Below are 61,650 nucleotides of genomic sequence, written 5' to 3'. Positions count from 1 at the left end.
CACCGAATGCGTGTGAGCTCGTGTGGTCGAGCGCGCGCTAGATAATAAACAAATACACGAAAACGGCACTAAATCGCTAATTAAACTACTTTGAAGGTGACGGACGCACAATCGGAATAGCGCTGGCTCAGCACGGGGCTAATGGCGTGGTACCTGGATACTTTTTTTTAAACATAAACCCCACGGTTTCGGCCGCACATACAGACATACAATGACATTTATAGGTTAGACGAGCGGGAAGTACCCGGCGTTGCCTGGGCGAAAAAGACAGACACACACATCGACTTACACTTCCAGACATTGACCCATACACAAACACATCGACTTTCACACACACATGGACTGACACACACATCGACTCACGCACATATCGACTTACACACACATCGACTTACACACATGAACGCAGACACGCATATCGACGCACATGCACACATGGACATGATGGGCTGTCTCACTGGCACGACCACTGTTGCGTTGGTTCTCCTGCGTTACACATAGACATATTAACTTGCTAATCCCCCTAATCTCTCCCATCAACATATTTTTAATATCCCATTAACACTGCTGTTGTGCACATATGCGGGGATGATACTCTTATGTGGCGAAATAAGCTCATTTCATGCTAATCTCTCTCCATAATCTCTCACTCCCTAATCTCCCCCATTAACACAACTTACGTGCTTGCGTGCAGGGATGGAATTCCTTTCCAGCTCAGACTCCGCCTGCTTGCCCTTCGCCAACATATATAACCTCTTGTTATAACAGCTCTCTCGCTGTGTTCTTCCTGGTTCAGCAGTTCCACTGCTGGGTTATTTTTTCCGCCTGAGGACGACCGCCTGTGTTGCAATCTTAACGTTGTGATATCATTTTTATTTGTATTTTAAACCTATGTGACTTTACCGAAAAAACCAAAGAGTATGGATTCCTGCAGTCACGAAAGCTTCAAATCAAGAAAAGAGTACAGTAGAACCTCGGAGATCGAACGCCTCAGAACTCGAACAATTCGGTGATCGAGCAAAATTTTCGACCATTTTTTGCCCCAGACATCGAACAAAAATTCGGAGGTCAAACAAACTGCAAAGAACCTGTTTGGGCCGAGACGCATAGCCAGGGCGACCGAGACAAAGGCGAATGGTCCAGTTTACGCGTAGCTCTCGCCCAATGCAGACCTGCAAAACATCGTTCCGTTAACTTTTTCGTTAATTTAATTTATTTGAGTGTTTTTTTGTGTTTATCCATACACAATGGCTCCTAAAAAGGTTAGTTTATGGAGGGGGACTCCCCTTCCAAGCAACATTGACAACTCCTCCTCACCACCTTCCACTCAAGCCATCCACTCTCCTTACTACAGGTAAAGTGAAGAGTGAAGTTCAATGTTCATTTATTCTATTAATTATAACTGTGTTTCTTGTTTTTTGTATGCTTTTATGTACTGGACTGTATTTTAATATTGTAAACTTTGTGTAAAAATGGCCCATAATAGGAGCATCCTTGGGTGGGGAACCAGACAGACAAAAATAACATTTTTGGTAAGATTTAGCTATGGGAGGAAACCAGAGGAAACCATGTAGAACAGACTCCACACAGAAAGGCACCCGAATCGTTAATTTTATTTTACAGATATTTTGAATGTGCGTGTGCCTTGCAAACTGAACAGACGCCAACAAATGTGTGAATTGCGCGACGGCAACTTCAGTGGTCACATTTCAGAGCATGGCACGACCATTACAAAACGTATAAACAGCGTGGCGTCTCATGCACTCATACTTTTAATTACATTCGTTGTTAGTCCTGAGATGAGCTCACTATGAGGAAGAGTTATCATATTGACAAATTTCCCCCGAGTAGCTGCCCGCGATCGTTGATAAGGACACACGCGTTTCGCCCTGGCTGCTCGATGTGGGGACACGGACGACCCGGGTGCCGGTGGCTGTGCCGCCTGTGGCCGGGAGTGCAACGACTCGGGGCAGTGGATCTCGCACGCCCACTCGTCAAACTGAAAGTGTATTAATTTCCATCCGTACTGAGATTGAGTGTTATCCCCTTGCACGTGTGGTGTTTCTTCAGGTTCTCGTGTTTCCTCCCACTCGTATAAACATTCATGGAGTTGGTCAAACATCCCAATATAGGGCCACAGAGCTTGGGCAATCTTTGGCGCCGGTTCTGATTGCCTTCCCGCTGGCCTCTGCGCGTCACAATTTGTTTTTATGATGTTCTAGATGCAATGCGGTGGTCCAGAGGTGGAAACACTTCCTCGCCCCCCCCCTCCACCGCAAATTAACTGCTTTTGTTGCCACATCTTGTCATTGACGGATTCCTATTTTGCATCCCACTGCTAATGTAGATGTCCCCTTGGAGGTTGTGAGATTTGTACGGTTGATGATGCAGCCTGGATCAGCAAAAGGGGCGTTGCCCATGGTGGGGCTGTTCGGCTGCCGCTGCTTTTGCCCCACAGGCACCAGGGCATAGCCGCTCACTGAGTTTTTCAGGAAACTGCAAACTGCTGCCTTTGGTGACGTGAAGCTGCTTTAAGCTGTGTTCTAAACGACTGCAGCCATATTTATGGCCTCCATTGTAATGCCTCCAATTGTCCCTCAGATGTGCCCACAGTGTGGGGGGGGGGGGTGCCCTTTTAGACTGAGATGCGATATAAAGCGCCCCGGCGTATAGGAGGGCACTATACAAAAGCAAATCTTGATGATTCAGGGCAATCTTTCTTCATCGGCTACGCAGCAAGTCACTCACCCTGAATCCACATGTCAGCGAGGAGCTGGCCTAATGAATAAAACAAATCAGATAAAGTGCAAAGCATCCCAAAGTGGTCTGCACAAGAGCAAAGCTCGAGACACTGGCAGAGGACATGGCAGAGGAAGCCACTTCATAAACTCTTACAGGGTTGTTCACGTTGTATTATTATTACAATAGTCAGTGTCCCCACGGTACGAATGGACATAGCTGACACACAAAACACTTTCAACCTCGGTTGACGTGTTGACAAGAGTACCTGAAAAAAGTTGCGAAGACGACGCAACCACGCCTGTGATTTTATAAAATGTGAGATAGCTTTTGGTAGGTATGCAAAATAAAAATAATTGTCCAGTACAAACGTGCAAATATGCACATTTAGTTTGCAGGGACGCTTCAGATATGTTGCTTATTACTTGGTGGGCACCACAGGGACATTATTCCATAACATGCTTTGTTGTTTGAATAGAAAACGATGAGTAGTATTACGACTATGCTTGTTCACCCATGAAAGCATCGAGTCTCAAGACTTTCAGGAGGGTCCTGCCAAGTTTACACAGTAGGGGGCGATGTTGCTGCTGGGCATAATCCCGATTGAGTCATTTGGAAGTAAATATTCAGCATTTGCATGTTAGGCTGATACTTATTACATTGTGCATCTGTAGGAAACACAGAACAGAGGGAGAGAATACAAACTTGGCAGAAAGGCGCCCGATTCGGGACTGGAACCCATGAGTGTTACCACTGCACCACCCCGCCACCCACAAAGTGAAGCTACAATTATCTGGGCACACAGACACCTACAACCCATGTGGCCCTTCCACGTCGACTGGCAAGTGGGCTCGGTGGCCCAGGGATGGCCCTGGGCCCTTCCAGGATCGGCGGCAACACCGCCCACCCCGCTTCACGAGCCACAGGGCGGCTCCTCTAACCCCAACAAAAATGTATTTTTAAACAAAATGGTTTTTAACAAAGCTTAAGAAAGGCTAAGTTAATATGTATTCAGGCAATCCATATGATTTTAATGATTCACTATTTTTTCTTAACAACAAATTTGGGACGTTTAATGTGGCAGGGTTGCGCAGCGGTAACACTCTCGCCTCACAACAAGAGGGACCTTGGTTCGATTCCCGACTCGGGAACTTTGCTGTGTGGAGTTTGTATGTTCTCCCCCTGTTTGGCATTGGTTTACTCCGGGTTCTCCACTTTCTTCCCATAGCTAAAAGCATGGAATGTAGTAACTGGTACTGGCCAAACATCCCAATGCTACAAATATTCCTCCAAATTACTCAATTGGAGTTACACAGGCACAATATTGACCGTTACTGCAAAAAAACTAGAGGGCCCTTCTGAAAAAAAGTATTGACACTTAGTGAGGCTGCCTAGGTAAAACAACCAGAATAAACTAACAATATTTATATTTCCTATAGCAGATGCATGGTTGGACTCAGGCGCATCATGTATACGAAAGGCATGGCCCACTTCTTAGAGCACCAAGAGTTTGTAACCATACCCTATCGTCTCTCCAGACTGAACAGTGCATTCAAAGCCACAACACTGGGTTTTTGTCAATGTGCCGTTATAATGCGAGGCATTCATGGGTTGATGCACACGGTGGCAGAATAGCATATTTATCAAACTTGACAGAAAAATGACAAAACCAGTTGAAGTGGACATTGATTTGGGTTTTGCTACAAACTATCAGTGCAAACTGCCTTTCCACCAACACATTATTTAGGGTCCAGGCCATGACTTGAACCTCCTCAAAATTAATATACTTCAGAGAAACATCAATCCAAATAACAAAAAAACATCTTGGGAAATACAAGAAATACAGATTTAACTATATTATTGGTCCACACAGGTTAGGTGGCCAAACATCTCAAGCAATCACATTCACCGTCCACTCTTAGGCCTATATTCTTGGTCACAGCTCAAGGTCCACTCTGGTTCAACTGAGCCGGCTCAAAGCCACCGTGCTAAACCGGAGCCAGCTCTGAGCATGGTCCCAGCCACGCTCAGGATTTCCATGAGCTGAGCCTGAGTCAATTCACGGCTGAGCTACTCATGCATCTTTGGAAGCAACGAAGCAGCTCAAGCCTGAGCCGAGGCCGCATTTGAGGCCGAGTCAGATCCAAGCCGTGACTGTGAATGCGGCCCTAACGCTGCACTACTCACATGCATATTCACCCCACAAAGCAATTCTAACAGTCAAATGAAGACATTAATAATTAACAAACAAGGCCGCATTCCTGGTGCTATTTCCTGTTGCAACAAATACAACAATTACACAAATAAATTCAGCAGCGTTCATCACATTCGTAAAACATTGCAACGTCTGCACACATGAAAGTCCCTTACAGTACAATTCCATAATTCCGTTAAAAATAGTTTTACCATCACCAATATCTCAGCGAGTCATTAATAGTGGAGCCCCGTATTACATCGGTTCCACTGCTACCACATCAATAAATCCCTTTCCCACGTTACAGGGTGAGACGCTCAACCAAACTGTAATGGCTAAAACATCTCAAGAAATGACATTTACTGTCCACTCTTAGGCCTTTCGACCTCATGGTGGCACATTCCAAACAGTGTCCGTATCAAAACAGAGCAACTTCAATGGCAAACCGTGGTGCAGCAATTTTGGAAATCGCCACTTTCACTGCATTTAATTCCGTACGCGTCTTAGCGAGTCGCACGCGGTCGGTGATGCCATTTGGCACGGGCTTTGTATCAAACACAGCGCCACACCTGGACACAGATGAGATGCAAAACTTGCCTCAATTAAAAACGCTCGAGAAACTGTCACGCTTGCCACAGTCGAATGATTGCTGCTGCTGGCGGATCCAACTTCATTGAGAGATACAATCCGTAATCATCGTGGCCATTTGTAGAATGTGACAAGCATTGTTTCATGGGATTGAGATCGTAGAGCTGCTGAGTAGGTGTTTAAAATAATCACTCAACTAAGAATTAAGAAACAGATGCTTCTCTTCTTGACCAAATGCTTGTGGACTGTTGTCCAGTCTGCCTTCAGTTAACTCATGCGATTATACCGTGAACGTGGTGATTATTAAGAGGACGACTATGCTTGTTTACCCCAGAAAGCCTAAGTCACCAAGTCTCAAAACTATTTTTGAGGAGGGTCCTGCCAAGTTTTTGCACAGTAGGGGGTGGTGTTCAGTAGTTTGCCAGTATTGTCAGAGCTGGAGTGTTTGGCCAATGCCAGTAACACTGCATGGGTGTTTTTTGCTTTGAAATGTAATGATTAATTGGGGTTGTAGCATTTGACGGGGTGGGGGGGGGTAACGTAATGAGAGCGATGACGCATGGTGCGCACGTGAAGTTAAACGGTGTCTTCTACAGGGTTATGTGCATTATGTCATAGAAATTACCAATATTAAGCCGCACAAATACACCTTAGAAAGACCTCTGGTGGAATTTAATAAATCCACAGACATAAAATGTGGTGTGGCTCATTTTGTGTGATGCCAAGTCACATTGCACATCAGGCAGGGTGGTACAGTGGTAACACTCACGCCTAATAGCATAAAGGAACTGGGTCTAATACCCAGCTCGGGTGCCTTGCTGTGTGGGTTTTGTATCCTGTACCCATGTTCTACACGATTTTACTCCAGCTTCTCGTTTCTTCCCATGGCTAAAGACAACACACAATGTCACTGGTATTGGCCGAACATTGCAATCAATGTAGTAGACCCTCCTGTAAAATTATATTTGGACTTGGTGTAGCTTTCCTGGGTAAATAAGGAATATAACATACCCCAGACATCGTGTTATGTTAACAGGATGGAGGTTATTAATCTATCCTAGACCGGCAGAATTTTGTACTAGAATCTCATTTAACTCTTTGTGACGGCACATGGCAAGCAAAATGAGATTAAATTATACTGCATCATCTGGCCAATACGTCCCTCAAATTAATCCCCTATTTCTCTGGTGTCATTGATATAAAGGTCATGCCATCAACCACTGAAGGGCCTCGATACAATTCCTGACTGGCGGTTTGTGTACTCCTGTTTCCTCCCATAGCTAAACATCCCAATGTTGAAAAATTGCCTACAAATTGTTCCATTTGGATTACACACAGTAACATCACCCCGCCATTATTTTTTATAACAGGAACCATTAAGCTAATCGGTGTTAAATTAACAAATGCAAAGAAAATCAACGCTTACAAGCATTAGAGCGAATATGTGAAAATGAATAAGCCTGTGGCCTATAAAATAAAACCATAACCACGTCAGAATACACATGCAAAAAAACGAAGAATATGCAATTAAAATGTTGGTGGTCCTCAGGACATCTATAACAGAAGCCAATACCAGTGTTTGATGTTTAAAACAGAATAAAACGCCACTAATACGTCCGTCTACAATTCACAAGCAATTACAATGACACCTTCACATTCAGCCACGTGAGTTCCAGATGTTAGTCTCTTTCACAATTAAATAAAAAGTTCACCATTATCAAGTCTATTGTAATTGTCTTTGTTCTATATAACAATAAGTCAGACCCACGATACCATTAACCCAAATGAGGAGGCCGTTCATTAGTACTCCCGGATCGGTTAATTGGCATCGTTGCACGGCTATTGGTTTTGGTGATAGAGGACGGAGAACGAAACAAATTACTATCTCAATTACTTAATCGGTACCTATTCCAATCGGGGCGACTCACCCAATCACCACCGCCCCTACAATGGCGAATTCCCAAACGCGCGATGACACGGCTCGAAGTGTACTGCAACGTCACAGGGCCCTCGGCACCCGCTCCGCAGAAACTTCCTCACGGCCTGGAGAAGCACGAAGCCCCTGCTCGGTGGTACATGCCGCCTGATTGACCACACGGCCGGCATCCGAGATGGAAAAATGTTGAGGCCGTGCAGAGCCGGGAGGCGCTGTGGATGGCGAAGAAGGGGCGCCTCACTGCGCGGCGTCCCTGAAGTTGAGCACGTAGTAGTCGTGCACGTACATAAACACTGCCACCGGCTGCCCGAGGATCAGGCTCAGCCACACGGCCGAGTTTCCGTAGTTACCGCTCAGAAAGCTGCCGACAAACCATGCCAAGGGGACCTGCAACCGCATAGCGACAATCAACCTCACACCACCAATCTACCGTACACCCCACACAAACCACCAATCAACCACACACAACACCAATCAAACACGTCAGCAATCCACCACGCACACACACAATTCTCATCTTTTTCACAATCCTTGTCATGTGCATGACCTTGCGATGACCCCACCTGTGCCATCATGCCCATGAACGCCCAGATCCGGAACATTCTCAGCGGCACGCTCACCAGGTACTGGAATCGGAGAGAACACACACTGCACTCCCATCCGAGTCCACAGCTAACTAGTGAAGTGTAAAAGGGACTCATATTCTTGGTTCTTTCGGTAAAGTCACGTAGAAGGGAAATAATAAAATAATATTAATATAAAACAATAAAAATTCTCACGACGTTTCGACTGCAACACAAGCAATCATCATCAGGTGTTAAAACCACAGCAAGAAAATGTTATATTTATATAATTTTATTATTTCCCTTCTACGTGACTTTACCAAAAGAACCAAGAATATGAATCCCTGCAGTCACGAAAGCTTTAAATCAAAATGTAAAAGGGACGTTTAGGGAACATTTGTGCCTCGCAGCAGGAAGTTCCTGGGTTCGATTTCGTCTGTGGCGTGTTTCTGCGTGGAGTTTGTATGCTCTTCCCCTGTTCTGAATGAGTTTCCGGCTGGTTCTCCGGTGTCCTCCAATGGTGAAAAATCTAACTGGTACTGCACCAATATCCCGATGCTGAGAAATTACTTGAAAATTACTCAATTAAGATCACACACTGCAGCAACATCGCCCCCTACTGGACATATTTGGTAGGACCACGCTGAAAAGGCTTGAAACTCAAGAGGCTTTGCTGGTTAAAATGTTTTAAATAAATGTTTATAATTCACCCCTGATGGTAGGCATACATTTATACAGAAAGCTGTGTCAAACGTATGTCACTGAACTTGTCCAGTGGCGTTACTGGAGAGCAGACAAACCTCGTGGAAGAAAGCGGAGAGGAGGAAGACGCCCAGCTGCGCGTGCATCTTGTTAAAGCCCCTCTTGAGCAGTGGCTTGTAGAAGTGTCTGCGTGACATTCAATGTGGACACACATGAGCACGACCACGCGTGTGTTCAAACGTTATTCAACTGCGTCATAACGGATTTCACAGGTGAGGCCACAATCATCTGACCACATCTGTGTCGTTAAGAACCCTCCGACCGCTCCACATAGCTAAACAAATCATCACGTGTTGTGCAAGCGTTTAACGCATGCAAATCATTGTTTCCGCTCACCAGTAAGTTGAGAAATCCTCACAACCAGATGTGTTCTTCAGCTCAACAATGAGCGAGCCGAATCAATAACAATTGTACACCACGTGCAATGTATTTGTCTGTAGATTTGAAGCTTTCGTGACTGCAAGGAATCATCTTCTTAGGTTTTTTCGGTAAAGTCACGTAGGTAAAACATCAAAATTAATGAAAATAAAATAAAATAAAAAATCACGACGTTTCGGAGGCAACACAAGTCTCCGTCATCAGGTGGGACCGTCACAGCCAGATTAGCTGCATCAAGTGAGGCAATGATTCAAGATGTAATCCCTTAAAAGCGAGTTGAGGGGGGAGGAGAGGGAGGGGGGAGCTCATCAGACTATGGTAGCCAATGAATGGAACGTATCGGGAGGGAGGGGGGGCGAGGCCAAAAGGGTGGGCGACGGCGTGCAAGCGATTGTGCGCAAGCGGCTAATTACTGCACACGCCAACACAATGGAGCGATTATGCGCAAGCGGCCAACTGCCGCACACGCCAACACAATGGGCAGAGAGGGGGAGGGAAGCTCTAATACACATGATAGACAAAAGAACGAAAATGCCCATGTTAATACCAATGCTGGCTGAACAATGAAGAGAGTACTGTTAAAAAATAACTGGGGATGTTAACACTCGGTAAAGTAAAGTAAAATAGTGCCTGTCAGATAAGATGGTCCAAAAAATTGTACACGAAGCCATACAAATATACAAACACAGACATAATTTCAACCGTGATGATGGGTACAAACTTAGTAATCATTGGAAAGATGTTATCAACCACGCAAAAAAAGACTTAATTACAATTTTTTGGACCATCTTATCTGACAGGCACTATTTTACTTTACTTTACCGAGTGTTAACATCCCCAGTTATTTTTTAACAGTACTCTCTTCATTGTTCAGCCAGCATTGGTATTAACATGGGCATTTTCGTTCTTTTGTCTATCATGTGTATTAGAGCTTCCCTCCCCCTCTCTGCCCATTGTGTTGGCGTGTGCGGCAGTTGGCCGCTTGCGCATAATCGCTCCATTGTGTTGGCGTGTGCAGTAATTAGCCGCTTGCGCACAATCGCTTGCACGCCGTCGCCCACCCTTTTGGCCTCGCCCCCCCTCCCTCCCGATACGTTCCATTCATTGGTTACCATAGTCTGATGAGCTCCCCCCTCCCTCTCCTCCCCCCCTCAACTCGCTTTTAAGGGATTACATCTTGAATCATTGCCTCACTTGATGCAGCTAATCTGGCTGTGACGGTCCCACCTGATGACGGAGACTTGTGTTGCCTCCGAAACGTCGTGATTTTTGATTTTATTTTATTTTCATTCATTTTGATGTTTTACCTACGTGACTTTACCGAAAAAACCTAAGAAGAGTATTTGTCTGTGTTGGGTGGAGGGTCTTAACGATACAAAGATTTTAGTAGATATTTACGTGGCCTAAACAAACAATCAAGTAATAATACTATTGGGGGGTTCCCCTGCGGATATAATTAAAGCAATGCTCAATTCCCTGACAGGTGATTCGGGGAACCAACGCACCGGACACACCACTTGTGCACCGGAATGTTCCAGTTGGCCCAGAAGTAGGTGACAGTCTGCGCATTCCTGCAGAACTCGCACGCACGCACACTCCAGTGAGGCTGCCCGACTGAATGTCACAGCAATTTTTAGGCTCAAGCTTCCACTTATTACATTTTTAGTTATTTTAGTAAATTAGTTTTTAAATGTATATTTTTTTCATGCTGACTGCTGCTCTTGTGTCCTGTACAGTGCTTTGAGATCCTTCATGAAAAGCGCTATATAAGTATAATTATCATTGTGGAAGCGCGTTCGCCGTTTGTTGCAGAGGTACGAGATTCGAACCCAGCAAGCCACCCTCGTTATTGCTGTGGGTGTGTTAACCATAAAATCTTGCACTATTACCTATAGTAAAATAAAAAAAAGCGATCACCATTTCCAATGGGATGTCAGTGACGAATGCACCAATGGCAGGCGCTCACATCCAAACCGCCCAGCATAGGCCCAAGTCACAATTAGTACATTTGCCCTCGTTTTTCAGTTGGAGATAAACCTGTTAATTGTATGTCTATAGACATTGATATGTGTGGAAAACCGATATTAACCGGGTTGTCACAATTTGTTTTAATTTGGTTACTTGCAACAAATCCGGTTTAACCATCGTAGACCAAATGCACAGACACAAAAGACCCCCATCTTGTGAATGCCACCCTCCTCACAAACGGTTGGAGAGGAAAGTTTTTTTTAGAGGACATTTCAGAAAAAAGTCGTTCATCACCACCAATCGCGGTAAAACTCTCGGTCGCCAAACTTCATGATCTCCGCCAGCAAGTTCAAGCAGGAGTGGAAGAACCAGTAGAAGAAGATGAGCCAGATGAGGTGATTTGGGACCTGGTGGGAGGCAGCAGTTAACGAGGTGGTATAAAACGGCACAAAACCTGGCAGATGCAAGTCATCTGATTAACCACGATTAACGGCCTTCTTTATCTGGCTCAGTGTGCACAAACATGAAATTCTACTCTGCAAAGGTGACTGATGACTACAGAGAACTTTTAAAAATAGAAAATGCACTATATCATTTACTGATTGTGACTGCAGTAGAGTTTTGCTATTTATTTGCAAATGTACTCATGTGAATAATGCAAATGTACTAATATGATTATTAAATTAAGTTGCAAACGATAAAAATGTAATTTCCTAAGACACTACTCTGTGTTATTATTCAGTAAAATGTATCTAACTTGTCAACAAAATAATCCAAGCCCAGACAATGATAAACAGGTCATATTTATGCATTCAGAATATAATTTTTGGTTGAGGCCATATGGTCTCACCAAATCTGTGTTATTCGGAGCCCTCCACGACCTGACACAGCCAAATAAATTACGTGCAATTACCATGCCAGTCGCTATTGTTTTATCTCACCGGTGAGCTGAAGAACATTACAGGCCCTAATTAATCAAATTGGTGGCCAAAACATGCGCGTTGAATATATAGTGCGTTCAGTGGTCATAAAAACACTCCAGAAGGAAGTGATGAAGAACTTACGGCAAGTTTAAGCAGCCGTTCCACTACACGTGACACGTCCATCTCCTGCAGAGAACAATCATAGTCGTCGTCATCATCATAGTGCTGATTGGGCGAGGCTGCGAAGGTGCTGCAGTGAAGAGAACCATCGGGAGCCGTTTGTAATGCAGCCTTCCTCTCTGCTTGGCATTTCGGGGCTTTTCACATGTGCTGAACAACCAGCACTGCATCTCATCTCAAAGCATTTGCAAGGGCACTGCCAGTGGCAGCTATCCCTGAGGACTCAGCACCTGGGCTACAAGCCTGCTGCGAGTAGGGGGTAATGATTGCTATGTGCCATCCCAATTGGGTAAATTTCCAAATTGATGAAAATGGGCCATGCCGCTCGTACACAACTGCTTCCTCATTTAGAAGGACGTCAGGGGACCTTGAATGTCCACTGTGAAGCAGACGGCACGTCGTAGAATGTTTACAATTAATTTACCCACAGTATTAAGATGCAGCGCAGACTGATGTACAGAGCGCTGTGTGTAGCCCTGCAAGGAAAAACTTACGATGAGTGGCTTCATCGAGTTGCGAATACTTGGAACGATCCACTGGGTCAAAGGTCACAGGACAAGCATGACGAGGGCAGGGTGACAGAAGACACGAGGAGGGAGAGAATAGGTCAGAGGTTACATGACGACTTTAGGGCACACGGGAAAAAACGTTAACATCACAGAGATATTTCTGTACTTTGCATGAGGTCACCTATATTGTGATGGCTTTGTACGTGTGGGCATATGTGTCTGCCGCTATTGCAAGCACGTTCTCGTGTTTATACAGGACGACGGTGCTGTGTGGGGGGCAAGGGCAGTGGCGGTGAGGGACTTTACATGGAGGGTATGGCAAGGGAAGGAGGCTCATCATGCACATCCATTCTTATCAGAGACCAGACCCGGCGTCGGGCCGGGCTTGCCACTGCTCAGCCTGGATCGTTAGATGTAATGCATTGCTTGTGTAACGAAGAGCCGACACAAGGTTGCAGGGGGTTCGTCTTTTATTGCTCCCCCCAGTCTACACTCGTCCCCAGCCTTCTCGATCCGGTTCCTGCCAATTCTCCCCTTTTCCCGCCCCTTCTCTCTCATATATCCTCGCCTGTTCCTCCCCCTTCCACTGTCACCGTCCCACTCCCCTCCTTTTGGTGGGAATCCCTCCCCTGACATCCCTTACACTTGGGTTAGTTTATTGCTTTCGTAAGATACAATCTGTTATTTTTGTAAATGTTCAGCTGTTTACAAAAATAAACACAAGGTAATAAGTCGATCTAGGGCAGTGCTTCTCCATCGAGGCCACGCCGAACCACAAACTCAGTGGGTGGGCAGGCAGGCCGGTGGATGGGTATGAGTTGTAGCCAAGAGTGAATTACGATGCCTTGCTCATGCTGATGTCATATTGAAAACAAGAAAATCAATAGCTCTGCCAAAAACAGTGACAAGAATTTTCTCAACTGCTTGAGTGTCTCCGTGTTTGTGCCTCCGTGTATCTCTATATGTCTCCGTGCACCTCCGTGTTTGTGACTGTATTCGTGTATATGTCTCCCTGTGTCTGTGCCTCTGCATTTGTGTATCGGTGTCTGTGTGTGAGCATAACCATGTCTGTGCTTGTAGGTATCTGCGGGTCTGTGTATTTGTGTCTCCATGTCTTTGTGTCTCTGTGTGTCTCCACGTCTGTGTGAATATATTCAGGTCTGTGTGTTTCCGTATCGTATCCATATTGCAGTGAGGCATGAGTGTCATCACTACCACCCAGGTTAACCACAGATTATACCTGTTGGATGAATCCCAGCATGAGCTGCATGAGAAACAGCTGTGGATCAGAACATACACATAATTACCACCCAATGTGTAAAGAGTATACATTTGTGCAAACAGCATATGCGAGTTAATTTTTATTTTCTGCATTTAATGCCCATCTTTATTATTCGTATTAACAACAGCAGTGGTCTTCAGCATTTGATAGTGAACAAGACATCAATGCCCCAGAAGAACATTTTCAACCAGAGCCCAGCTATGACGTATGGATCAGAAACACGGACACCGACAAAGGCACCGGAACAAGAGCTGAAAAGTGCAAAGAAGCACGGACAGATGCAGGCTGGGAAGTAGACCGAGAGACAAAACGAGGAACACGTGGATCAGAAACCTCAGAGAGACTGATGAACAAGGAAGAAACATTCGCCTCTCCTGGGTAAACAAGTATAGTCATAATAATGATGCATGACAAAATTGCTGCTGCTGCCATGAGTGAGCGCGCGCAGTGCTGCTCTGCCCTCACCATCTCAAATATCCTGCGCAGCAGAAAGCGCTTGCGAATACGCGACGTGCGAGGGAAGTTGAGCTCGTAGCAGAGCGTCGGTGCAAATACAAAGTAGTAGAGGTCTGCAAGCAACAAGAGAACATAGGGTACGCGACACACGGTAAGCACACGGTGTGTATTAGTCACACGGTGTGTATTAGTCACACGGTGTGTATTAGTCACACGGTGTGTATTAGTCACACGGTGTGTATTAGCTGTCACTGTGTATTAGCTATAGGATGTATTAGCCATAGGATGTATTAGCTGTAGTGTGTATTAGTTAAACGGTGTATATTCTATACAGTGTATTACATAGATGGTGAGTTAGCTATAGAGTGTGTATTAGCTGTATGTGTGATCGCTATATGGTGTTAGCTATACACAGTCTCTAACTTACAAACATCCAAACTTAAAATGAACCTCCATAAGATATAATTTTTTTAACCATCCAACTTGTCAATCGAACCACAGAACTATTTTGTTCGGTGGAGCGATCCTCCGCGAGATGTAATAAGTCCCAGAATCCCGCTGGGAGTGAGTGTGCACACACGTGTGAGTGTATGTGCGCACATGTGTGTGTGCGCTAGTGCGCGTGCCCCCGTGTGTGTGCATTTGTGATTGTGTAGTGGTTAGTACGCTGCGCTCCGAACCCAGCAACCCAGATTCAATTCTCCTGCATGGTCAATAGCAGTGATAACTATCTGAATCGGTCCTGGGCCTCCCCTAGGTCGACTAAGCCTCAAATGAGTACCTAGTGCGGCGTGTAAACATTGCCACGAGGGAGACAAAGGCGGCTAGGTGTGGTGCTGGCCACCCACCCCCTCGTGTGCCATGCCAACCTGAATACGTGCTCGCCAACAGCACTTGCTCCTACAGTCTGTTAAAGGCTATTTGGAGGCTCTTTGTCTTTGTGTGCGCGAAAGTGAGCATGTGCCACTGTGTGTGTACAGTAGGCGGCAAAAGTGGTGCATCGGCCAGTCATCTCAGTTCGTCGACCCGCGGCACCTGGGTCTGCCCTGTGACCTCCTGCCAGCGGGCGTTCGACACTTCACATGGCCTCAATGTGCACATAGCCTGGCACAAGCGCCGTGGTGACGTCACCGCCACTTAGTGGTGAATGGCGATTGTTGTTGTGTGGGCACAGTCGTGGGGACTCATTACACCTCTTCCAACAAGCAAGCCAGCATCAGGACTCAAGATAAGAGATAATAAAACAGATTCATTTTTCTTTTCATGTTACTTTATTTAGTTTTATTTACTACTAGCTTTACTACCCGGCTTCGCCCGGGACTTGGATTCACAATGCCCGGCCGCCTTTGTCTCCCCAGTGGCGATGTTCACACACCACACCAGTTACTCGTTTGAGGCCGAGTGGACCTAGGGGAGGCCCAGGACCGGTTAAAATAATCGTCACCGGTGGTGGCCGTAAGCAGGAATCGAACTCGGGTCGCTGGGTTCGTAGCGCAGCACGCTAACCACTCCACTACAACGCGTTACGCTTCCACATGCGCGGGTCACGTGACAGATTTGACGTCACAGCTCACTTGCCGTGCAAAAAATATATGCATTAATGAGCTCCCCCTCCCCCCCAAAACGAAAATAAGTATTTTAATAGCCTTTTATATATATGGAGATACAGTATTTTTTTAAGTATTACATGCCAATGTACAATATTTATTCTTACGAGTTTAACAATGTTTCCCTTTTTTGTTGAACTGCGACACATTTTATAACACTAACCGTATGTACAATTAAATACAAGTAAATACGGTACATTAGTGAATTCTGAGATACGAACCAGTCGATTTACGAACGGGTCTTGGGAACGAGACCCATTTGTAAGTCGAGGACTGCCCGTAGAGTTGAGCGACTGGACATTTGTGAAAAAGAGCTTCATAGCTCATCGGATTACTCCAGTATGAAATTAAGATTCAGATTCTGAGCTATATAGTGTGTATTAGCTATGCTATGTGTTAGCTACGCTGTGTGTTAGCTACGCTACGTGTTAGCGATGTAGTATTAGCTACGCTATGTGTTAGCTACGTTGTGTATTGGCTATATGGTTTGTATTAGCGATGTAGTATTAGCTATACGGTGTTAGCTACGCTGTGTGTTGGCTATATGGTTTGTATTAGCGATGTAGTATTAGCTATGCTATGTGTTAGCTACGCTGTGGATGTGTATTCATGGGTAGTGCTGTGATGCCAGCTGTGTGTGAAGCCTCACCTCTATAGTTCAGGTTGTCAGGGTAATGCACGACTGCCACCTGTTTGGCTTCTCCGTTCACCTTGCCAACTGAGGATGCTGCGGGGGCACAAACACCATGGTACAACGGGACACCGGGTGTTATTGTGATTACCGTGATTACGTTTAATTTTCCAAATGTCACCCACACTTAGTCTCAATACACTATTTCAGCAAGATCCTGTCTAGTTTTGGTAGTCGACGTTTCTATGTGAGATCCCAAATGGAGTAACTAGCAGGTGATTTCACCGTACGGTAAGACCTGGACATACGCGAGGGTTAGGCTCTTGAAAATCTCCGACAAAATATAAATCGCAAATGTAGATACTGGGCATATGTCCCCATGTACGACCCAATTTAGAGGAAAAATGTAAATGGTTAACATTAATCCTATACTGTACACATAAATAACATCCCCTTGTTCTGCGTGGGTTTCCTCCAGGTTCTCGGGTTTCCTCCCATAGGTGAAGAAACATGAAGTGTAACTGGTATTGGCCAAATGCTGAGAAACTGCATGCAAATTACTCACATGGGATTACACGTTAAAGTTGCAAAAAACAGGACCCTCCTGTAAAATAATCTTGAGACTCAGCGACGTTTTGGGTAAACAAGCGTCGTGTCAGTAGGAGTGAGGGCGAGGGTGTCGGCGTGGCGGAGAGCGTGCGTACTGGAGAGGGAACGCGCGATGCGGCGCCCTGCGCCAGGTTTGCCACGCTGCTCGCGGCACCAGCGGTTGACGTCGGCGTACGAGTAGAGCTTTAGGAAGAGCACCGTGTAGACGAACAGCATGATGGCGGAGCAGACTGCGAGCAACAGGGGGTTTGACCAATCCACCAGATGTGATCAATTGCATACTAACTGTAATGTGAAGAACCGACATTGCAGAGCTCCCACTTTTGACAGAACCATTACTTCTGAACATCACGTGTCAACACGCAGCCTTAGATTACTGCCAAAATACACACTCGGCTGCCATCAAATCATACTCAACACTCGGCCTGGAGCGAGTCGCCCCCTCTATGTTTAGATAGACTGTGAAGATGTGTTGACAAAAAAATGATGTTCTAACATTGTGGTGGACGTCTGTCAAGGAGATAGAGCGTGGAGTATTACATTGCAGACCTTCATTCCAATAAGCACTTTTGAAATGCCACAACATCTCGGTCACTTTCATATACAAGGGGGCAGAAGTATTTTACGGTAATTAACGGAGGTCAGACGTGCCAACTGGTGAAGTAACATCAACGGTGTGTGGAGTCAGGCCAGAAGTCAGGAACAGATCTAAGGTAGTGGGCCAGTCCAAGGCGGAGTCTGGTAAGCGAATACCAGTGCTACAGAGATCTCAAGATCATCGCAGTCTGAAACACAGATTCTACCTCTGGTGAAAACACAAACTCCACTTTCAACCGGAGAGCGTGAAAGAGGCTGTGAGCTGGGAATATTGAATGTGTGTGAGGTCAGCTGACGGTGAGATCTGAGTTTCTGTTCAGAGCAAGAGGTGGGATTTGGTTGTTTCAAAGTGATGATGAATGCCATGTGATGTTACTGTTCATATCCGGGACATTACAGAAATGAACACTGAAAACACTTATGAAAGCGGCAGCTTTCCAATTAGCACATTTGGCTACGCACGATGCGAATGAAGTTCAACATACATACATGCATACAGATAAAAACAAGATTAATCAGGAAAAAAACATTTCACTATAGCTATTTGTTCAAGTAGAGTCAGCGTCTATTGCCAAATCTGGCAAGAACGACGGGGTAGCTACCGTGCTCAGATGGTGACGCAATGAGATGAGCCCATTGCAGGCGTTATGTAGAATGTTGCTTTGCTAGATTATGGGGAACGAAGACAACTTCGCCCTGCCCTCATCACAGCAGCGGCTGATCATGGTTAACGATGAATACAGAGGTTGACAATTATTTTTGCAAATTCGAAGCATTACATCAGAACAAAAGTCACTTGTTTTTTAAATGGTTCCACATGACCACGTAAGACACTGCATTAATTATCGTCAAGCTGCGATGTTTACGCAAAAAAAACAAAATACCGCAATATGATAATAAACGTAGTGAACAGACCCAAACATGTGCTAACGATGTCGTCAATCCTCGTGACCCCAGAGCATGTCTTTAACGATGAAAGTATGATTTTCTGCTCTTAGATTGCCAGTTGTAAAGTTTACTTTATTTATATGTTGAGTAAATGGATAAATGACAAGCAAAACATTGACTAAAGATCAATGAAGAGTGCTCTTGCGTAAATGCTCTGGACAAAGTCCAGGTGGCTTTACGGTAGTTTTGAGCTATTAACGTGTTTACACATGATTCCCTGAAATAGCAGAACCCATCGGTGCTCTACTTCACATGGATCCACTTCACAACCTCAGCAGTTTGATTTGCAAAATGCAGCATCTTCATGTGATCTCAATAGTTCCCACATCTGTTTACTATGAATACACTGGCCCCCATCATGGCAATACGGAGTTTCCACCACAGTGTCAGGGTCCCCAATGGAGATGGGTCCTGCCTAGCTCCATTGATTTATTTTAACAATGAAGAAACCTCTCGAACTGACCTTGAACATACTTTATATGCAATAACTATGCAGCAAGTGCTGTCAAAGCCACAAGAGTGAGCTCGAGAGTTTATTTTACAAACTGCTAAGCGGATGTGTGCGCAGAGGCGAGGTTGGGTGGTGTGAAAAGTGAGTGTGTAACACGACTGAGCCGAGGGGGCTTGGGCTATGTGCTCTGACGCATGTTGCTAGGGATGGAAAGATGCATTGGTTCACCAATTTATATTCAAGTTAAAATAATTCAACTTTAAAAAACAACTATTTGCCATCTCCAGTTCTTAAAGACGAAGAAAGAAAAAAGCAAAGGAATTCCCAATGGGGCCACTCTTGGAGCCGGTGTGCTGATCTGTAAGTCAGTCAAAAATGTAGCCACGCAACGTTCAGAATAACAGCAATAATGACGTCCCACATTCTGGTCAGTTGAAAATAATAAACCATCTCTTCTGATTTGTATAAAATGTATTTCTTGGCTGAGGTAAAATTTGGTGATGAAGGTTTGTATGCATGTCCCTGTGTGTATGTGTCCTCGTGTGTGCGCACGCATCACTGCGTGTGTGCGCGTCTCCATGTGTCCCCTTGTGTATGTGTGTGGATATCCCGATGCGTGTGTGCGTGTCCCCGTATGCATTTGTGGGGAGCAGTAGGTTTATGGTTAGCTCACTGTGCTACGAATCCCAGGACGTCAGTTAAATTCCTCCACAAGCAACATTGGTGACAAATACCTAAACTGGAACCGGTCCTGGGCCTCCCCTAGGTCAACTGGGCCTTAAATTAGTACCCGACATGGTGTGTAAACATAAGCATTGCAATGTTGGCTACCCTCCTCCTCGCTCGCTATACCAGCATTCATAGGTGCTCGCAAACAGCACCTGCCCCAAGCCTGTGTGGGCTACACAGGGGGTCTGTTAATTTGTGTGTTTGGATGCGAGCACGTACTGGGATTCATAGACGAGACGAGGAGCGTGACGACCACAGGCAGCGTTAGCTCTGTTAGCAGGTTCAGCCAGTGCAGCCATTGGCCCGGCCGCTCTCCCAGAATTCCCTGCAGGCAGAGACACACACAGTAGCTTCTTCCACCTGCACAGAGCAGCGTGAACATTGAGGGCGGTATTCAAGTCTTGGCTCTGACTCGAACGCAGGTCAAGCTCAGGCATCAGCCGCTTGGTTGCTTTCAAAGATGCACAAATGGTTCAGCCGTGGCTTGGCTGAGGCTCAACTCATTCAAATCCTGAATTGAATGTGGCTAAGACCATGGTCAGAGCTGGCCCAAGTGAAGCGTGGCTATGAGCTGACTCTCAGAGCCAAGCCGGAGCAGAGTTGTGACAAAGTATATGGCCCCGAGGCTACGTAATACAGTCAAACCTCAATGTAATGTTGTTCAATGGATGGTGATGGTGCAAATGAAGATGATACCAAGGATGTATTTATGACACTACTTTACACTACACTGCAATAGGCTACACCACCACACTGCAGTACCATGCACGACACCACTACACTGAAATGCAGTACACTACACGGCAGCACTGTATGCTACATCGCTATACTGTAGTACAGTACACAGCATGGCTACACCGGACCTCAGCTTGTGGATAACATTCACGATCTAGGACCCCGTGCAATGCTAACCTATTAACCACACTCATCACGAGTAACAGTGGTGGATGAGAGGAGCTGTAATCGTGGATAACAGGGTGTAAGGTTCTTCTAATCTGTAGCTTGGATTTTACATGACAAGTGCCCGTGGCGTTATAGCAGACGAGAGGAGTGTCACTGCATCCGTGTTTCTTGTGTAACACGGGCCTTAACACCACTAAACAAAACTCACATGTGGGTCTGCTACCAAAGTTATTAATGAACGTAATTTAGATAGTTTTCTCACGTTGCACATGCGCCAACGCGGAGAGTGAGAGAAAGTGTTCATGCAAAGCACACTAAAGTGGCAGGGTGAGAACGGAGTAGTAACGCTCGTGCCTCACAACAAGAGGTCCTCAAGGTTCGATTCCCGACTCGCGTGCCTTTTTGTGTGGAGTTTGTATGTTTCTCCCCCTGTTCTGCATGGGTTTCCTCCAGGGTCTCCAGTTTAAAAACAAAATAGCTTAAACAGTAATTTGCAATTCCTTGCAAATTACTCAGTTGGGACTGCACACATAAGCACCATCGTCCCCTACTGCGAAAACATGGCAGGGCCCTCCTTAAAAAGAGTCTTGAGACTCATGGAGGCTTTCCTGGGTAACCAAGTACAATATTAAATCAGTTTAAGACGTAGGCTTTCGCGACCAATATTGTTCATAATCAACGAGTTTTGGGTTTAGATCGCGTTATTTATAAATGTGTCGTAACCCTCCACCACCCGACACGGCCAATCAGTAAAAAAGTGTCACGTTGACAAAAGACAAATAGTTCACTGCTTTAGCCCACCGGTGTGTTGAAGCGTGAAACCACAACATTTACAATTTGAGTACGACGTTTCGCTGGTAATTGCATCCAGCATCATCGGGCAATTCGCCAGAATGGTGAGGCTCTGCTGTGTCTCCCGTTCTTATATAGAGCAGCAGCAGTGTGACGTCATCATTAACTCATTAACTCATCAGGTGCAAAGATTTGAGGGGGGGTTATTGTAATTATATACTTGATTAGTAATAAGGCTATTGTTACGATGCGAGTTGTAGATTAGTAATCATTTGGAATGTGTTCTATTGTGATTATGCTACATTAATAATCAGTTAGTGCTTGTTTCCCTTATAAGGAATTGTAATGCATCTTATTTAATAATACGCTTCCAGGCCGCACTAAGCCTGTAGCTGTCTGAGCGATTAAAGTTATTTCTGTTTCTCTCAATCTCAATGGATTCTCTAATTAGTCTTTGCCAGTAGTAACTAGTTTTACACAACACTTCAACGTTGTCAAAATCAATTGAGTGTCCCTGTTGGCAAGCATGTTCTGCCACTGCCGACAGTTGTGTTTGCGATAGTTTAATATTTCTCTGGTGTTCTTTTAGTCTTACACTAACGTTACGCCCTGTCTGTCCAATATAGCATCTGCCACATACACAATTAATCCGATATACACCTTCTGTTGATAATTTAGGTAATTCGTCTTTAGTGCACGTTACTAGTTGTTGAATTTTGTGTACTGTACCAAATCTTACTGTAATGTTTTGCTTTTGCAAAACACGGGCTAATTTGTCAGTTACTCCTGAGATAAATGGTATTTTTATTGTTTTAATAATCTGATCGCTTTCAGCAGTGTTGCTTTGCGATCGTGATTTGGCATTTAGTGCTCTGTTAATTTGAGCATTATTGTAGCCATTCTGTCTTAGTGCTTCTTTAACATGTTTAATCTCTCTCACTAGACTTTCATCATCTGACACTGTTTTAGCCCGATGTATGAGCATCTTGATAAGAGAGGATTTCTGAGCTGGGTGATGATGCGAATCTGCATTCAGATAGGCATCAGTGTGCGTTTGCTTTCTGTAAACGCTGTGTGTTATTTTACCATTTAGGCCATGCCCAAGTAAAATATCCAGGAACGGGAGTGTGTTATTCACCTCCATTTCCATGGTGAACTGAATGGCCGGGTTTTGTGCATTGAGATGATTTAGAAAATCGTTAAGTGTATCTTTACCATGTGGCCAGACAACCAAAGTGTCATCCACATATCTAAACCAAAAGGATGGTTTTAATGTGCTCGAGGCAAGTGCTCTGGTTTCAAAGTTTTCCATGTACAAATTTGCTATAGCAGGAGATAAAGGAGAGCCCATTGCTGCTCCCTCCCTTTGTTTAAAGAATTCGCCTCTCCATAAGAAGTAAGTGTTATTTAAACAATGGTCAGCGAGTTTCGGAATATCTTTTGGTAAATCTGTATTCTTTACCAGTGTATCAAGTAATTTAAGCGACTCGCTCACTGGAACCTTAGTGAATAGTGAAATCACATCAAAACTCACCAAAATATCATTAGGGTTAAGTTTAATATCTTTGATCATATTCACAAGATGTTCTGAATTTCTTATGAATGATGATGTCCTACCGATGTAGGGCTGTATTTTTTTAGTTACATATTTTGCTAATTTATATGTGGCAGAGCCAATTGTACTGACTATGGGTCGTAAAGGGATGCCGATTTTATGGATCTTTGGTAGCCCATACAGTCTAGGTGGTTTTGAAGCCCTTGGCTTAATTAGGAATTGCTCATTTTTTGGGATTAATGAATTTGCAATGATTGCAGTAGTCTTACGTTCCAGAGTATTAGTTGGATCTCGTTTAATTTTAATGTAGGTACTTTCCTCTAATAAATCTTTAATTTTATTATCATAATCGGCTCGTGACATCACTACAGTAGTGCGGCCCTTATCAGCTGCTAGGATTTGAATATCTTTATTTAGATGAAGCTCTCTTAAGGCTTTTGCCTCGTTCGAGCTAATATTTACTTTCGGTACTTTACTATTCTCAATTATTTTGGCAACCTCGTGTCTAGTCATCTCTGCCTCATTATGTGGAAGGAGTCTTACTGCTGATTCTACCTCAGCAATTATCTCATCCACTGGAATTGTGCGTGGGGTAACGGCAAAGTTAAGGCCTTTAGAAAGGACAGAAATCATGTCAGTGGTTAAATCAGTGTTAGTCAAGTTCATTACGGTTTTGTTTTTAAATTGTTCGTTTTTAATACGGATTTGTTTATTGTAAAGTCAGAAAATTTGTTAATTTGGTTAGCATTTGTTAGATTAAACACATTATCAGCCGATTGTTGTGTTATAGTATCGATTATATTCCAATCATGCATGGACACACTATTGCTTATATTTAAATGTAAATGCTTTAGCGATTCAGAAATGCTGGATAATTCACTCCTGTTGTGTTGTATTCTCTCTATTAATAATAATTCGCTAGCTTTGTGTAGTATTTTGTTAGCTTTAGAATACTTTATGTGATGTGTTATTTTAACTGCGTTTGGTATTACCTTCGAATCTCTGCACCTTTTGAGGAACGCCAATGAAGATATCAATTTCATCCGCTTAATGCGGAGCTTCTCCAATTTTCTGGTTTTAAGAAAAGTATCCTCCCCATAGAGGTTAGTCAGTTTAACACGTAGGCTTTCGCGACCAATATTGTTCATAATCAACGATTTTTGGGTTTAGATCGCGTTATTAATAAATGTGTGGTAACCCTCCACCACCCGACACGGCCAATCAGTAAAAAAGTGTCACGTTGACAAAAGACAAATAGTTCACTGCTTTAGCCCACCGGTGTGTTGAAGCGTGAAACCACAACATTTACAATTTGAGTACGACGTTTCGCTGGTAATTGCATCCAGCATCATCGGGCAATTCGCCAGAATGGTGAAGCTCTGCTGTGTCTCCCGTTCTTATATAGAGCAGCAGCAGGGTGACGTCATCATTAACTCATTAACTCATCAGGTGCAAAGATTTGAGGGGGGGTTATTGTAATTATATACTTGATTAGTAATAAGGCTATTGTTACGATGCGAGTTGTAGATTAGTAGTCATTTGAAATGTGTTCTATTGTGATTATGCTACATTAATAATCAGTTAGTGCTTGTTTCCCTTATAAGGAATTGTAATGCATCTTATTTAATAATACGCTTCCAGGCCGCACTAAGCCTGTAGCTGTCTGAGCGATTAAAGTTATTTCTGTTTCTCTCAATCTCAATGGATTCTCTAATTAGTCTTTGCCAGTAGTAACTAGTTTTACACAACACTTCAACGTTGTCAAAATCAATTGAGTGTCCCTGTTGGCAAGCATGTTCTGCCACTGCCGACAGTTGTGTTTGCGATAGTTTAATATTTCTCTGGTGTTCTTTTAGTCTTACACTAACGTTACGCCCTGTCTGTCCAATATAGCATCTGCCACATACACAATTAATCCGATATACACCTTCTGTTGATAATTTAGGTAATTCGCCTTTAGTGCACGTTACTAGTTGTTGAATTTTGTGTACTGTACCAAATCTTACTGTAATGTTTTGCTTTTGCAAAACACGGGCTAATTTGTCAGTTACTCCTGAGATAAATGGTATTTTTATTGTTTTAATAATCTGATCGCTTTCAGCAGTGTTGCTTTGCGATCGTGATTTGGCATTTAGTGCTCTGTTAATTTGAGCATTATTGTAGCCATTCTGTCTTAGTGCTTCTTTAACATGTTTAATCTCTCTCACTAGACTTTCATCATCTGACACTGTTTTAGCCCGATGTATGAGCGTCTTGATAAGAGAGGATTTCTGAGCTGGGTGATGATGCGAATCTGCATTCAGATAGGCATCAGTGTGCGTTTGCTTTCTGTAAACGCTGTGTGTTATTTTACCATTTAGGCCATGCCCAAGTAAAATATCCAGGAACGGGAGTGTGTTATTCACCTCCATTTCCATGGTGAACTGAAGTGATGTCACGAGCCGATTATGATAATAAAATTAAAGATTTATTAGAGGAAAGTACCTACATTAAAATTAAACGAGATCCAACTAATACTCTGGAACGTAAGACTACTGCAATCATTGCAAATTCATTAATCCCAAAAAATGAGCAATTCCTAATTAAGCCAAGGGCTTCCAAACCACCTAGACTGTATGGGCTACCAAAGATCCATAAAATCGGCATCCCTTTACGACCCATAGTCAGTACAATTGGCTCTGCCACATATAAATTAGCAAAATATGTAACTAAACAAATACAGTGTATGTGGCAGATGCTATATTGGACAGACAGGGCGTAACGTTAGTGTAAGACTAAAAGAACACCAGAGAAATATTAAACTATCGCAAACACAACTGTCGGCAGTGGCAGAACATGCTTGCCAACAGGGACACTCAATTGATTTTGACAACGTTGAAGTGTTGTGTAAAACTAGTTACAACTGGCAAAGACTAATTAGAGAATCCATTGAGATTGAGAGAAACAGAAATAATTTTAATCACTCAGACAGCTACAGGCTTAGTGCGGCCTGGAAGCGTATTATTAAATAAGATGCATTACAATTCCTTATAAGGGAAACAAGCACTAACTGATTATTAATGTAGCATAATCACAATAGAACACATTCCAAATGATTACTAATCGACAACTCGCATCGTAACAATAGCCTTATTACTAATCAAGTATATAATTACAATAACCCCCCCCTCAAATCTTTGCACCTGATGAGTTAATGAGTTAATGATGACGTCACCCTGCTGCTGCTCTATATAAGAACGGGAGACACAGCAGAGCCTCACCATTCTGGCGAATTGCCCGATGATGCTGGATGCAATTACCAGCGAAACGTCGTACTCAAATTGTAAATGTTGTGGTTTCACGCTTCAACACACCGGTGGGCTAAAGCAGTGAACTATTTGTCTTTTGTCAACGTGACACTTTTTTACTGATTGGCCGTGTCGGGTGGTGGAGGGTTACGACACATTTATAAATAACGCGATCTAAACCCAAAAATCGTTGATTATGAACAATATTAAATAGCACTCAAAACACAAACCTGCCAGTGATTTCCCAACTAAAGCTGCACGTACCGATGCAAGAAGCTTCTCGATGAAGAAACCGGCCATAATGAACAGATTAGACACTGCAAAGACACAAAACAGACCCGATTTAGCAAGCTCTCTGATGAGCAGACATGTGGCGAAGTCAAGCATGGGAATTTGGGGCTGTGACATGGCCTAAAGAGTGCGCGTTTGCTGCATGTTACAGAGGTTCACATTTGAATCTGGCAGGCCGCCCTGGATACTACCGCGGGCGTATAATCGCATAACAGGTGTCGTCTGCTTCAAAGTGTATGCTAACGATCCTCTGATGTGATTTGAAAAGAGATGGCCATTGTGTGTCGATGCCATAGTCCAAATTAAAAAACTTACAATGATTTATGCAGTTCGGATAACACGCAACATTGCTCTCTGATCGTGAAACTATTGCAGACTTTGTCTGTGAAACATATCACTTTAATGACATTCTTGCACGATAAGGACGGAAAAAACCAAATGTGTATTACGATTGCACTTGTTTACCCAATATATTGTCAATGCCAGTGATTGGACTGTGGTCTGAAAGTCACCGTAAACGTTAACACAATCAGTTAAGATCACGTTTACGGTGACTTTCAGACCACAGTCCACTCACTGGCATTGACTATATATCCTTTGTATTTTCCGCAGGGAATGGAGTCTTTGCTCCATTGCAAGTCTCTTGTCACCACTCTCCCATTGACATATTTCATTGCTTCCTCTTAGTACCTTTCACGCGACGGTCAATGGTATAGTGCAGGGGTCGGCAACCAAAATAACAAGAAGAGCCATTTCTTTCCAATTCGGTACAAAATTCAGTATTTCAAGAGCCGCAATGCATCTGAGTACATACTGTACATACGTACATATCGTCAAGAAGCAGCCCGTAAAGAGCCGCATGCGGCTCCGGAGCCGTAGGTTGCCGACCCCTGGTATAGTGTATAGCAGATTGTATAATCATAAATAGTATAAAAGTGTAATGTTTAATATAATGTATAAGGTAATATATAGTATCGTAATTGTATAGTGAATATACAGCAGTGTGGTATACAGTAGGGTGGGTAGAATAATACATAGTGTAATATTACAATGTATAGTCTAAGGTATAGGGTGGTGTATAGTAATGCAGTATATTATTTAATGTTGGGTTTGTGTATGGCAGTATATAGTACGGGGTAGATCCGTGTAATGTATGGAAAAAGTTTAGCTGGAGGCATATTATATTTTTTGCGACGTAGAATTGTAATGTATGACTTACTGTTAGTAGCTCAGCTTATTGGAGAGTATATTTAGTATATTGATGATGTTGATGTAGTTTAAATTTTAGTTTTTTACGTGGTGGTTTGGCTGCTGCAGCTCCTTACTATTAAAATTCCTTCCCTTTATTACTGCTAACCCTACCTCCTCCCTTTGTTGCTGCTAATCCTACATAATGCACGGGCATATGACTTTGAGAACCCCCCCTCCTCCTACGCATTCCACAAGTAGTGACTAATCCCATATCTGCATTTTCAATAAATATGCTAAATTCCTCTGTTGATATGCAAATTCCTTTGTCAAGGCGCCCTTCCTCCCCTAACCCAGCTGAAATATACGCTGCCAAGCCTGGTGGTGTTCATTCAGACGCTGTCTTTCCAACAGACCAGTTCTTCACCTGAGGACGGCTGCTTGCGTCGTGGCCGAAACGTCGTGAGAATTGTATTTTATAATGTTTTATTTTGATTATTTTATTATTTCCCTTCTACGTGACTTTACCGAAAGAACCAAGAAGATGAATCCCTGCAGTCACGAAAGCTTTAAATCGAAAAGCTTATGTACTATTACTGTACAGCAGGTGGGGGGGATAGTGGAGGGGGGGATAGGAGTGGCCCAGCCCCAGCCTGCCAAGGTGCTACCTCGGCCAGCTGGGCAATCTAGGCGAGGCCGGGGGCTCTATACGGGACTAGGCGTCAATATATACTAATGTAGTGACATTGCGGGATGTCACTGTGTAATGCTGGCCCTAGAGAGGCACGGCGTGCGGTGTATTGATATCGCGGACATCACTAGGATGTGGGTGCAGAACCGGCCAAAGAGGGGCTCGGTGAGCGCTGATCGATTGCGCTGGATGGCACCACGCTTTCGTGCAGTGCAGTGCCGGCCCCTACAGGATAGGGTGTGGGAGTACCGGCCATGGAAATGGGGTTACTAAGGGACGTGGCACTCTGGTTGACCCCAGAGGACACGTGACCGGTTAAGTCTACAAAGGGGCCCCAAGTGGGGGCTCGGGGTGGTCACGTGGTCGAGGTCGAGATCCTGCTCGAGGATTCTGGAAGGTGGGCGTGGCCAAGGGTGGAGCCAGCCACGCCACAGAGACTATAAGCCAGGTCCCCCGGAGGGACCGGCATTGTTCATCCTGAAGAAACCTTCGTCTACGTTCTACCGAGTCTCCAACACGTGGACCTGGACCCAAGCTGTGGTCCGGTCTGTTGTCGCTAGTTACGGTGTAATTAGTGTAGTTAGCCTGGTGGTCACCACCATAGGTTGTTATTCTGTTAAGGGGCAGTTACCCCGTGTGTTGGTGTTAATACATGTGTTGCCTCCAAAAGTATGTATGAGACTCGGTTGAACTCACTATTATAGAGTCAGTATATACAACTATGGAGTGGGTAGAAACTACTGTAGAGTAGGTAGATACTACTGTAGAGATCCTTCATCTTGGTTCTTTCGGTAAAGTCACGTAGAATGGAAATAATAAAATAATAAAAATAAAACATAATAAAATAATTCTCACGGAGACAGAGTCGATGTGTGTGTGTGTGTCGATGTGTGTGTCGATGTGTGTGTGTGGGTCGATGTGTATGTAAGTCTATGTGTGTTTGTGCGTCAATGCCTGTGTGTAAGTCCATGTGTGTGTGCAAGTCGATGTCTGTGTGTGTAAGTCCATGTGTGTGTGTGTGTGTAGGTCGACGTGTGTGTGAGTCTATGTATGTGTGTGAGTCGATGTATGTGTGTAAGTCAATGTGTGTGTGCAAGTCCATGTGTTTGTGTGTAAGTCGATGTCCGTGTGTGTGAGTCCATATGTGTGTGTGTGTATGTAAGTCGATGTGTGTGTGTGTCTTTTTCGCCCGGCCAACGCCGGGTACTTCCCACTCGTATCCAATAAGCGGTGAATGCGCTCCCGCTAGGCCACGTCACAAGAAATAAAATTACTCTAAATATAAGAGCACGCACTGATGACGACCGGACAGACAGTGTGGCACCGAGTGGGTGGTAGCGCTTACCGATGACCAGGCAAGTGGCAGGCCAGCTGTACGGATCACTCAGAAACAGCGAAACGATCTGAATTGGGTCAACGAGTATTCCATATCTGTGCACACACACACGCACAAACACGTGCATTTATGCTGGGGAAGTACACCTTTTAATGCAGGCATGACACCAGGCAGTGGCCTCGTCAATAATGCTTGGGTTCAGATGCCAATTGCCACCGATAGGCTGGCCAAGGGCCAGAGTACAGAAAGTTCTTGCAAAATTTGTCATAAGTCTGGCAGGCTGCAATTGTAATAAGATCTGAAATGTCGTAAGAGAGACCGGATCAAAATTCGAAGGAAATTTAGCGGTGTGCTCATGAGATAGCAATGCTGTAAATGGCTGTGGTTGCCAGGGGTGAGGTCATTGCTCTCACTGCATCAGCCAATCAGCGTCCAAGCAGGCAACACCCATGCAACAAGGCCACCAAGAAGTCATTGCTCTGTAATTCAGTCTGTGGCTGAGGCAAGTAAATTTATGTTATGCACGTTGATTATGTTAGTTATTAATGTTATGAATATGTATTTTGCCAATAATTATGTTATTAATTTTTAGCTAACTTTTTTTTAGGAGTTCTGACCACCCCTAAGATATATCCTAACTTACGTTGTTTGATTTCCTTAACTTCCTCATTCAAACAGAATCACGACAAGCTCTACCTTTAACCCAACTTACACTATTTTGAGAAATGCGCAAGTCGTTCTGTACTCAGGCCCCAAGTATTAAACCTGAGTGCTTGGGACATCAGCACAGGATGCGGCCTACCCACAATGCCACTGTCCTATACATACAAATTACGGGGCTGGCAGTCAACTCAACAACTATAATTTCCCGTACAAACTCCAAATATCACATATACACACATGCACAAGAACAATGATGCTGTCTCTTAGTGATGTGTGCAATTTCCAAATTTAAATGCTCATCATGCTCCATATTCCATACCGCTGCCTAAACATCATTAATTATTGCCCTCTCTTAAGCCAGATAAGAACCGTTAGTAAGCTGGGAAGTCCAATGTTACATATGTTCTGCTGATGAAAACGAGTCTTGAGACTCAGAGGCTTTCCTGGGCATACAAGCGTTAATCAAATGTTTATAATAATAAAACAGTAACTTGCACTACTAGCATGTGGGCCTGGACCCAAGCCCAGAGAATCCCCCTCTTGTAAATAACCTCGCACAATGGGCAGTGTCCACTTCACAGCAGGCAGCAGCGCTCCTGTAAGGCTCCACCACAAGTAACATGGGGGCAGACACGGGAATTCAATACCAACACGTAGGTGCAGTTGGGAGGGCAAAACTATTCATACTGATCGGGGCAGTGACACAGCCCAGCCATAGCATGCTTGCCACTTGTTACAGAGATTCAGGATTCAAATCCAGCAAGTCGTCCTGGCTATTACTGCGGGTGTGTTAACCATAAAAAACTACTACTAATAATAATGACGACAATTTAAATAGTGTCGTAACATGACAAGCCATCTTCTTGGTTCTTTCGGTAAAGTCACGTAGAAGGAAAATAATAAAAATAAAACATAATAAAATAATTCTCACGACGTTTCGGCCACAACGCAAGACTCTGCCTTCTCGACAGACATGTTCTCCACCTGAAGACGGCTGCTTGCGTTGTGGCCGAAACGTCGTGAAAATTATTTTATTATGTTTTATTTGTATTATTTTATTCTTTTCCTTCTACGTGACTTTACCGAAAGAACCAAGAAGATGAATCCCTGCAGTCACGAAAGCTTTAAATGACAAGCCATGACAAGAGTGAAACCGGCAGGCCGCCCTGGTTATTACTGCAGGTGTAGTAACCAGGGCAGGTGTAGTATTGTAATGCTAAAGATCCTGTGATGACATTCGAAGTGAACAGGCCATTGTGTGCTGGCATCACGGTCCAAAATTGAACAATTACCCGCAAATTACTCTATTAAGCTAAAAACGAAATTATTTTTTTATTTTAACGAGCTTTACAGCTCTTTTTCACAAGTGACCTGACCACAAATGATAGCCAACATAGCAACATTGCCCCCACCTGGTAGCAATCCAATGCCCGCTTGCATGTCAGGTACCAAGTCACCTTGTGTCCACATAGAAACAGCTGCCACTGGGGATGCCCTTTAAAAAATCGGTTGCGATGAGATGTAAACGCAAATGTGAAGTGTTCTGAGATGTCCCGGTGTAAAGGGCGCTCTGTCAAAAAAAAACATTACCATTACAGGTGTGTCTCGCTTAACGAGCGTTCTATTTACGAGAAGTCGCTATAACGAGTTATTTGAAATTAGCCTAATTTGTTCACAAAATTAGTAAATGTTCACGTAACGAGCGGAGACGATCAATCAAATGCGTCCCGTGATGGCAGGGGGCGCACCACTGCCCGCCGTTGTTTGTTTATGAGGCTCCTGTGCTTATGATTCGGGAAGGAGTGGGTGACGGGTGGGGGCCTTGTGGTGTCAGTGTAATGGGTTGGTGGATGGTGGGGTGGGTGTAGGGAGCGGTGGCGCAACGGATAGCACGCGGCGCTACGAATCCGGCTATTAGAGTTTTGTTCCCGCTCACGTCCAACACCAGTGACGATAATCTGAAATGTTCCTGGGTCTCCCCTAGGATCACCTTGACTCAAATAAGTAGCTGATGCAGAGTGTAACATGCCACTTGGCGACAAATATGGCCGGGCGTGGTACTGGCCACCCACCACTTGTGTGTCATTCCAGCCTTCAAAGGTGCTCGCTAACAACACTTGGCCCAAAAGTCTGTTAAGACTACATCGGGGTTTATTTTTATTTGGTGGGGGGAGGAATGTGTGTATGTATGAGATGGAGAGAGTGAGATAGCATGAGAGGGCTGTGTGATTGAGTGGAGAGAAAATGTGTGTGCGAGTGATTTCAAATGTATCTGTTTCACATTAAAAGAGTTGGTCAAGAGTGCAAAATGTTGCGTCTGAAACGTATCTCAAATTTGTATATGGGAGTCAATGGGAAAATGATGATCGTTTATCGAGTGTTCGCTTACCACTCCTTAAGTGAGACACACCTGTACTGTTATTATTATTACAGTTTTCCTGAGCTGAAAAGTCTTACTTCATGAGGTTCTCTAGGAAGAGACGGGCGTTTCCCAGCACCTGGGAGGGTGGGCACAGGGGGTTCTCGTGAGTCGCAAGCGGCTCAAGTGAGACATAACCGGAGAAGTTCTCACAACCTCAGAGAGACGTGAAAACAACACGCGCATAACAATAACAATAATATTGCAATCCTGCTACGACCAGAACATGCATGAGCAGTTATCAGGAATAATGCAGATAATGTTCATCATTTGGCCCAGATAAACTGTAATAAGAATTGCTTTGTTTATGATGGTTAATATTTAGTTTTAATCTTATTGGCACATCATTAAATGACTTTACAGGTGACAATTAAGTTGTTTTGCTGTGTCAGGTGCTGGAGGTATCTTATCGACACAGATTTGATCATTACTTGGCCCAAACAAAAAATCTATCGTAGGCTACGAGAACCTCCGCGTTAACAACGGGCCTTCTGAGACTTGAGCAGAAATCGCATGAGGGCCAAGCCACCATGCTGTCGCCCACATCACACATCTATAATCATCACACATGCACACACACGCCCATACCAGCATGATGACACACCAGTTGATGATGCCTCTATAGTTGCTGAAACCACTGGAGGAGCTCAGGAGTGAGTCCTGCACTCGGTGGCATCTACAGTGCAAGGTGAATGAAGAACACGGAAGGGGCAGAGGGTAGAGCGAGGTGGGAAAGAGATATTATTATCTATGATCGTGTCCGCGAGCACAAGTCAGATCTGAAACAAGGCAAAACTGATTCTTCCGCCATTGCCGATCATTGCTACAACGCTGTGGGCTCTCTTGAAATTGTCTTTTCCGAAACCAAGGTGCTCTGCAAACCTCCTGGCTACCATCAAAGGTTTGTACACGAAGCCATCCAAATATACAAACACAAACATAATTTTAACCGTGATGATGGGTACAAACTTAGTAATCATTGGAAAGATGTTATTAACCATGCAAAAAAGATTTAACTACACATATTTGGACCATCTTATTTGACAGGCACCATTCTTCAATTACCGTATAGTTTCTTCTTCTTTTTTCACACACTGGTTTTCCTACTTTAAGTTTTACCATACATATTTGGCAAATCTAGAATTAATCCCAGCAACGTAACAAAAGTGCTGTTTCATCTACATAACAAAGGCTCAGTCCCATTACCAGCAGCCGCACCTTTACATCACCCGCACCTTAACAACTCTTAGAACCTCCCAGTTCAACCATTCTACACAACAAAGACTCATTCCTGGCAGCGTTTTCAGCCGCACCACCTCTACATAACAAAAGGCTCAGTCCCATTTACACGCACCTTTACATCAGCCGCACCTAGTTTACACAACAAAGGCTCATTCCTAATAGCGTGCTTCAGCCGAACCTCACAATAAGTATAACCCGTAAAAACAAAGTTTTTCACTATAAATCCTTTATATGCGTGGCAGCGAACTTAATATAAAGGATTTAAAAATATATTCGCCTGTGGAGGACGCGGGGATCGATACCGCGACCTTTGGCATGGGAAGCGAGGGCGCTACCAACTGCGCTACTCCGCCACGGCCTGTGGAGGGGTTACGCTCTGGGCTCTTACACTGTTACGTTCAGCCAAAGCCATGAATGAGTTCTATTTGAATATATGTAAAATAAATATTTTTTGCCTAAAAAGTGTAAAATTTTGGGAATTTTTTTTTCACGAACATTAATTGTCTCGCACAACGAGTCTGTGTAGAAAATGTCAGCTCGATTGGATCACGGGAAGTGGGTTAAAAAACGACCGAAAGATTTGCACGGTCGTAAGCAAGCACGCAAGCACGCAAGCACGCAAGCACGCAAGCAAGCAAGCACGCAAGCAAGCGAACTTAATATAAAGGATTTAAAAATAATATTCAGGGCCCACCTTGGCTCCTCCCAACCTCAACCAGTATATATACAAGGACTGTTTTCTTGGAATTTCTCTTACTTGATACAGCTATCGTGCTGTGACGGTTCCACCTGAAGACGGAAGCTTGTGTTGCCTCCGAAACGTCGTGATTTTAATTTTATTTTTATTAATTTAAATTTTTTATCTGTGACTTTACCGAAAACACCAAAGAATATGAATCCTTGCAGTCACGAAAGCTTCAAATCTAGAATTATTATCATTGCCCTTGTTTACCCAGGAAACCTTCACCGAGTCTCAAGACTATTTCAGGAGAGTTCTGTCAAGTGTTTTTAGTCGGGGATGATGTTGCTATGTGTCATCACAATTGAGTAATTTGCAGACTTTTCCAGTATTGCAATGTTTGGCAAATAACAGTTACATTGCATGTGTGTTCATTTGAAAGAAACTGGAGAACCTGGAGGAAACCCATGCAGAACAGAGGGAGAATATACCAACTCTACACAGAAAAGTGCCCGAGGCAGAAGCTGAACCCAGGCCCTTCTTACCTTGAGGCACTACTGCCCATATGACAAGCTTTGTCTCCGGATCAATGCTGCTGTTCTGGCTTCAGGCAAGTCCACATCTTCAGGCAGCGCACTATTTATACGAGACCTCATAGGGCCGGCTATGTGTCAAGCGTGGCCCTCCTCTGCCACACAGCAATGGCATACGTCACCACCCCCCTTGCCAGCTATTGCCCACCCCATCAAAGGTGCAGGCTTACTCTCCCCTTGACAACCGCAACAGTGTTTGTAGAGACCCTAAATATGCTGACCCATGCCCAGTAACCTCCAGCCAGCTGCCCCACCGCAGCCGCCACCCACCTCGTTCACTCCCACCCCTCTTGTGCAACCTCAACAGCTGTTGCCACTCGTGCATTCCCAGCCGCATTCCAGCATGGGCACCCACACACGCGGTGCTCGTGCAGGGTTCATCCACACGCAGGGCAGGGTTCGTGTTTCTCGCGTCCGTGACTGCGGATGCGTCTGTCTGTATTCGTATCATTGCACACTGGTGCCGTTTTGTGTGCACATACAGCCACTAGCCACCAAACTGACAACACATTCCACCGACTACACAAGAGATATATGCAATGAGAAATGTATAAAAGTGATGGAGATGTAGAATAAGAGATGAGACACAAGAGACAGAGGTGAAGTGAATTGAAGAGAGACGCAGATGAGACAGAGGTATCGATATTAGGGAATAGTCAACGCAAGACAACGGTTTGAAAGATGTATCCAGATAAGACCAAAGAGAGTATAAGGGATGCATTTTGATGTGATAGAAGGAAGATGGAAGAGGATGCATCAGAACCAGATATTCTAGGACAGGGGTTGGCAACCTGCGGCTCCGGAGCCGCATGCGGCTCTTTTGAACCTTGACCGCGGCTCCGGGGCGGATGCTAGCGAGGGGAGGAGGCGCACTGTGACACCTGCTCTGGCGTTGCCGCTGCTGACAGGTCGCCGCTCCGCTCCACACTGCCCGCCCGGTGACAGGCAATAACGTTGCCGTTGCTTTGTCACATGTTTGGAAGAAGTAAAAACCTTCCTGGGCAGCAAAGAGCTCACCTTTGCTGAGCTGGAACAGCCAGAGTGGCTGGAAAAATTACATTTTATGGTAGACATGACAGCACATCTAAACACGCTAAATACAACCCTTCAGGGGAAAGGAGGCACAGCCCTGCACATGCTGGAGGAGGTTTTGGCATTCGAGCGCAAGTTGACAGTGTTTGTCAAAGATTTACAGAGAGGTACACTGTCTCACTTTCCCTCTTTGAGAGAGTTCAAACAAAGTCATGATACGATAAATTTGGAATATTTCAAGTCTGCAATCACCACAATGCAAAGTTCGTTTGGGAAACGATTCTGTGAGTTCAGAGAGGAAAAAACGACATTATCCTTCCCTGTCACTCCCCTGGCGATCGATCCATCCCTATTGAATATGACTGCATTTGCAGGTGTAAGTCAACCTGATCTTGAGATGGAACTGGCCGATATAGCCGACAAAGATATATGGGTGTCCAAGTTCAAATGCTTGACCGCTACTCTTGAGGATGTTGCCCGTCAGAAGGCCATTCTGGCTCAGAATCATAAATGGAGTGATATTGAAAACCTTCCCAAACAGGACAAACTTGTATTCGAAACATGGAATGCCATCCCCAACACTTATATAAACATGAAAAAGTATGCATTAGGAGTCCTGTCGATCTTCGGCTCCACATATGTATGTGAGCAGGTCTTCTCCAACATGAACTATATTAAAAACAAACATCGATCACGCCTCACAGATGACAGCTTGCAAGCCTGTGTGAAAATGAAGGTGACGTCTTACAGCCCTGATGTGCAGACACTGTGCACTGAGGTTCAGGAGCAAAAATCCCATTAACCAGGTAATTTAGCTATTAATTTGCAAAAATATATTTTACATTGTTAAGTGAAAAAGTCATTTTTTTATTCAGATTGACAGCTGACTGCACGATCCTATATATATAGCAATAAGGTAAGAAACAATATATGCAGTGTTATATTTGTTTTAAATGTTGCAATGGTTTTGCGGCTCCCAGTTTATTTTTTCCTTCGGAAACGGGTCCAAGTGGCTCTTTATGTCTTAAAGGTTGCAGACCCCTGTTCTAGGAGATATATTCAGATACAATAGAAAAGACTTGTAATATGCAACACTGCATGACACTACTACATTGCACCACCACGCAACAATGTGCCATGGAACGACACTGAGGCTGGGTGGCGCAGTGGTTAACACCTGTGCCTCAGAACAGAAGGACCTGGGTTTCATTCCCAACTCGGGCCCCTATCGGGGTGGAGTTTGAATGTTCTCCCCTTGTTTTGCATGGCTTTCCTCCGGGTTCTTCACTTTCTTCGCATAGGAAAAAAAAGTATAAAACAACAAGCTTATCAATGCACACACTTTTATTTGCATTCAAAAGTTAGAAATATTTGTTGACCCCGGAAAAAATTAGATCTGCTCAATAAAAGTGGGTGGCCTGCATAATGAAAATTCAACGTATCAAAAGAAAGCCACCAACTTTTATGTGTGCATTGAACAGCTTGTTGTTTTATATCTATTGTGTTATACTTGTCGCCCTCGCTGTAACAGTCGACCCGGCGCCACAAGTGGCGATGTGAGCGCCTCTTTCATTGGTTACGGGCTGGCCAGCAACAGCCGTCGTCATTGGACGATACGAGCGCCTCTTTCATTGGTCACAGGCTGGCCAGCAACAGCCGTCGTCATTGGACGCGAGATCTTTGCCGCCGTAGGTGGGCGCGACCATTCGTGATTCCAAAAATGGGGGGGTACAATGTACGATTATGAATTATTAAAATGTAGTTGTAGTTTTTAATGATTCAAATGTAGTAGTTGGACCGGTAATTATATATTGATTTGTCTGTGTAGAAAATTTCAGCTCGTTAGGCTGCGTAGATCAAGATATTAAGCGTCAAAGATTCCAAAAAATATAAACCGACAACATGGCAAGTTCAACAAAGTGTGTAAATACCAGAGGTGGGACAAAGTCATTGTTATGCAAGTCCAAGTCGAGTCGCAAGTCATCAAATTCATGACTCGAGTCTGACTCGAGTCCAAGTCACATGACTCGAGTCCACATCTCATAGGTGGGACAAAGTCATTGTTATGCAAGTCCAAGTCGAGTCGCAAGTCATCAAATTCATGACTCGAGTCTGACTCGAGTCCAAGTCACATGACTCGAGTCCACACCTCTGGTAAATACAATAAAAATGGTATTAGCCAAACATCCCTAAGTTTAAAACTTACCTGCCAATTACTCAATTGGGATTACACACAGCAACATCATCACCTCCTTTTGAAAAAAACCTGGCACGACCCCGCTGAAAGTCTGGACTGGGTTAGGCTTTCATGTGTAAACATGTGAGAATCATTATGACATGTACTCCAGTTAGCCCAGTACACTGCAGCCCCACACTCCTCCGCTTCCATACCCTCCTGTGGTTCTCCATGCGGAGTTCATAGACCACAGGGGCACTGTATTAGGTTCAACCAATAGCAGAAAATCCTGTTCTGATGCAACAGCACTCATAATACATCCCGCCCAACCAAACCCAATTAACCCTTCCATTTAAATTCTGCAATCAAAGCCAGATCCTTGGTCTTGGCTCAACTACATTACACTCCGCAGCCACGTCAATACCGTGTGAATTGAAAACACGCGTGGCCTAATGAAGGCATGTGGACATACAAATGGTCCAGGCCGCATTACTTGCAGTAACATTGTTAAAATCTTTGTTTTGAGTCACCACTAACTGCATGAAACACAATGGTAAAGACCAGTTAGCGGTCTGCCACACATGGAGACGTCTCCATCAATAAGCATAACTATTTCACCTTTTAAACTAATACACGAAGGGAGTTGCCACAGGGGTGTAAGATGCCCCACACAGTTTCTCATCCCATAAATGGTACTGAACTGAAACACAGAAGGCAGGATGTCACAGTGGGGACACTCATGCCTCGCAACAAGAATTCATGGGTTCGATTCCCAACTCGGACACCTTTCCGTGTGGAGGTTGTATATTCTCCATCTGTTCTGTACATATTCTACAGTTTCCTCCCTTTTATTAAAAAAAACCCTCAAGAGTGCAACTGGGATTTAGCGAAAACATCCCAATTTGAGATTACGCATTGCAGCTAAATCTTGGCAGGCCCCTCCTGAAAGAGTTGAGACTTTCTGGGTAGCAACAGGAATAGAACACTTAATTCACACACGAGTGTTCTGGTCAGTGGCGGCTCCTGCAAAATCTCTCAGGGGGGGCAAATGTCTGGATGATTGATAAGGATAAGGTCCACCCATGCAATGAATAAATTAACAGCTTAAGCATGTAAAGGCAACTTCACTTCTTTAATATTAATAAAAAATAAAGTGACTCTTACAATACATCTTGTTTGTTTCTATACTCACTATTAAAACAAACCACTCAAGTTTCTTTTATTAAAGATTCCACTAGGTGGCGACAAATTATATTGTTGGATGAAACGTGCTTACGTATGATGACGTAAGCACGTATGATGATGTAAGCACGTTAGGGCGAGCCCTCCCGGAAGCCATAGAGAATGCATTGCAGCGCCCCCGTTCGAAAAAAAACATCTTTGAATGTAAGTCTATGGGGCCACTCGGGGCGATTCTCAGCCGGAGTGAAATCGCCCAAAAAGAGGCGGTACTCCACAGAACGTGACATGACGCTGATTGGACTATATCCAGAGGCACAGTGACGGCTAGCGTGACTCTGTGGTTGAATGACATTGGTGGTGCGTCGCCCAATCGCCCTAATGAAGAAACCGCCCCTGGTTCTGGTAGGTGTTTGTTTACGCGTTTACTTCTTGTATAGACTTGGCCTGCATGGCAGCTCACCTCACATTGCTACTTTAAGCGGTTTTACCAGCAAACTAAATAGTCGGCCTAAAGGGAAGCTAAGCAGTTAGAGCCTGTTTAGTGATTGCAAGGGGATTTGTCTGGAATACCAGGTGTAGGTTTGGTGCTGGAGGTTTGGTGCTGGAGGTGGCCAGGAAATGGCAGTACAGAAATAGATTCCTTAATCATTCTGTGCGACGCTTTGAGTGCCAACCCTCATCGGTGCGGGTTTTCTCCAGTTCCTCCCACATGCAAACTATCAATAATGGAATTAGCCAAATATCACAATGCAGTGTACTCATTAAAACGTTCCATGGATGATTGGCATGGATATTTTATTTATTTATTACCATGCTGAGATCAGACAAGATAGTTTGTCTTTGCATTGCAAGGCAGTGCTAGTTTTATCGCAGAACATCTTGACACAAGTATACATGTTAAGTTTGTTTATGAAAAGGTAAAATATTTTAATAGATTACCTTTTTACAGGATATAGCAGAATGTCAAAGACCAACATTATGCCTTACAATGAACGTTAAAATAAATTACATATTTGTATATAGAACATACAGAGTTTTCCATTAATATTTTACTGTTTACTGTGGCATCATGAAAAAAAATACTATTAGTACTTTTCCTGCCATTGGTCTCATCTGGGAGCCATATCAGGTAAATATTTAGTGACCTCTCAAATAAAAACCGTTTGACCTCGAGACGCGAAACTTGGGGAAATCGTATATCTCTATGGCAACGACGTTCCTGCCAAATTGAATCAAACTTCAGACCTTTGGTTGATGGTGACTTATCGACTCAATCCTGTCAGCTGGTGATGGGTTAATGACAAAACGAATGGCATAAACTACACAGCCAAAGCCAAAATGGACCAGAGTACTGGCTATGAAAACCTACCAAGTTAACAAACAACAACATATGACTTCATCGCAAAAAGACAGCCAGAATAAAACCGTGCCAGGTTGCAGCAGGATGCCGAGTGCAGCCGTTGAGATCAGCACGACACGAGAACCGCCTGCAATGTGGCAAGAGCAGCGACACAGCCGATACAGATGTAGTCTCATGCAGAGACACAACTCTCTACGCTCATACCATGTTCAGATAAATAAATGAACAAAGAAATTAAGTTTGTGGAAATGTAACTCTTATCATTTAACCCTTGTCTCCAGTCTCCAATAAAAGGAATATTCATGAATCCTAAGCCGTTATGAATAAAATCTATACGTTAAAGCAAATCAAAGGTAGGCTTTGTGCTTTTGGATTTAAAATATATTTTTGGATGAAGCCATGTAATGATCTGACCAAATCTGTGTTGTTAAGACCCTCCACCACCTGACACAGAACAATAACTGAATTGTTACTTAAACGAGTGTCAAACCGGTGAGCTGAAGAACAATCCTTACAATCCTCAACCAAACAACAACCCAGGAAGTCCTGGATTTGTATTCTGACTTCCTGGATCTTGTCCACATGTTTGTCGTCGTCTCCAATATAACCTCGCGAATCCAATGAAACCTACATTTGGTGAGCGAGCTGAAACAATAACAATAGGTGCATTAAGCGCTTGCACACCGTGGCAAATCCTTTGGCTGTGTCAGGTGGCTAAGAGTACTCAAAGTGGCGACAGAGGTGCCATGGTGGCAAGATGTTAACTACCTCACCTGGTATACGGAGGTCGTGATTTCGATCCCGACCCTGACGCCCGTATATTTAGAGTTTGCATGTTCTCCAAGTGGTCGTGTGGATTTTTGTCCGAGTCCTCCGGTTCTTCCCTCCACATTTAGAAACATGCGTTTAGAGTATTTGGCTGCAAGAAATGTCCACGTAATAAGCCACTTCGTTGAGCTATCATTTGTGGCCAGGTCACTTCTGAAAATAGCTATATAGCCCAGTGGGCCTTACCTGGGAAAATAAACATAGTTTAGTTTTTAGTACTATCAACACAGATGTATTTTCAAGTAGTGGGGAGTCATATGGCGAGTGTAACTCGCTCGTTCACACAAAGTCAATGATGCCATTTCCGCGGTCTCTCGGTGACTTTCTAAAAGCCTCATTGCTACAGTGTGCACTGGCTGCTGCAAGCAGACGCTTTCAGCTGTGCTATGACATCACTCACCAGACCACACAACTGTGAGCCACCACCACGGTCCAAATTCCAAATCTCCCGGGATTACGAAACGCATTCGTTTCAGGTGCGGAAGGGTGGCAGTGCAGTGGTTAACACTCGTGCCTCCCAGCAAGAAGGGTGAGGGTTCGATTTACAACTCGGGCATCTTTGTGTGTGTAGTTTGTATCTTCTCATCCTGTTCTGCATGGGTTTCCCTCCAGGTCAAATGGTTTCCTTCCATAGCTGAAAAAATACAATGTCACTGGTTTTCTCTGGGTGCTCTGGTTTTCTTCCACATAGAAACACTCATTAATTAGCTTATAATTATTTATAATAGAGGACCACAGAGCTTGGGCAATTGTTTGCACTGGCTCACTGCATCACTGCTGCTGTTTTCCCGCTTGTGTGTGGTTCCTTCTCGTGCCACCGAGTCATCCTCTCTCTTTGCAAGTGGACGAATACCATTCGGCGGCGCGTTACAAGTTGACATCATGATTATGAACGAAGGGGCTTGTTGCTGTGATGCACAAGTGCTGCCACTGAGCCACCCTGCTGCTGCACAGCTAAGAACAGTGTAAGAGCCTTCCAAGTGGGGACACTATGATCGGTGCTGTTGGGCAGAGGTGGTGTGCAGGAGGCAAGCGGCAGGCCTATAAGCAGAAGTTATCCTCTTAGTGCTCACTAGACGTTTAACATCAAAGTCACCATCATAATCACGCTTCTTCATACATTTCGTCAAGGAGAACCACACGATGTGCTAGGACTATTTCTCAGGAGGGTCCTGTTACAGTGTGTTATTTGTTTTATTTTAGCCCCAATTAATCTGTTTATGCAAGTGGGAGGAAACCAGAGCACCCAGAGAAAACCCACGTGTGAGAGGGGGCAACAGTTATATCCCCGTACAGACGGAAACAGATGGCGATTAGTCAACTTGCTGCACCACCGTCTCCTGGCGAGCCAGCGAATGACACTTCCGAAACACCAACGTGAAGGGGTTGTCACGATCTTTGCGATCCACCAATTCTCGCTGCTGCCTCTCCAGCACTGGATGACAACCAAGCTCGTGATATACAGCATCGAATTGCTTGCGTGGAGCATTACAGTTAAACGATAATCGAAAAACCGGTAACCGTTGTCAGAATAATTGATTTTGAAAGTCACGAACTTGGAATCGTCTTCGGTTGGAATTACGAATGAACGCACCGATTGGCGTGGTCAATTGTACAAACATCTACCTGTTCATAAACGTGCCTATAGGAGGAAAACAAGTATTTCCCATTACTTGGTAATGTGAAATAAAACTGATGTTTACAACTCTGGTGGCCATGGCGAGACTGGGGGGTGCGGGAGTTTGGCGTCACTGGCCCGGGACGACCTCCTGACCTTCATTTACGCACAAATCTGGTCTCCTCGTGCCGTGGGCCTCACCACGTGTCTCACGAAACCAATGGTGCTATTGGTGACCATTCCACATTGCCATGGCAGAAACCAATTTGATCCACAGGTGGAAAACTTTCTATTTGCCAGAGTTGCTTCTCACCTTTCACCTACTCCGCGCCCACACCATGTGGAAGCTCAGCAGGCTGACGCCTGCTGACCGCTCGCTGCAGGCTGGGAATAATGCCACGTGAAGGTGTGCGACTACGAGGAGGCCAGGAGATGGCAGTAACAGCTCTGGACTCTTGAATCAACCGGTGCTTCGCTCCGAGCGCCACCCCTTCTTCGTATCGCATGGGTTCCCTCTGTGGGCAGGCGCTGCTGCCCAAGGACACAGCCCCGCACCCTGCCCCGCTGCGTCCACCCTCCCCCGGGTGAGCGCCACTTACTTCAGACTGCCGCCGCCGCCCTCCTCCTGGTTGTTGTCCCGGAGTCCGCGCGGCGCTTCTCCCGCCGGACTCGCGCCGGGGCCGCTCGAGCTGGCGCAGCGCCTCCTGGCGCCGCGAGCTCGCGGAGGGGGCGCGCCGTCGCCCTCCGTCGCCTTGGGTTTGTCGGGGGTGGACGAGCCCTTCATTGTCCTCCCCCTGCTCCTCCTCGCTTCAGCGGTAACGAACAACTCCTGGCACCTAGAGGCACAAGTCAAGCGCGGCGAGAGCGCGATAAAGGAGCCAAGTTGCCTCAACCCTCAACCACCACCAACTTGCTGACTGCTGCTGCCTCGTAGGCGCCGCACTTCCCCCCCTCACGTCTCTCAACCCTCGAAGCCCCGCCCCTCACACCCAGGCCCCGCCCCTCACACTCAGGCCCCGCCCCTCACACGCAAGCCCCGCCCCTCACGCTCAGGCCCCGCCCCCTCCCACTCAAGCCCCGCCCCTCACACTCAGGCCCCGCCCCTCACACTCAGGCCCGGCCTGAGTGTGAGTATAAAAGTGTAATGTTTAATATAATGTATAAGGTAATATATAGTATCGTAATTGTATAGTGAATATACAGCAGTGTGGTATACAGTAGGGTGGGTAGCATAATACATAGTGTAATATTACAATGTATAGTCTAAGCCTCTGTATAGTAATACAATATATAATTTAATGTTGGGTTTGTCTATGGCAGTATATAGTACGGGGTAGACCCGTGTGATGTAAGAGGAAAAAGTTTAGCTGGAGGCATATTATATTTTTTGCGACATAGAATTGTAATGTATGACTTACTGTTAGTAGCTCAGCTTATTGGAGAGTATATTTAGTATATTGATGATACTGATTTAGTTTATATTTTAGTTTTTTACGTGGTGGTTTAACTGCTGCAGCTCCATACTAATCCTGCATAATGCACGGGCATAATATGACTTTGAAAGCCCCCGCCTACCTCCTACGCATTCCACAAGTAGTGACTAATCCCATATCTGCATTTCCCATAAATATGCTAAATTCCTCTTGATATGCAAATTCCTTTGTCAAGGCGCTCTTCCCCCTCCAACCCAGCTTAAATATACGCTGCCAAGCATGGTGGTGTTCATTCAGACACTGTCTTTCCGACAGACCTGTTCTTCACCTGAGGACGGCTGCTTGCGTTATGGCCGAAACATCGTGAGAATAATTTTATTATGTTTTATTTTTATTATTTTATTATTTCCCTTCTACGTGACTTTACCGAAAGAACCAAGAAGATAACTAACAACTCTCAACTACAAATTAACATTTTATAAACAAAGCGGTTATCAACATGACTAATGTTGGGGCCGCTGGTCCCCGAAGTCCCTCCCTACTCCGTGCCTATGGCAGGGGCTCCGCCGTGCGCCGACCCCTCGCTGCTCTGCGAGCAGCTGCTGCCGTCGCTGGGCTCATCGCCCGACGGCTCCCCTCCCTGGTCCGTCCCTCCGCGAGCTCGTGTGAGAGGCATAGCTCGCCGCACGCCCTCGTTCACCTGCAGACGCTGCGTTGTCTCTCCACGGATCACGCGTTATTAAACGGGGGTCAGGGGTCGGAGGGCGAACGACGCTGCCCTCACACTGCGCGAGTCCTGGCGGCGACAGACGGAGCGGGGGCCTGCGGACGCACCGACCCCTTCCCCCCACACTACGAGCGCACACACCTGCACACACGCGACACCCACTCGTGCGCTGCTCTACGCAGCGCTCACTCACGTGGCGAACCACTGTGTACACACGCGCACCCACACGTTCCCACTGCTCGACAAGATCACGCGAGGCCACGCTTCGCTATTAATGATTTATTATTCGCTACCTGGTAACTAATGTTGAATCAGTGAGTCGACGAGGCTGGCCTATTCCACTAAACCTGTACCTATTCCTTATCTATCGGCTATTATCCTACTTCACCTTCTTACTCCCTGTTAGATGCCCACGGCGGTTCGTTGATCCCGTACTCGCAGCGTGCCTCGATGCGTCTCACGGACGTTCGGGTCGCTGGACTGGAGAGCGTCCTGTCGCCTGGCGCTGGAGAGAAGAGCGTGATTTCCCCCTTTGCGCTCCCTATTTATCCTCCCTACCTCAAAGGGAATGTGGCTCTGAACAATAGGCTCGCGACCCTCTGGCACACGCACGGCGGTTCCGGGCGCTTTTGATATGCTACTTAATGCTCAACCTGCGCGGCGCAAATTCCAATCAATCCGCTTTTGATATGCTAATTAATGCTCAACCTGCGCGGCGCAAATTCCAATCAATCCCTTTCTCACGCAGGCCCCCCCATTATTGCAGTTCATGCGGCGGCGTCCGTCACAAAGGCTCGCCGTGGGAATCTGTGCACGGGCTCCCCGCGCGCCTCCCCTCTCCCGATCTATTCATACCTTCAGCTCAATCATTTACCCTCCCCAACAATTGTGCCTGCGCGCTCAAGCGCAACTATCCCAACCTTCCGTGACTATGCGCAAGAGCCCCTGCGGTCCTGCTACTCATGCTGTCCCGTCCTTCCCCTGCTGGCCTCGGGGGCGGTCATCCAATTCCCTGATCGCCGGAAACCGTGAGAGTTAATCCCGATAAGGGTTTCTTGGATAAAAACCGGTCGATCAGGTGTCCTCCCCTTCCTGCTCTATGGGGGGGGGGGGGGATGCGTGCGGGTGTGTTCATGTGAGGTGAGGTGAGGGGGACGTGGGGTCGGCTCCGTCGCTTGGTGGTGGCGAGGCTGCAGATGGGGCGCCTGCCGAACGGCTTCATGGCGGCGGCTTCACACCTGACACCATCGCAATCATTGGAGACTTGGTTCATCAAGGACTGAATACTGAGGTACCCCCCCTGGTGAGACACTGCTTAACCAATACATACTTCACCTGGAATGGAACTTTCTACAAGCAAACTGAGGGCACCCCAATGGGCTCCCCCCTATCTCCAGTTGTAGCCAACATCTTCATGGAGAAATTTGAGAGTGACGCCATCCAGACTGCCACTCTACACCCGACCTTATGGAAGAGGTACGTAGACGACACTTTTGTCATCTGGCCACATGGCCGGCCTGCTCTAGACCAATTTCTTGACCACATCAATTCCATACACCCAGCCATCAGATTCACCATGGAAGTCGAAAAAGATGGCAAGCTACCCTTTTGGATGTCTTAATTAAAAGGAGACCTGATGGTTCAATGAGCCATTCTGTCTACAGAAAAGCCACCCATACGGATGCCTACGTAAAACCGGATTCCTACCACCATCCATCCCAGAAGAACTCCCTCATCAAGACTCTATACCATAGAGCCCAATGCATCTCCGACCAGGAACACATTGCCAGTGAACTCAAACACGTACGCAAAGCTCTTAAGGCTAATGGTTACTCCGACTACACAATCCGTAAAGCCATCACTCCAACCATCAAGAAGGATCCTGTTGAGGAGCCTTTCAAATCCATCACCTTACCCTACATTGCTGGGGTCACAAAAAAGATCTCCAAAATCCTGATTAAACACAAGATTCAGGTCCGATTCAACACAGTACGTAAAATCCGTGATCTGGTCCCGTCTGTAAAAAACGTGGTTCCAGACATACAGTACCCTGGCGTCTACAAACTAAGTTGCCTCTGTGGTAGCAGTTACATTGGAGAAACCAAACGACATGTCTCGGACCGCATCCGCGAACATAAAGCGGACCTGAAACACGGTAGGACGAACACCTCGGCCGTGGCAGATCACTGTTACAATTCAGTGGGCTCACATGACATTGACTTCTCCAAGACAGAGGTTCTCTGCAAGCCATCTGGCTACCATGAGAGATTCGTTCATGAGGCGATCCACATATACAAACACAGAGACAATTTCAACCGAGAAGATGGATTCTGGCTCAGCAATCATTGGAAGGACGTAATACACCATTTCGGATCTTAACTGATTGTTGTTCACGTTTACGGCGACTTTCAGTCCGCAATCCACTCACAGGCATTAACTGTGTATCTTGTGTTCTCCACAGGGAATGCATTACTTGCTCCGCTGTTGGTGTTCGGTCACCGCTCTCCCATTCACATGTTTCATTGCTTTAACATTCCATCCCTTTGTTATGGCTACCCCCTGCCCCCTCCCTTGAAACCCCCCCGCCCACCTCCTATGCATTTCCCATTTGATATGCACATCCTTTTGTTAAGGCGTTCTTCTTACACCCCCCCCAACTCAGCTTATATATAAGCTCCCAGCTTGACAGGTTCTCATCCTTCACCTGAAGACGGCTGCTTGAGTTGTGGCCGAAACGTCGCGAGAGTTGTTTTATTGTTTTATTTTTATTATTTTATTACTTCCCTTCTACGTGACTTTACCGAAAAAAACCAAGAAGATGAATTCCTGCAGTCACTAAAGCTTTAAATCGAAATTGTAAATTCTGTTTGACTTCGTTAGGAGATTTACGCGATATTTAATTCAGAGTTATTTAAGTTTAGTCCAACATTTTTCAAATAATAGAACACAATTGGACCCAGCACGGAGGCTCGCTGGCAGGAGGGCATGGGACAGACCCAGGTGCAATAGTTTGACTGTCTAAGATGACTGACAGATGCACCAACTGTCTGGTACTTCGCTTGTTATTGTGAGAGTTGCTCCTCTGCCCTCTGTTGTTGCTGAAGGGCGACTGTCTCCAACTGCCCAGTAGCGTCCTTCACGAGTTTCCGAATTTGACACCGGTGTTACCGGTCATTGGCAAATGCACGCAGCTCCACATGCTTATGCACCACACCAAGGCCATCTCTTCTCTAGCCCGTGTTGTGCCCATTTAACCCAACTCAGAATTATAATATTTATTTAGACTGGAGGAATCCGATTAACTATGAAGCTCTTTTTCACACATGTCAAACCAATCAAAAGCTGCCTAGGCATGCGGTGGTTGAAAAAGAGTATTTAAAAAAAGTATCGAGACTCAGTGTGTACCGGTGTGTGGCAAACCTGGGAGGAAAGCTGGTGGATAAGTCCCGTGTGGTGTGCGTGGTGGCGCTATAAAGCGATCTAGTCTGTTAAATAAGTAGCAATAAATTATCTTAAAATAAATTATGTTTCGAGAACCTTTCTATGGATGTACCGGTGGAATTCCCCTCTGGTACAGATGCAATGGGAGGGTGATCGATACCCAGGTGCGTTCAAGGAATGGCTCTCTATTGGTCAATAATAGTACGTATGCGGATAAGCTAGTGATTGCTGCTCACTCTCAGGAGTTAGAGATGCTACTGCTGAATTTGGAGCATGCTACAAAGCGATGGAGCCTTACCATCAGCCCCACAAAAACGATGCACCTGCCTCCGTATTTTATGCCGACAAAAGGGGCAGTGTGCTTATGATCACCTCCGGTTTGGCAGGCTAGGTCTCACTCTGAATCAGTCAAGCGGCATGATCTTTTCATCAGCTACGTAACACTGTGTGGAAGCTACCTGGCATGTTGCTCCATACAAATCTTCGGGTCTTCTCGGCCACAGTTATACCCTCCCTGCTCTGTGCTTGCAAAACGTGGAGCCCTCTAAATTAAAATCTGCGCTGGTTTAAAACATTCAGGCTAGCCTTCCTACGATCCATCCTGGCTTCAACCACACTGGATTGTGTGAGGAGTTCACTAATCCTTGAAAGATCTGGACACAACAACAGCCACCATTAGTCATTCAGTGGTGACGCCACCATTATTTGTTCCAGGCTATGTGCACTTTAAGGCCACGTTAAGTGTCGAAAGCCCGCTGGCAGATCACGGGACAGACCCAGGTGCCATGGGTTGACTGACAGAGATGACTGGCACCACCTGTGCCCCCTACTGTGCCAAGTTTGTGTGTTTTTGCCGCTGATGGACACAATCCCGATCAGTGATCTGCGTTGGCTGGGTCATGTAGCCCATATGTCCAGCCACCGCATTCCCAATCAGCTTCTGTTTGGCCGGATAGATGGGGCTAAATGGGTCCGGCACAGGCTGGAGAAGAGATAGATTGCCGTGGTACAGAAGGATCTGGGGGCTGATTGGACTTTCCGGTGATTGGTACCAGCAGTGTCAAGATCGGCCTCTGTGGAGGAGGCTCGTGAAGGACGCTACTGGGAAGTTGGAGGCTGTCGCCCTTCAGCAACAACGGAAGACAGAGGAGCGACGCTCACAACAAAGAGCGGAGTGCCGTGCGGCTAAAGCGCAGAGATTTGGAACAGTGGGGAGCACAATTGGTGAATCTGCCAGTCATCTCAGTCAACCCATGATACCTGGGTCTCTTCCGTGACCTCCCAGCAGGTCTTCAACACTTCACGTGGCCTCAAAGTGCAGTAAGCATGGTGGTACAAGTGTGACGTTACCGCCACTTCGTGCTAAATGGCGGTTGTTAATAAGTTGTGATAATCCATACGCGTGGTGGCGGGTTTTATCGACACATTTATATATTTACGCGATTTAACCCAAAAAAACTCTATTATGGATGATTTTGGTCGCGAAAGCCTACTGCGTGTTAAACGAATCGATGATAATGTCACAGTAGTAGGTGTGGCCGTGTGGGTCGTGCACTAATGGGGAGTCACCGCGGCGGAAGCGTCAGGCGAGGGGGGCTGGGCTACGCGCCACTCCCCCTCGCCCCAGTCGCGTCACGTGACGCGCGCGGCCCGCACGATTTGTGCCGAGTGGCGGTGCCGAGTGGTAGTGGCGGTAGTGGTGGTGGTGGTGGGGACGCGGCCGCGAACTCTCCTCTCACCCGGCTACCGCTGCGCTCTCTTCGCCGCAGCTCCTCGCGCGTGCTCTCTCTGCACGGGCACCGCCAGCTGCAGATCCCTTGGGAGCTGCGCCCCACGATGAGGCCAGGGACACCCAGGCCTTGACGGAGCCCACGTCTTGCCTAGCGGGTCCGCGGCGCCAGAGCCGTTTTGAGGGCCGCGGAGCCGGACCGGACCGCTCTTGTCCACGCCATCTCACCGCTCTTCAACAACCTCTCACCCCCCTCTCATTAACTCCCCACCAGCCCTCTGCCTACCCCTTCACCACCAACCTCGGCAGCACTCGACGCGCCTCCAATGAGCACAAAACAGACGAAGAACGGGGCCGCTCGGGGCCTCGCACCGGCGGTGAGGACACAAGGTTCGTAAGCCACTCGGAGAGTCGCCGAGCCACTCAAAGACTCATTAGACCAGACTCAATCAGAAACTCATTGAGCCAGACTCGGAGACTTTCTGAGTTCGACTCGGTCAGCGACGAGCCAGGCACACCTCAAAATCAACCTCATCCCCCACTCACACCACCACCATCATTGCCACCATCACCACCACCACCACCCATATCGTCATGACTCCCATGACACCATCATCATCCCCATCTTTTACCCATTCATACTTTATTTGCATTGTTAGCCACTAGTGAACGTGCTTCTATTACCCAGCGACAGTGCGCCGAGTGCGCAATTTGGCCTACACTGGTTTTGTTTCGCTGCTGTATGACGACGCCTTGAGATGATTTTGGTATTTGTACGCTTTTATAGACTGAAATAAATGTTATAGAGTTGAAGGAGATTTGATTTCGTTGATTTGTAAATGAAATAATGTCGCCCTTGGGCAACAGGATTGCGCAATTCCTGTGCCGGGTGCCCCCCACCCTTTCCTAACATCTCATTCCCTCCCTTCTCCCTCACTCCTCTCTCTGCACGCAACCTCGGTATCGTCTTCAACTTCTTCCTCTCCAATCACATCTCTGCCACTTCCCGCACTTGCCACTTTCACCTATACAATCTTCGTAAAAGCAACATCAACCCCCAATAGGAAAAACAAATTGGCAGGATCCTCCTGAAAAATCGTTTTAAGGTTAAGCGAGGCTCTACCGGGTAAGCCAGCATAGTAATAATAATATTTGTACCTTCCGATGGTCATAGGGATTTAATGTACAAGCCATAAGTTCAACATTGAAATTTCGGATGTTAAGTTATTATCTTCCCAGTCACTGTGACCACGAGTGGCGGAACACGGCAGTTTGTCGGCAGTCAGTGCTGCTGCTGCGTGATTCCAGATGCCGAGTCGAAGCGCCGCCGCAAGTTGGCCGAAGTGCGTCAGGCGCTGGCGCGCGAGCCCGTCGACGTGGCCGCCCTGCGCCGCTCGGCCATCAGCGAGGGCGGCCTTCTCACCAACGAGCTGCGTCGCGACGTGTGGCCCAAACTGCTCTCCATCGACGCCCACGCATTGCCCCTCACACCAGGTGCCCCACCACACATCCACACACCCCACGCACTGCCCCCCCCCGCCACACCAGGTGCCCCCACACAAACCCCTCATACAGTATAGTCTTAACAGACAGGTGGGTAAAGTGCTGTTAGCGATCACCTATCAAGGCCGGCATGGCTCACAAGGGGTTTGAAGCCAACTCCACGCCTGGCCGCCATTGTCTCTCTAGTGGCATTGTTTACACACCGCACCAGGTACTCATTTGAGGCTGATTCGACCTAAGGGATGCCCAGGACCGGTTCAGATAATCGTCACTGGTGTTGGCCGTGAGAGGGAATTGACCTCGGGTCTCCAGGTTCGTAGCACAATGCGCTAAACGCTACACTACCGCTCTCATGCACGCACGCCCACACATGCCCACGCGCACTAATACATACCCACATACGCCATCACGTGCCCACGTGCGACCACGTCCGCCCACATGTCCACATTATGCCACCGGTACGTGTCAGTACCTCTGTGCGTCCATGTGTGCTGTCAATACTGCAGGGTTGTAGATGTATTTACCAGATGGGTTAGACACCGCATTTCTGTCATGAGTGTTATAGGAGTCTGTATAAAAGGTTTGATTCATCATTCTGTCAATTTTTTTAATGTATTTTGGTTTATTTTTGCATTTACAATGGCTTCTCATGGTTAATCACAGTTTACCCTCCATTACCTGATATGAGTCTGCAGCGTCCAAAGACACTATAATAATGTATAACATTTTGTATTTGCGCCATTCTTCTAGTGCTCAGCCATCACGAAGGAAGGCGCTACGTTGCATACAGTCTGTAGTAGCTTCACAGTTGGGTATAATGTTGCTGTGTATAATCTCAATTGAGTAATTTGCATTGTCGTTTTTTTCAAAATTGGAAGATGTAGACCATGATTGGCACGCAATGGCCTACTCTTTTCGAAAGACGTCATGGGATCTCAAATGTCCACTGTGAAGCAGATGGCACATAGTAGTATGTTATGGTTAATACACTTGCAGTAATAACCGGCGTGGTCTGCCGGAATCAAACCGCAAACCTTTGCAATCAACAACGAATGTGCTAGTGCTGAGCCGGGTCACTGCCCCAAACTTTTGTGCTTGAGTTATCATTTGTAAAAAAATGTGCTTGCGTCCTTCCTGGCAGGCAAGGACCTACGTGAGAACAACAAGGACTACAACCAGGTCTTGCTGGACGTGCGGAGGTCTCTGCGCAGGTTCCCTGCAGGTAAGGATGCGCCACAGCACAAATACAAAGATCCCCCGTATAGCCTTAACAGACTGTTGGGGCAAGCGCTGTGAGCGAGCACCTGTGAAAGCCAGCATGGCACACGAGGGGTTGGGTGGCCGACACCACGCCTGGCCACCTTTTTCTCCCCAGTGGTGATGTTTACACATCATACCAGGTACTCATTTGAGGCTGAGTCGACCTAGGATAGGCCCAGGACCAATTCAGATAATTGTCACTGATGTTGGCCCTGAATGTGAATCGAACGTGGGTCGCTGGGTTTGTAGCGCAGTGCGCTAACCATTGCACTACCGCCACAACACACAACACCTACCACACGCAACATACAACATACAGCCACACCAGATACATAACATACACTACACATACAATATACCACATCTACTACACCACACACACACCACATGCAAGATACACAACACGAGTAAAATACTACACCGGCAAAATATATCACGTGCAACATACAACATACACTCTACACAATACATATATACCACACACCCCATATGTGCAACATAAAACATACAGCTTACACAACACACAACAAACTGCCATTCATCACGAAGTGGCGGTGACGTCACCACGGCACCTGTGCCAGGCTATGTGCACGTTGAGGCCACGTGAAGAGTCGAATGCCTGCTGGCAGGAGGTCACAGAGCAGATCCAGGTGCCATGGGTCGACTGACTGAGATGACTGGCCGATGCACCATATGTGCCCTCTACTGTGTCAACTTGCTGTGCTTTAGCCGCCCGGTGCTCTGCTCGTTGTCCTTCACGAGTCTCCTCCACAGAGGTTGATCTTGACACCATCAGTCATCGGCAAGTCCACTCATCTCCACATCCTATTCTACTACATCACTCCATCTCTTATCTAGCCTGTGCCACACCCGTTTAGCCCGCTATATCCAGCTGAACAAAAGCTGTTTAGGCATGCGGTGGCTGGGCATGCAGGCTACATGATCCAGCCAACACAGCCTTGCCTACCGGAGGAGCTCATCAATGGGACTTTGTTCAGATCTTTCAACGATTTGTGAGCTCCCCACAATCCAGCCTGGTTAAGCTCAGGATGGATTGTAGGCATACCAGCCTGAATGTTTTTAACCGCCGCAGATGTTCCATCCGAGGGGTCCACATTTCGCAAGCTTAGAGAAGGGAGGGAATGACTGTGGCCGAGAAGACCTAAAGCTTCGTGCGGAGCGACAGGCCAGGTAGCTTCCACACACCATTGTATAGCCGATGAAAAGATAATGCCGCTCGACTGATTCGGAGTGAGACCTCTGCTGTCAAACCAGAGCCGGTCATAAGCACACTGCCCAGGTATGGGAAACTCTCCACAACTGCTCCATCACCAATGGGAAGCTGAGGGGTGGAGTGTTGGTGGCACAAAACAACCCAGGCAGGTGCTTAGTTTTGATGGGGCTGATGGTAAGACCCGACCTCTTAGTGGCACACTCCAGGTTCAGCAGCAACGCCTCCAACTCCTCCTCTGAGTGAGCAGGAATCACCAGATCATCAGCATACATAAGATGGTTAACCAATAGGCAGCCATTCCTCGACCACACCTGGGCATCGATCAGCTGCCCATTGTATCTGTACCAGATGGAAATTCTTCCGGTACAGCCATGGAAAACTTCTCGAACTATGTGATCAAAGATGATGTTAAATAATGTGGGAGCTAGAAGACATCCCTGTCGCATCTCAAGGTGAACAGGGAATGGCTCCGACTCCTGGCCTCGAAGCTTTACCCGGGCCTGCCCACCATCCTGATGAAGGCCTTTAATGGTTATGAGCAGAGTCAGGGACTGCGAAAGCATGAAGACCTGCCCACAGCCCTGGCCTGTTGATGGTATCATAGGCCTTGACCAGGTCAATAAAGCAGAGATGTATGTCTTGTTTGAATTCCCTCCACCTCTGCTGTAGCAGACGGACAGAGAATATGGCATCTGTGCAGGACCGCCCTGGTCTGAAACCACATTGGGGCTCCGCAAGCCTCTCCTTAGTGTGCCTGGCAAGGTGATGTTGAATAATCATTTCCATGACCTTTCCTGGCACACTGAGAATAGAGATGCCCCTGTAGTTTCTACAATCTGTGCGGTCCCCCTTCTTAAAGAGGGGGACCACCAGGGCATCCTTCAAATTCTGTCTTGTTGTCCAGACAGTTGTGATGATGTTATGTAGGGCAGGCTGCACACAGATGCCACCCTCCCTCAGCATTTCACTTGTAAGATTCTCTGCCCAGCACTTTTCCTGGTCTCAGACTTCGGATCGCCCCTCGCACTTCCACCACAGATGGCACCTCAGCCAACCATTCAGAAGGGGTGGCTACTTCTGATAATATTTGAGCTCTAGCACTCTTTCACACACACACTCACAGACTCTTACACCCATACTCGCACACTCTGTCACACACTTACGCATACATTCACACATATTGCAGAACAGAGGGAGAACATTTTATATTCACCTGAGGACGGCTGCTTGCGTTGTGGCCGAAACATCGTGCGAATTTTTATTAGGTTTTATTTTTTTATTATTTCCCTTCTTTGTGAGTTTACCGAAATAACCGATGATATCGAGGGAGAACGTACAAACTCCACACAGACAGGTTTCCAAGTCAGGAATCGAACCCAGGTTTGTGTTGTTGTGAGGCACGAGTGTTACCATTGCGCCACCCTGCCACCCTACAGCCGGCTTGCCTGGAGCTCTTTTAGCAACGGGTGTGTGTGTGTGTGCCCTGGCTGGTGTAGGTATGCAGGACGACCAGCGAGCCGTGCTGCAAGAGCAGCTCATCGACGTTATTCTGCACGTTCTGCGCCGCAATCCGCAGCTGCACTATTACCAGGGCTACCATGACATCGTGGTCACCTTCCTGCTAGTGGTGGGCGATCACATGGCCACCGCCATGGTGGACAAGCTCTCCACGCACCACTTGCGGTAGCCTCTGCCTCCAGACACAAGCAGCAGGCATCCTCATAGCGAATAATAATAACAGGATCAGTCAATGTCTTGTTCAGAAAAATGAATGGAGGAATGTCTGGTCATGATAATGTTTGGCAGAGTTGCGCAGTGGTGGGAACACTTGCGACTCGCAGCCTTGCTTCAACTTCATGCTTGAGCGCTATTCTCTGTATGTTCTCCCCCAGCTCTAAAGTTAAAGCTACAATAATTTAACATGCACATTTTTGTAGAGTAAAGCACAGGACCCCACAGACAAGCAGGAAGGCAGCCAGAACCGGTGCCAAAAATTGCCCAAGCCACATAGGTTTTGTCTGGGTTTTCTGGTTTCATCCCATAGCTTTTCAAACAAAAAGTGTAACCGGTATGGGATTACACGGAGCAACATCGCCCCCAACTGAAAAAACCTAGTGGGACCCTCCTAAAAAGAGTTGAGACTCAGTGATGATGATGATAATAATAACAACCTGACAATATTTATACTAATATCCCAGCATGGTGGGTATGACTGTTGGCGACGCACAATGCTAGAGCATATCTGAACTTCACCAGTACTCCTGTAGGTTTACTCAACTGGAATTGCACCTTGGAATCATCGACCTCTTTCTGGCAGACCAATGCCTGTTTGCAGACCAGTTACTGAGTCTCCTTGTGTCAGACAGTGATATCTGCCCACAGAGTTGCTCTTTCAAAATATTTGAGATGCAATGTAAAGCACTTATTTCATGTTAAGATCTGTCAAACGCCCTGGTGTAAATCCAGTCATTATTAACATTAAATAATGAATTGGAGTAGGGTGACGATACCGGCTTAGCTTAGTTTTAGCTATACCATCCTATCTCCACGCTAACCTTAATAGGTGATCTCAGCATCTGTCTAGTAGTCTGTTCTTGTGTCCTTTTATCCACGCGTGGGTCTCAGAGACTTCATGGACCCGACAATGGACAGCACCAAGCACATTCTCAACTACCTGATGCCCATTCTTGAGAGGGTGAACCCAGAGCTGCACGACTTCATGCAAAGGTGTTGACCCACAGCAGTGCCTCTCACCCTGCCCTTGTCTCTGTAGTGCAAGGGCAGACTGGTGCTGTTTAATGTTTAAATGCGTTTTCTCCTATTTAATCTCTGCAACATTTTGTATTGCTTGACTTCCACTTCGATTCATTCATCATTGATTTTTGGGTTATGCCACGTAATAATTTGACCACATTGTGGCAGTAAACACAGACTTGTCCTAACTGACGGCGTATAGTGACGCCACAGCTTTGGATGCTGCATCTGTGTGAGCAGCGCAGAGGTGGGAACCATATTTGCGCTGAGTTGGCTCATCACTTGGTACGGCCATGTGCTCTCCGACTTCCGCCACGTCGTGCGGCTCTACGACTTCTTCCTCGCCTGCCACCCACTCATGCCCATCTACTTCGCTGCCGTGGTGAGCGGGCCATGGCCTCTCTCAACATGGACGGCAGGGTGGCGCAGTGGTAACACTCTTGCCTCACACCAAGAAGGACCTGGATTCGATTCCTGACTTGGGCACCTTGCTGTGTAGAATTTGTAGTTTCTCCCCCTGTTCTGCATGAATTTCCTTTGGGTTCTGTGGTTTCCTCCCATATCTAAAAAAACATACATTTTAACCGGTATTGGTCAGACATCCCAATGATGAAATATTACTCTTTAGTTCTTTCGGTAAAGTCACGTAGAAATAAAATAAAATAAATAATAGAATACGACGTTTCGATTGCAACACAAGCAACCGTCATAAGGTATAAATGAATGCAAGCCTCGGAAAGAGACACATACAGAGAGAGAGACATACACAGAGAGAGACAAACACAGAGAGAGACACACATGGGGGAGAGACACAGAGACACTCGCAAGAGAGAGACACAGAGATTAAATATTACCTGTAAATTATGCAATTGGAATTTTATAGTGCAACAATATTGCCCCCTACTCCAAAAACTTGGCAGGACCCTCCTGAAAAGGAGTTGAGGCTCGGTGAGCTCAATGAGCCTTTCCTGGGTAAACAAATCACATTACGAGCATGAGTAATTATCAGACTGCATACTGTGACCAGTGGAATAAGCACGTGAATTATAATAAGGATTTTTGTATTTATTTATTATTAAGCTCAGTTCCACATTGGGGAGTGCTCAAGGTCACTAAACTCAGGGTATTTGGTGCCCTCCCATGTATGACTCCTCCCGTTTCATTTCTCATTGCTAAAGCCAGTATTTTCTTAAGTGCTACTCTGAACAAATCGACACTAGTGTGCATCCTTTTTTTTATCACGCTGCCCTTACCCACATGTAGGGGTGAGCAGTCTAAATGAGCCACTGAACCCTGAGCCCTTAGGCCGTTTACCTGCAGCGAAGCGGGGGAGACATGTTGCCTGGCATGCATGTTGCCAGCATAACTGCTCTTGCAGTGCTGCCTTTAGAAAGCACCTTCCATGAGTCAAATGATTCCAACAGTGAATATTCTTCCTGTATTAGTCACGGCTCGGCTCAGGCTTGGCTCTGCCTCATGCGAGCTGGCTCAAAGGCGTGATTCACTTGAGCCGGCTCTGATCATGGTCCCAGCCACGCTTTCCATGGCGCTGAGCCTGAGCCGAGCCATGGCTGAGCCACTTATATCATCTTTGAAACAAACCGTGCAGCTCAAGCCGGAACTGAGCTTGAATGTTAGAGGCCAAGCCAGAGCTGAGCCGCGACTCAGAATACGGGTGTCTGTGTGCCTGTGCGTGCGTAGATAGTGTTGCACCGAGAAGAGGAGGTGCTGGCGAGTGACTGCGACATGCCCAGTGTACACCACCTGCTCTCACAGATCCCACAAGACCTCCCGTACGAGACTCTGATCTCCCGCGCCGGCGACCTCTTCGTACAGTTTCCACCATCAGAACTGGCCAAGGAGGCATCACTGCAGTTCCACCAGAGGTAAAGATAATCATTATAAGTTGTTTTTGATAGAACCGCCCTCCTTTACACTGAGGTGTCTCTGGGCACTTAACACGTAGTAAGATAATGGCATCATGTCTCATAGTCTTTGGTTCGTTCGGTAAAGTCACGTAGGTATAAAATAAATCACGACGTTTTGGGCGCAACACAAGAGTCCGTCATCAGGTGGAAAAGCATGGTCTGCTGCTGAGGCAGACAAAACAGTATTTAAGATTTGAAGTTTTCGTGACTGCTGGGATCCATACTCTTTGGCTCTTTCGGTAAAGTCGCGTAGGTAAAAAATAAAATTAATTAAATCACGACGTTTCGATTGCAACACAAGCAATCAGCATCAGGTGGGAAAACCACAAGCACAGTCTTTGAAAACAAATTGAGTGGCTAAATCTATTTTAGAGCTAAGCCGAGACACGTCTAACAATGCAGGCCCGAGTACATGCCATACAACTACAAAAGTCAGATGGTGACCTACAAATACTGGGAGATGAGTGACAACCACCCACCGTCTTGTCAGCCACCAACCAATGTGCCACAGTGTGCATTCTGTGGAAAACCCTTTATTAATGCTAACTTCGTTATTCTCTCCCATCTCCGGCAGCACTGCCATTTCCACGTTCAAGGACTTTGAGCTGGCCTCCACGCAGCAGCGGCCGGACAATGTGCTGCGCCATCGCAGGGCTGCGGCGTCACCTGCGGGGGGAGCGGAGGGGGGGGGCGTGGGCCCCGTGGCCGCCGTTGTCCAGGGCCCGAGTCGCATGCTCAAGCTGGCCGTGTGGGGTCTCACAGCCACGCTGGGTGCCGCCGCCATCGCCGCGATGAACACCGCGCTGGAGTGGGCCCCGGAATTCGTGCTGCGGCTCTTCCCGTGACCCGTGGCTTGAAGCGCGTCGTGCCAGATCCGATCCGTTTTATGATTGGACGTTTACGACGAATGTGGTTGTATTTGGAAATGAGGCAGGTCACTGGCATCAAGTCTGTCGGCGGCACCACTGGTAATTGGATAATGCGCAGAGCGACTCATGAGCTGGAGCATTTACAATAGGATTCACCTCTGGGTGGCAGACTGGGAGAATGATGCTGATAACGGTGCTTCATCACCACACCGTGAACCACGACTTTCAAAATCAGAATTTTGATTTATACTGGAGGAATACAATGACCTATGAAGTGCTTTTTCACTTGGCAGCAAGATGAAAATGCTGAACTGAGTGTATAAAGCCAGTCTTGGATTAGTCACCTTTGTGTTAAGACATTCCCCCTCTTGATGCAGACTATGCCTTGGATAACGTAGTCTCATCACTCAAATGTAAAAGTTCATATTAAAGGGAAAAAATATCTTATTCCTTCCCGTCTTGAATGTATTCCATGTTTCCTGCAAGTCTTTTGCATTATCTATCCATGGTTTGAAGGATGCCTTTTTATGAAGGAACTCATCCAGTTATAATTTTACGAATGATCCAATGGATCGTGCCTCTTTAAGTTGCAGTGGCTACTACGGCTGCTCATTGCCCTCAAGCCAATTCTATATTAAAGTAATTATCTCCTGAACGATAGATTTTATTCTCACGTGGTCTATTTTTCCCACTCAATAATTGGCACTTGTGCATCCCCTCGTGCTTTTACAAATCATTCCGTTGTAAAGCGAGTGCACTTGATGGCGCGTCTTGAGCATATTCTAAAGTAGAGAATTCTGCATGCACGGCATCAAGGAGCAATTTCTTTAAAAACAACTAATTATATGCTGTACTGTGCAGCAACTGCTAAACTTTTGAGGCATTCT

General features: G+C 46.0%; 2 protein-coding genes across 6 annotated transcripts in view; one reads left to right on the top strand and one right to left on the bottom strand.

Annotated features, from left to right (window-relative positions):
* Positions 1-1,595: 1,595 nt before the first annotated feature.
* DGAT1 (diacylglycerol O-acyltransferase 1) lies at positions 1,596-44,846 on the bottom strand. Of its 3 annotated transcripts, XM_078617624.1 has the most exons (18): positions 44,485-44,569; positions 42,213-42,453; positions 33,764-33,851; positions 33,214-33,254; positions 30,103-30,188; positions 26,852-26,904; positions 20,270-20,375; positions 17,421-17,555; positions 16,735-16,812; positions 14,488-14,591; positions 13,981-14,019; positions 12,726-12,767; positions 12,193-12,237; positions 11,423-11,535; positions 10,666-10,731; positions 8,821-8,908; positions 8,021-8,083; positions 1,596-7,844 (listed from the first exon to the last, which is right to left on the bottom strand). In XM_078617624.1, the coding sequence occupies exons 2-18, from the start codon at positions 42,329-42,331 to the stop codon at positions 7,695-7,697; spliced, it is 1,416 nt and encodes a 471-aa protein (XP_078473750.1). In that variant the 5' UTR covers positions 42,332-42,453; positions 44,485-44,569; the 3' UTR covers positions 1,596-7,694. The 3 variants fall into 3 exon arrangements, with proteins under 3 accessions (XP_078473750.1, XP_078473749.1, XP_078473751.1); XM_078617623.1 differs by lacking the exon at positions 42,213-42,453 and having other exon boundaries at positions 44,485-44,846; XM_078617625.1 differs by lacking the exons at positions 42,213-42,453; positions 44,485-44,569 and adding an exon at positions 35,642-36,765.
* Positions 44,847-51,127: 6,281 nt separating this feature from the next.
* TBC1D20 (TBC1 domain family member 20) overlaps positions 51,128-61,650 on the top strand; it is an 11,223-nt gene continuing 700 nt past the window's right edge. The window contains exons 1-8 of one of the 3 annotated variants that reach the window (XM_078617476.1): positions 51,128-51,605; positions 52,524-52,709; positions 53,860-53,940; positions 56,709-56,895; positions 57,838-57,939; positions 58,207-58,348; positions 59,743-59,852; positions 60,469-61,650. The exon at positions 60,469-61,650 is cut by the window's right edge and continues 700 nt beyond it. In XM_078617476.1, coding sequence (XP_078473602.1) covers positions 51,542-51,605; positions 52,524-52,709; positions 53,860-53,940; positions 56,709-56,895; positions 57,838-57,939; positions 58,207-58,348; positions 59,743-59,852; positions 60,469-60,739 — 1,143 coding nt within the window. In that variant the 5' untranslated portion in view covers positions 51,128-51,541 and the 3' untranslated portion in view covers positions 60,740-61,650. Of the gene's footprint in view, positions 51,606-52,523; positions 52,710-53,859; positions 53,941-56,708; positions 56,896-57,837; positions 57,940-58,206; positions 58,349-59,667; positions 59,853-60,468 lie in introns of all 3 variants that reach the window. The other 2 variants (XM_078617475.1, XM_078617477.1) reach the window with 2 other exon arrangements.

This window comes from Lampetra planeri, chromosome 54, assembly GCF_965212315.1.
Source record: "Lampetra planeri chromosome 54, kcLamPlan1.2.h2, whole genome shotgun sequence".
NCBI lineage: Eukaryota > Metazoa > Chordata > Hyperoartia > Petromyzontiformes > Petromyzontidae > Lampetra > Lampetra planeri.
The sequence above is the reverse complement of the archived record's forward strand: the minus strand, read 5'-3'. Positions and strand labels throughout refer to the sequence as shown.

Excerpts from the sequence above, each read along its gene's own strand:
- DGAT1 (XM_078617623.1), bottom strand. The coding sequence starts at position 44,669 with ATGAAGGGCTCGTCCACCCCCGACAAACCCAAGGCGACGGAGGGCGAC. Across the intron at positions 12,768-13,980 it reads TGCTGGGATTCATCCAACAG|TGGATCGTTCCAAGTATTCG; the intron begins GTATAATCTGTG and ends CCTTTGACCCAG. Across the intron at positions 8,084-8,820 it reads TCTCCGCTTTCTTCCACGAG|TACCTGGTGAGCGTGCCGCT; the intron begins GTTTGTCTGCTC and ends CTCCGATTCCAG.